A 72089-nucleotide genomic window follows, 5' to 3' on the forward strand; every position below is an offset into this window, starting at 1 on the left:
GCCAAAGAATTCTAGTTTGAAGACAAAGAAAAAAAGTATTTTCTTTTATTTATTTTTTTTTTACTTGGGGACCAAGAACTTTGCCCTATAAATATAGGTCATCTTACTTTATTTGAATCCTCCCATATTTTGATTCGAAACTCATTTTGAGTATTCTTGTACTACATAATTTTATTATATTCCATAGAGTTAGTGTTGAAAAATACTTTGATTGAACCTCTTCTTTGTGAGTGATTGTAGCGAGGTTATTCTCTTGGGATATACTTTGGTATGATTAGAGTTTCATCTCTAATTTTGTACTCTCTTTTGTGTGCCGGTTGTTATAGTGAAATTGCTGCTTTCCGCTTGTGGACTTGGGTCACCTTGACCGAACCACGTTAAATTATGTGCCTCTTTTATATGCTTTAATTGTCATTATTATTAACTTGCATTATCTTTGTTATTGTCATTATAACTTTGTTTGGCTAAATTCTGCACTACCCGAATTTTCGATCCTAACAAATTGGTATCAGAGCCGGATCTAACCAGGTTAGTTTAAGTAGCCAATATGACTCTAATAAAGACTTATGTTGAGAAATTTGACCGAAGTGCAAACTCGGGATGTGGCAATTAAAGATGGAAGCTATCCTAATTCTGGATGGCTTAGACTTGGCGTTGCAAGGAAAGGAGAAAAAGGCGGATAAAATGACGGACGAGGAGTTTGTTATCATAGACAAAAAGGCAAAATCAGGTATCATCTTAAATCTCTCAAATGAGGTTTTACGTGAAGTTTCTGTAGAAACCACAGCCAAAGGCATGTGGAAAAAATTAAAAAACCTTGTATATAAAGAGAATGGTGGAAAATGGACTTTTCGTGAAGCAGAAGCTGTATACAATTCGTATAGGTGAAGGTACCTCTATTCTCTCTCATCTTGACACCTTTGATTCCATTCTTATGGATTTGAGTCATATAGACGCAGAAATTAAAGATGAGGATCAAGCTGTATTACTGCTTTGTTCTCTACCCCCCATCTTTTAAGCATATAAGAGATACTATGCTTTATGCAAAAGATAATATCTCTTATAAGGATATTAAATTTATCTTAAAATCAAAAGAACAGATAGATAGTGATATTACTAGGGAAACTAGTAGAACTCAAGCGGACGTTGACTTATTTGTTAGAGGTAAATCCAACTCAACATCCAGATACAATAATTTAGAATGTCGCTATTGTCATAAGAAATGTCACATTATCTCCGAATGCTATAAGCTGAAGAATAAAGAAAAGCATAAGGAAAGAAAAACTAAGCACAAAGATGACACTGGCGAAGCTAGTGTAGCTACTGATGAGATTGATGAGGGAACTATATTTTTAGCTACTGAAACTAGTTTCAAATCTGACAATGAGTGAATTTTAGATTTTGGTTGTTCGTATCATATGTGTCACAATAGGGACTTGTTTTCTACGTATGATTCAATTGAAGGTGGAGTTGTCCAATTGGGTAACAATGCTACTTGTAATGTTATTGGCAAAGGTACAATTCGAATGAAAATGCACGATGATATGGTGAGAACTCTCACCGATGTTAGATATGTTCCTGAGTTGAAGAAAAAATCTCATCTCTTTGGGCACTTTAGAATCTCTTGGGTGCAAATTCATTGGTGAAGGTGGAGTTCTGAAAATATTTCAAGGTGCTCTTGTGATCAAGAAAGCACACAAATCTGGTTCATTGTATACTTTATTGGGATCGACTGTTATAGGCACTACTACAGTTTCGATATCAGACAACTTATCTGATTTTGATGACATTAAATTTTGACATAAGCTCATTGGGGTTTTTTTGAAGCTGGAGTAAAATAACTATATCATCCAATTTACGCCAAGGTGGAGATTTGTAAGATATGGCCTAAATTTGTCCATAGCAAATTTGGAGCCAAAGTATTCAAACTTGGAGCCAAAGAAAAAAAGTATTTTCTTTTATTCTTTTTTTTTTTTTAAACTTAAGGACCAAGAACTTTGCCCTATAAATATAGGTCATCTTACTTCATTTGAATTATCCCATATTTTGATTAGAAACTCATTTTGAGCATTCTTGTAATAGAGAGTTTTATTATATTCCATAGAGTTAGTGTTGGGAAACACTTTGAGTGAACCTCTTCTTTGTGAGTGATTGTAGCGAGATTATTCTCTATGGATATATTTTGGTATTATTAGAGTTTCATCTCTAATTTTGTACTCTCTTTTGTGTGCCGGTTGTTATAGTGAAATTGTTTTTCTCCGCTTGTAAACGTAGGTCACCTTGACCGAACCACGTTAAATTTTGTGTCTATATGCTTTAATTGTCATTATTATCAACTTGCATTGTATTTGTTATTGTCATTATAACTTTGTTTGGCTAAATTACGCACTACCCGAATTCTCGATCCTAACACATTCTCATGTTGAGTCTCTGATTTTTTTTCTCCAAACATTTTTTTATTGACAACGTTAAAAGAAAATTACGCAATCATTCAAGTCATAAACACCAATAGCATTTAAGTTCTATTTTAATTATCGATAAACGGAATGGCTGAACCAGGAATTTGTTGAAATCAGTAGGTAAAATTTAAATGTTTTATTTTTATTTTAAATTGAAATAAAAGGCCAAAAAACATGGCCAAGTCATATATAGTCAGAGCTGCGTCAGATACATTGGAAGGTCAAGCTAAGGATTCTTTCTTCCTCTCTGTTCTTTGATGCTGTCTTTATATTCAAACATTAAACTACATTATCATCTTCTATTATGGTGCTAAATTTTGGTTATGCCTAAAATCTCTTCATTCTAAAATTAAATTTCATAGATCTGATCTCACTGTAATGCTACCATTCACTTGTTAGTTTGGCCATTAGTAGTAAGCCCCTCTCCACCTTGGACCAAACTAGTAATTAACTTAATTAGTCATTACATGCATTTGTATTCTTGGGGGTAGATTTAAGCACATCTTTTTTTTTTTTTTTTTTTTTTTGGGAATTTAGGCCTGAGGGCCATCCTTATCTTCTCCATTTAGTTTTGTGTAATTTTGAAGATGAATTCACCTACCAATGCCGTACAAATCAGAAGTGACTAGATATTAGCATATTCTAATGTCCTTAGTTATGTTCCAATCTAACAAACCAATTTTGTATTGGACAAGATATTAAACATATATAAAACATTGTCTGAAGAAATTTATGCGCCAAGTATTGTCTTACCAACCACAAATTAAAACTCAAGGATTATATTTATTCGTTCGAATCATAGAGAATAAAGAAATTTATATAAATCTTTAAAATAAAATTGAATATATTATAAGTAAACTACTAATTAATGACATACAAGTCAAAATAAATAAACACCTACTAATCCACCATCGGTGGTTTAGCCGTTTCTAACTAGTCTAATAAAATTTCCTGAAAAGAAACTCTATCCTCATATAAACGCTTTCACATACATCTATACTTTCAGCTTCTATGTATTTGATTTACTCACAATTTAGCTGAGCTAGAATTCCTATTATTTAATGCTAGAAGCTTTGCCAGAAACAAGTAAAATGAGGTCACTAATGTCGCTCTACTTCGTAGACAAGACTCATTCCGTACTTTACTTAAAAGTTCGTGTCATTCACATGATGGTGCAACCATTAGGATTTTCATCACTGAACATTTGCGGTGCGTTTAAATACGTTGGTGGAGGAGGTGGTGGCGCATATTGTGGTTGGTGTGCATACTCTACCGCATAGCCTGTATGAGCATAACGTGGATCGTACGTTGTCAAGCCATAATCTTGATTCATATGACTTTGATTATGCATAGGCATTGCATAATATGTATTTGAGTTGTAACCATAGTATTCCATTTTGTTGATCACTTCTGTCTTCTTCTCTTTCGATTCGCCGTCTTTTTTCTCGGCGGCGGCGGCACTCTCTTTCTCCTTCTTGTCATTGCCACTCTCTTTGCCTTTCTTTTCACCACCACTATCGTCTTTCTTTGGTGTAACAACTTCAACATTTTGCTTCAATTTATCTGTTAAGTAAGGAATTAGCTTCTTTATATCCACTATCCCCTTTATCGTGACCAAATCTTTTTCTGATTCTATAGTCACCTCTTGTACCCCTGTCCAAAAAAAAGGTAAATAATAAGCACATAGTCAACCATTAAAGGAGGGAGGATATGGCCTAGAAATACCGAGTTCATCAAGTTCATCTTAATCTAAAAATCTTGACGCGATAAATAAATTATATATAAAAATTTATTAAAATTACAACAAATAGTAAATATAAATAAGTTTAAAATTATAGATCTACCTCTGCAACTAGGAACAATAATAATAATAATCTCACGAGAAGGGAATCATTATATTGGGATTCAAATATAAATATTTGGGAATTGAGAAGATGGTTGCAAGATACACGATAATTAACAAAAATATCCATAATAAGCTTATCAAAGCGATTCAGTGTATCTTACCTTTAATCTTTTTTATAATTCGTTTTGTTTTATGTGCACACCCGTCACAGTGCATCCGAATCTTCAACACCACAGTGCTTACTTGAGGCTAAAAAACCACACAAAAAATAATAAAAAGAAACAAATTAGTCATAATTCAATTAATCTACTCCAAGAATTAATTAATTTCAGAACATTAATTACTTGAGGATTAATTTAGCAACGAAAATGAAGAGGTGTACGTTACACAAGGTTTTTTAGTTTTTACCTCTTTAGGTTTCTTCTCCTCGTCCTTCTTGTCCTCTGTCTTTTTCTCAGTTTTGTCATTAGATTTTTTATCTCCACCGGCGCCGCCACTGCCGCCGTCCTTTTTCGGCGGCGATGATATCAGCTCCACCTTCTTTTTGGTCTTGATCTCCACCCTTTCCCGGAGCCATGAGGGGTCCACATTCCCTTTCACTGTCAATTTTCCACTTTCACAGTCCGATTTCACGTCTTCCACACCTTCATTTAAATCACCACAAACTCATTTAGCCCAAAACTAAAACTCTACCTTAAACTAGTGATTAAATCAAATTAAAAATTGCCTTTGGAAAATAAATAAAAAGATCACTGCTAAGCAGACTGCTGGTTTTATATATACACATATATTACTGAAAGCTATGTATTCGATCGTCAAATTCGAAACTAACAATGATGGTTCCTTGAGAATTCCGAAAAGTACATGTTCCGGCAAATTTAAGAAACCAGAATCTTAAAATTTAGAAGCTTAAAGTCAAAGTCTTAATCGTGTGAAACCAAACACTAAACCAGACAAATTAATTAATTAATTAATTACCTTCGGAGTGGCGAATGAAACGTCTGACTTTCTTGGCACAACCTTCACAATGCAAATCGAGCTTTAACACTATGGTGGCAGTGTTATCACCCTTCTTCTCTCCGCCTTCATTCTTCTTCTCTGCTCCTTTAACTTTGGTTTCTTCTTTTTTCTGAAACCCAAAAATTAGAAGAAAATTAAGTTTAAGTAGTACAAGAAAAAGAAATTGCAAATAGGGGAAATGAAAGATGGAATTAATGAATTACCTCGCCCATTTGTTTGAGAGGATAAATGACACGAATTAAATGGAATGGTTTGAAGTTTGAAGAGAGAAAAAGGAGGCAAATGGAAGAATATATAGAGAATTGGTGTGAAGATATGGATGTATGTAGGAAAAGGAAACTGACTGCCAGAGTGGATACAAAGAAGACGGTTTCATTACTTCTGCTGACTGCTTTCGTGACAAACCAGCCAACTTTGACTACTACCTTTCTCTTCACCTTCCCTTTTTTCTATTCCTATCCCTAATATTCTAGACCTATTTTCATTCTAACTTAATTAATTTGTAGGATAACCAAATTAATATATGGCTTATAATTAATTATACTTCACCTGTTCTCTGGCTACTATACTAAAAATATTTTTTTTAATTAAAGGAAGTGCACCGTAAAAAATAAATAACTAAAGGTGAAACGAGAGAGTATCATACTATCAATTTATTTAACACGTGTAATTAACATTATAAGTTACATGAGAATAAGCAAAACTAAGAACTCTACTACTAGTAATGTTGAACCAAATTTGTATATTGATTTAAGGGCCATTTTTGGGTTCACAGGTAAATTATGCAAGAACTAATACGTCGGATTATTTGTGATGCCAATGGAGTTTTTGCTTATCATATGAAAATGTAAATAACATGTTATTATATCTCCTTTTTTATCTTGATTAATGGAATCATTTCTTAATAAATTTCCTATATAAAACTCTTAAGTTCTAATACGCGAGATCATATTCTAAAAATTCTTTTCCTTAGTATAACTATTATGCATTTTCTTCTTCTAATATAATTAGAGTGAACAGTAGAAGTGGCTATCTATATGCTGATAGCCATTTCAAAAGGTATAGTTTTAAATCATTGGATTGAAAATATCAGAAACATACAGCTAAGCTTTAGAAGGCAAAGAAAAAGACCATAGATGTCAAAATGCCAAGAGTCAAATCACAATTAATTAACTTGAAAGGAACGGAATGAATATATTTATACCTGTATTATCCATTGTACAATAGTATTGATTTGTATGAGTGAGAGATCGCGAGTGAAAATACAAATTGTTGTTTAGTTTGTATTTTATGATTAATTGACATCAGTAAGGGTGTACATAGGTCAGGTTGAGTCGAATTTTTCAATTATCAAACCAAATCAATAGTATCGAATTTTAAAATCTATAAACCAAATCAAACCAACAAAGTCGAGTTTTTCAATCTCGATTTTTCTTGAATTTTTTGCTTTTTTCGGGTTTTCGAATTTGTTTTTGGTAACGCCTTCATAGCACCAAATATGTAATTTGTGCTCTAAATATTTCTTTAGTCCTAGTAAGATACAACTATATAATGTATTTTTCAATAAAATAACATAATGATATGGAATAAGTCATAGTAGCATTATACTAAAATATTCAATAACAACGATAATAAAATAGCATAAATCAAATATTGCTAATTAATAAGCCATAATAAAAATTAACATAATCAAAAAATATTATAGGTCATGCTAAAATAAGTATAGCTAATAAGTACTATTAATTACATAACTAAGCACTAAAGAAGAAAAAAATTAAGTTATGCATTTTCATTATAAAAAAAATGAAGTTATGCATTTTCATTATAAACCAATATAAAATTAAAAAATAGATATCCAACACTATCGTCACTACTCCTAGTGTTGAATAGAATTTCTTTTGTTAGCATTAGTATTGATTTGAACTTTGTTTGATTACTACATTTCTGGGTTATAAAATTTATTTACCATTCAAGAATATTAAGTTCAAACTTGAAATAATACGTTAAAAGATAAAATTATGAAATTTTTTAAGAATTGGGGCCGACTAAATACGGTGTTTAACTCGCATTGGGGCCGAAACCGAAAAATCTCACATTGAGGGTTAAAGCACCCTCTAGCAAAGAGACTCGCTCAAATCCGAGATATTTGATTAAGGATGAAAGAGTACTTACCATTTTACCCGCTTGTCCTTAATTAATCCTTTTACTTTATCTAGTAGCTAGATTCCGTGAACATAGTCGATTGATATGCCACGTGGCTTCACACCCTTTGGTTAATCATAGATAAAAGATTTGATTTTAACAGATTGTTAATGCGTCAGCGATACGTAACTAAAGTTAAGTAGCCTGGTTCAATGGCTGAGGGTAAAGTCATTGGTTACTATGATCAATAATCAAAAAAGCAAGTCAGCTAAGAAAGGCAATGGCATAATGAGCATTTTGGCTGCTAAAGAAATAAAAAAACATGTTTTTTTACCACTAAAATGTTTCATGCAATCATGTCGAATGTCTAACATCACCAAACTAGAAATGTTAAAGTGGTTGACTACGGAAAAGATCTAAATTTTCTGCTACATTATACTCCCTCCGTTTCAATTTATGTGAATCCTGAGCACGGAGTTTAAAAAAAAGAGATAAGACTTTTGAACTTGTGGTATAGAATGAAGCATATATATTTTGTGTGGCTATAAATCATTGCATAAAGATAAATTGTTTCCAAATAAGGAAAAAGGTCATTCTTTTTGGCACGGACTAAAAAGAAAATAGGTTAACATAAATTGAAACAGAGAGAGTATAAAATTGCTCAATTTTTTAATTTTCTCCGTATTATAACTTTTGATCTACATATATCTTTGCGGTTATCAAGTTGTATTTACTTTTGCCATTAGGGTAACTCCAACGGAAAATGAGTGAACTCCACTTGTCCATATTCTTTAAAGAAACAAATTCAAACTTTTCCCTTAACTTTCGATTATGGTTAAAATTACTATCAGAGTTGAAATTTTATTAGAAAAAATACGAAACATTTTCCTAAAAAGGAGCAATTAGACCAAAAAGAGGGTAAAATTACTCAATTTCGAATAATATCTGGCCAAATTATTCGATCCAAAAAGTAATGACCGAGAGTATGATAGGAACTTTTATTGAAAATGGGTATAGAACCCTATGAATTTTACGTTATTTCTTTTGGGACCCCAGAGGATTAGTTAAGTTGTAGTAGTAGGATGAGGAGGAGGATGGGAGTTCCCAAGCAAGAATTGAATTGAAATAATACTAATTTGGCTGTTGGAAATGATGGATAAATGAGGAATAGATAAGGACAGGAGAAACGAAGTTTCCTCTCATAGTCTCATTAAACATGCGCTTTTCTTGAGAGAAAAAAAATACTAAAGGAAACTTCCTTGAAAACGTTAGATCTGTACGGATCCGACATTGCATTCCCTACAAAGGAACACCAACGTTGTCTTTCACGATGTTATTTAGCTGTGAGATAGTACGATATTACAAGTTGAGTTGTTTCCTTTTAATTTATTTGATTATGCCTGATATTTGTTTTTAAGATCGTCGCGTACCACTAAAAAGGGGTCTATTTTTTTATTTTATTTTTAAGTATTCCTCTTGACATTAGATTGTTATTCCCATTGGGGCTAATTAATTTGAGTTCGCGTCGCATAAAAGCCATAGTAGGGGAAATGTTTCTTATCATAATTTTTTCATTTGTAGAGTTCGAACTCGAGAACTTTGATTAACAGTTTATAGTCTAATTGACAAAACATCATAATATATATATATTTTCAGGTGATAAGTTCCTACTCAAATAGTTTTGTTATTGTTACAGTCAGAGGCGGATCCACGTGGTGATAAGTGGGTTCAACTGAACTCGTTTCGTCAAAAAATAATACTATATATATAAATTACGGCTAAAGCAAGATAAATTTTGTATAGAAATTATATTTGAACCCACTTGATAGAAGTTTTGCTCTTGCAAAAGTGATCGAGCGGGTTTAAAGTATTGGTTAGGTCGTGTGTTTGAATCCTTTTCATGTTTTGAGCCTACTTTATTTATTTTTTTTGGTACAAATTGCAACAAGAATCAGAAAAGGAAACAAACCCATAAAGATAGCAGCATAGCCTAATATAATTATCTTTGCAATCAAATCAAATTATTTTTCTTGTAGTATATATTTTACCGTTTTCTTTATTTTATTTTATAGTTTATTTTCTTTACATAAATTCAATAGAAATTATATTGAAGTTTAGTCTACTCCGGAAGGTAATTTTAGTTCCCCCTTTCATAAAATTTGCTAAGACTTGCAAATATATTTGTTGAAATTATTTGTCATTTGTTAGTTTAATTTAATTTAGTTTATGTTGAAATTCTTTTCGTTTTTTTAAATTTAATTTTTTTAGTGTATAAGCTCTCTTTCTTTGATTATTGGTGTTAATTTAATTTAATTTGTTACTCTTTTCTTATTGTCTTCTTTTGCAAATAATAACTTGTTACTTATAAATGCTAAAAAGATTTTATAATCGATCAAATTTCTTAAGAGTTAATAAATTCTAAAATTGGTCAAATCTTTTTTTGTTAAAGTTCAATAAATTAGGTAAAATTAGATTTTGAAATTAAAATAAGAAAACATTTGTTTAGAATATATAGCACCGACTTTAAGTGGACTTTATTACGAGATCACGTTGTGAGCAGTAATGACAAAAAAACTTGTTTCTCGTGTCTTATACGGCTTATATTAGTTATGAACTTTTTTAATTGAACCCGCTTGTACAAAATCATGAGTCCGCCACTAATTACAAATAACCTCTAAAGTTGTTAAAAATTCTCCATGAAATCTATAAATAGTAGTAGTAACTAATTACTTCAAAATTTTCCGTCAATAGTTATCTTACTTGAGGAAAATGAAACTTGTTGGAACAGTATTTCTGATTCAGCACGATTTTGATTTTAAGATTTGTCAATATTTGAAATTCATTTGTTCAAAAGTACATTTTATGTGTTATTCAGTACAAATAATTGGTGAACTTTCTGAAGGGGTTTCTGCAGGATAAGGATCAAGCTAGTGGAACTGGATTTCAATACTCTCATAATCTAGCTTATGGCGGTGTCTCCAAGAGATTAATAAAAATATGAAATTCTTATACAAAAATTCTTTTTTGTTTTTTTTTACCCGGTATTCATACTTATTTCAGTCTCCAAGTAATCCGGATTCATGCCGGTTGCGCTCATTATATCAAAAAAAAATTCATTCATAAGGTTCGAATCCTAAATCTCTGATTAAGGGTAAAGTGATCTTATTCATGACCCTTGAAGACCGGTACTGAATCCAAATATTAATATGCTATCCAACTAGATCATTCATTCAAAATAAATGTGTACAAATGTTAATTTTGCCGATCAAATTGTTGCACTTTCTACTAATTCAAACGAGGAAAAAACACAATTGGCCAGGATTTAAAGTCTTTTTACAAGATTCTAGTAGCATTAATCAATTAACAAACATAGCATAAATTTTTTACATTCCATAATATAATCCTAGCTCGGCCCAATCAAATCCCAACCGAGATTCCCTCTTCCCATAAAACAATCTATTTGTAATGACAAAAAATATCATCTTTAAATTTAATTAGTAAGTCTGCGTTCTAAAACCTCGAAAAGTACCATTTATCATTTCTCGACTTGCGTGCGCAGTCCGAACAATTTTTCGGAAAGCTTTTATGTGAAAAATGGATTAAAATGGGAAATAGAGCTTTAAAACTCAACTAAGTTGACTTTGGTCAATGTTTTAAGAAAACGGACCCGGATCTGTGTTTTGAAAATTCTGATAGGTCCGTATCGTGATTTGGGATTTGGGCGTATGCCCGAAATCGAATTCAGAGGTCCCTAGTCCGAGATATGAAATTTTGATGAAAAATTAAAAGCTTGAAAGCTTAATGATTTCTAAGAAATTACTGATGTTGGATTTATTGACCTCGGGTCTGTATTTTGGTTCTGGAGCCTGGTATAGGTCCACTATAATATTTATGACTTGTCTACCCGAATTTGGTGAGAATCGGAGTTGATTTGATGTGATTCGGATGTCCGGTTGTAAAAATATGAGTTTTAAAGTTTTCTTGAAAACTTCCTTTGAGTTGGTATCTGATTCGTAGTTCTAGGTGTTATTTTGGCAATTTGATCGTACGAGCAAGTTCGTATGATGTTTTAGAACTTGTGTGCATATTTGATTTGGAGCCCCGAGGGCTCGGGTGAGTTTCGGATAGGCTACGGGATAATTTCGGACTTAGGAAATCTGGTTTTCTACAGACTTCAGGCTTCTGGTGTGTTCTTCTTCGCGTTTGCAAAGGTACTCTCGCGAACGCGAAGAGCAAATTAGGGCTGGCACGTTTTGTGCTTCGCGTTCGCGAAGGCTTGAGGTTTAAAGCTTCGCCTTCGCGATAGAAGCCTTGCGCTCGCGAAGGGAAAGAGACTAGCCAGGAAAATTAGCCTTCGCGTTCTCGAAGGCCAAGCCAGGCATGCATCGCGTTCGCGAGGTAGCCCGCGCATTCGCGAAGAGTAAAATTTGACAGCACATAATTGTGCTTCGCGAACGCGAGGCACTGACCGCGTTCGCGAAGGGTAAAAATCCCAGAATCAAAACTTAAGTTCTAGAAATGGGGTTTCGATCCATTTTCAATTCTTTCCCATTTTTGAGCTCGGGTAAGGCGATTTTTGGGCAATTTTCACGGAAAAAGATTGGGGTAAGTGTTCCTTATACTATATTGATTATATTTCATGATTTCATACTCATTTTTATCATGAATCCGTGAAATTTTGGAAGAAAATCAGATTTTTATAAAATCTTTCAAAAACGAAAATTTAAGATTTAAAGGTCCATTTGATATCGGAATTGGACAAATTTTGTATGGTTGAACTCGTATCGGAACGGGTGTTCGAATTTTGTAAGTTTTTTCAAGATTCGAGATGTGGGTCCTACTGTAGAATATTTTAATGAATTTTGAATTTTTATCCGAAAAATTTATAAATTCATATGGAATTAATTCCTATGATTCGTATTGAATATATCGAATTGTTTGTGAATAGATTGAAATCTTTCGGAGGCAAATTTTAAAGGAAAAACTGTGGTTGAATAATTGATTGAAATTTGCAAAGTGAGGTAAGTGTCGGGGTTAACCTTGACTTGAGGGAATAGAACACTTAAATTATTTTTTATGTGAAATGCATGTGAACGACGTATAGGCGAGGTGACGAGTGTCTATACGTCGTCAAATTAATTATTTTCCTGCTTACTTGAAAAATCATAAATTATTTTTAATCATAAATTAATTATTATAATAATTGTTTCTCTCTTATTCTTTGTTAAATATTAATTCTTGAATTCCTGCATTAATTGTTACATGCTATTTAAATTATGTGATTTAATTGTTATTTGACATTTAGTATATTAAATATTAAACTGCCTATTTTCTCCCTGATTTCTATAATAATTTGCTATTTGTAATTGTTTATTTCATAATTAAATCACAATTGTTGCATACTTGTTGTCTTATAATTTTATATTAATTGTTGCATTTATTGGGAAAATTTTTTCTATAAGAATTGATTGAAATGGATATATTGGAGGATCGGGTTGCACGCCGCAACAGACTTATTAAAAGTTAATATTGGAGGATCGGGCTGCACGCCGCAACAGTCTTATTAAAAGTTAATATTGAAGGATCGGGTTGCACGCCGCAATAGACTTATTAAAAGTTAATATTGGAGGATCGGGTTGAACGCCGCAACAGACTTATTGAAAAGTCAATATTGAGGGATCAGATTGCACGCCGCAATAGACTTATTGAAAAGTCAATATTGGGGATCGGATTGCACGTCGCATCAGACTTATTTAAAAGTCTATGTATATACTTGATTGAAATAAATATATGACAGGCTTGATTAAAATGAATATATTGAAGGAGCGGGTTGCACGCTGCAACAGAATTGAATGTGAATATATTGTGAGAGCGGGTAGCACACTGCAACAGAATTGGTTAAAATAATAATGGATTATGACTGCTGAGTTGGTTTCAATTATTATAAATGAGTTACCTGATTTATTTCTATTATTTGTTGTTGTTATCAATATTGCGTACAGGTTAATGTAAGTGAACCGCCTTAGCCTCGTCACTACTTCGTCGAGGTTAGGCTCAGCACTTACCAGTACATGGGGTCGTTTGTACTGATACTACACTCTGCACTTCTTGTGCAGATTTTGGAGGTTGTCCTAGCGGCGTACCATTCACTTGCTCGGATTTCAGCTACCAGAAGAGACTTGAGGTATAATTGCATGGCGTCCGCAGTTCTGAAATCCCCGTCTATTTTACTTTAGCTGTGTGTTTATTTCTAGACAGCTTTATTTTATTCAGACCTTTATTTGTATTTATTCTAGAAGCTCGTACACTTGTGACACTAATTCTGGGATGGTATTTAGATACCATTATTTTTTTATGGATTATTTTACTATATTTCAAACTTTGCTTCCGTATTTTCTTGATTATTAATAATTTAAAGATTGTTTAAAAAAATTGGTTAATATTATTCTAACGTTGGCTTGCCTAGCAAGTAAAATATTAGGCGCCATCACGGTCCGAAGGTGGGAATTTTGGGTCGTGATAGTTGGTATCAGAGCACTAGGTTACATAGGTCTCACGAGTCACGAGCAAGCTTAGTAGAGTCTGATGGATCGGTACGGAGACGTCTGTATTTATCTCTCAGAGGCTATGAAGTTTAGGAACAATATCCCTTCTTTCTTATTCTGTCGTGCGATTTTATTCTATCATCTATGATTGAACCATTCTACTCTTATTCTCTCGCAGATGGTGAGAACACGTAATACCTCTACCGATGGACAGGGACCAGAACCCCCGATAGCAACTATGGCCAGGGGTAGAGGTCGAGATCGTGCCAGAGGCCGAGGCAGAGGCCGAGGTAGAGCTCAGTCCAGAGCTCGAGCAGCTGCACCTGTTACAGAACCTCAGGTGGATCTTCAGGAGGAAGTTCCAGTTCAGAATGTACCAGTTGGACCAGTTTAGGTCCCGGAAGGATTTATAGCCACTCAAGTACTTTAGGACGCTCTAGTCCGTTTGGTAAGTCTTATGGAGGGTGTGGCTCAGAATGGTACATTTCCAGTGGCACCAGCCGTCTCACAGGATGGGGGAGGAGCACAAACTCCCACTACTCCAGCTCTGGAGCAGATGGCTCCCCAGAATCAGGCTCCAGCAGCCCCGCCAGTTGGGATAGTTCAGCCGGTTGTTGCGGTACAGACCGATGATAGGCCCGCCATGTCTTTTGAGGCCTTATTGAGATTGGATAAGTTCACTTCAGTAGTACACCTTCTGAGGACCCACAAGATTATCTTGAACGCTGCCATGAGGTGCTGCGGCATATGGGTATAGTTGAGACCAATGGAGTTGATTTTTCTGTATTCCAGATGACGGGTTCCGCCAAGAGGTGGTGGAGAGATTACACATTGACCCGACCAGTCGGATCACCTGCACTTACCTGGGAGCAGTTCTCTCAGCTATTTCTGGAGAAGTTCCTCCCTATCACACTGAGAGAGGAATTCCGCAAGCAATTTGAGCATCTACAGCAGGGCAGTATGACTGTTACTCAGTATGAGTCCCGTTTTGTGGATTTGGCCCGTCATGCTCTCCTTTTACTACCTACGGAGGGAGAGAGAGTGAGGAGGTTTATTGAGGGACTCACTCACCCTATCAGACTTCAGATGGCCAAGGAAACCGAAAGTGAGATTTCTTTTCAGGTGGCTGCTAATGTCGCCAGGAGGATCGAGATGGTTCTTGCATAGGAGAGAGGGCAGAGGTCTTATAAGAGGCCTCGTCAGTTCGGTGGTTTCAGTGGTGCCTCGTCTGGAGGCAGGGGTAATTTTGGTAGGGGTCATCCTCCCAGACCGTTTAATTCAGCACTTCATGCATCTCCCGGTGTTTCAGGGAGTCACGGTCCTATTATGCCTTACTCTGGGCAGCCAGTATTCAGTGCACATTCAGCTCCTATCAGTGCACCACCACTCCAGAGTTACTACAGTGGTTATCTGACCCATTTGTGTCAGCTTCAGCAGCCACGGCATCAGGATGAGTGTTATGAGTGTGGGAACATTGGTCACATCAGGAGGTATTGCCCTAGATTGGCAAGTAACAGATCTCGGCAGGATTCTCGTGCCATCATATCGGCACCGGTTGCTTCACCGCCTGCTCAGCCAGCTAGAGGTAGGGGTCAGGCAGCTAGAGGTGGAGGTCAGGCCATTAGAGGTGGAGGTCAGGCCATCAGAGGTGGAGGTCAGACCGTTAGAGGTGGAGGCCAGCCAGTTAGAGGCCGTCCCAGAGATGCAGTTCAGAGTGGTGGGGCCCAGCCCCAATTTTATGCTTTTCCAGCTAGGCCTGAGGCTGAGTCATCTGATGCTGTGATCACATGTATTATTCCAGTTTGCCATAGAGATGCTTCAGTTCTATTTGATCTAGGATCTACTTATTCCTATGTATCCTCCTATTTTGCTTCATATTTGGTTGTGCCTTGTGATTCTCTGAGTGCTTCTATGTGTGTATCTACACCAGTGGGAGATTCTGTTGTAGTAGATCATGTCTATCGTTCATGTGTGGTTACTATTGGTAATCTTGAGACTAGTGTGGATCTTCTACTTCTTGATATGGTAGATTTTGATGTCATCTTGGGTATGGATTGGTTGTCTCCTTATCATGCTATATTAGACTGTCATGTCAAGACAGTAACTCTAGCTATGTTGGGGTTACCTCGGTTAGAGTGGAAAAGAAATCCTGGCCATTCTGCCAGCAGGGTTATTTCTTATATGAAAGCTCGACGTATGGTAGAGAAAGGGTGTCTAGCCTATTTGGCTTATATTCGCGATCCTAGTGCGGATGTCCCTTCTATGGACTCAGTACCAGTTGTTCGTGAATTTTCAGAAGTATTTCCTGCAGATTTTCCAGGGATGCCACCCGACAGAGATATTGACTTCTGTATTGATTTGGCTCCGGGCACTCAGCCCATTTCTATTCCACCATACCGCATGGCCCCGCCAAAGTTGAAAGAATTGAAAAAGTAGTTACAAGACTTGCTTGATCAGGGATTCATTAGACCCAGTGTCTCTCCCTGGGGTGCACCAGTATTATTTGTAAAGAAGAAAGATGGCTCGATGCGGATGTGTATAGACTATCGGCAGTTGAACAAGGCCACTATCAGAAACAAATATCCGCTGCCAAGAATTGATGACTTATTTGATCAACCTCAGGGTGCCAAGGTATTTTTGAAGATTGATTTGAGATCTGGTTACCATCAGTTGAATATTAGGGCATCTGATGTCCCTAAGACAGCTTTTTGGACTCAGTATGGGCATTACGAGCTCCTAGTAATGTCATTTGGATTGACAAATGCTCCAGCATCATTTATGGATTTGATGAATCGAGTGTTCAAGCCTTATTTGGATTCTTTTGTGGTTGTATTTATTGATGATATCTTGATTTACTCCAGCAGTCGAGAGGAGCATGAGAAGCATCTTCAAAGTGTGCTTCACACCTTGAAGAATAATCAGTTATATGCCAAATTTTCAAAATGTGAGTTTTGGTTAGACTCAGTTGCCTTTTGGGACATGTTGTATCGGCAGAAGGCATAAAGGTGGATCCTAAGAAGATTGAGGCTGTTCAGAATTGGCCTAGACCTACTTCAGTTACAGAGATCCGGAGTTTCCTAGGTTTAGTAGGTTATTATCGTCGGTTCGTGGAAGGATTTTCATCTATAGCAAGCCCATTGACCAGACTAACCTAGAAGGGTGTCCCATTCAGATGGTCAGACGAATGTGAGTTTAGCTTTCAGAAGCTCAAGACCTCTTTGACTACGGCGCTAATGTTGGTATTACCCACAAGTTCAGGATCGTATACAATATATTGTGACCTCACATTGGGATTGGTGCAGTATTAATGCAAGATGGCAAGGTAATTGCATATGCATCGCGACAGTTGAAAGTTCACGAGAAGAATTATCCTGCTCATGACTTAGAATTGGCAGCCATTGTCCATGCGCTGAAGATTTGGAGGCATTACCTCTACGGTGTCTCGTGTGAGGTATTTACTAATCATCGTAGCCTCCAGTATCTATTCAAAGAAAAGGATCTTAATTTGAGGCAGAGAAGATGGATGGAGTTGTTGAAAGACTATGATATCACCATTTTGTATCATCCTGGAAAGGCCAATGTGGTGGCTGATGCCTTGAGTAGAAAGGCTGTGAGTATGGGCAGTCTTGCATATATTCCGGTTGGTGAGAGGCCATTAGCTGCATATGTTCAGACTTTGGCTAATCAGTTCGTGAGGTTAGATATTTCAGAACCCAGTCGGGTTCTAGCTTGCACAGTCGCTCGGTCTTCTTTATATGAGCGCATCAGAGAGAGGCAGTATGATGATCCTCACTTACTTGTCCTTAAGGAGACGGTGTGGCACGGTGATGCCAAACAGGTTGCTGTGGGGGAAGATGGGGTTCTGCGAATGCAGGGTCATATTTGTGTGCCTAATGTGGATGGACTTCGTGAATTAATTCTTGAAGAAGCACACTGTTCCAGGTATTCCATTCATCTAGGTACCCCCAAAATGTATCAAGATTTGCGGCAACATTATTGGTAGAGGAGAATAAAAAAGGATATAGTTGCATATAGCTCGGTGTCTGAATTGTCAGCAAGTTAAGTACGAGCATCAGAGACTTGGTAGTTTGCTTCAGAAGTTAGAAATTCCTGAGTGGAAGTGGGAGCGTATCACTATGGATTTTGTTGTTGGGCTCCCACGGACTCAGAGAAAATTTGACGCAGTTTGGGTCATTGTGGATAGGTTGACCAAGTCAGCACATTTCATTCCAGTGGTAGTTACCTATTCTTCAGAGAGGTTAGCTGAAATTTACATTCGTGAGATTGGCCGCCTTCATGGTGTGCCCGTGTCTATTATTTCAGATCGAGGTATGCAGTTTACCTCACATTTCTGGAGGGTTGTACAATGTGAGTTAGGCACGTGGGTGGAGTTCAGTACAACATTTTATCCACAGACGGACAGTCAAAGCGCACTATTCAAATATTGGAAGATATGCTCCGCGCTTGTGTGATAGACTTTGGAGGTTCTTGGGATCATTTCTTGCCACTTGTGGAGTTTGCTTATAATAATAGCTACCAGTCGAGCATTCAGATGGCTCCATATGAGGCATTATACACAAGGCGATGCCGATCACCAGTTGGTTGGTTTGAACCGGGAGAGGCTCGGTTGTTGGGTACCGATTTGGTACAGGATGCCTTGGATAAGGTCAAGATTATTCAGGATCGACTTCGCACAGCTCAGTCTAGGCAAAAGAGTTATGCCGACCGAAAAGTTCGTGATATTGCATTCATGGTTGGAGAAAGAATATTGCTCCGGGTTTCACCTATGAAAGGTGTAATGAGGTTCGGAAAGAAGGGCAAGTTGAGCCCTAGGTATATCGGACACTTTGAAATTCTTGAAAGGGTGGGTGAAATAGCCTACAGGCTTGCATTACCACCTAGTTTATCAGCGGTTCATCCGGTTTTTCATGTGTCTATGCTCTGGAAATATCATGGTGATCCGTCACATGTGTTAGATTTCAGCTCAATCCAATTGGACAAAGATTTGACTTACGAGGAGGAGTCGGTGGCTATTCTAGCCCGGCAGGTCCGACAGTTGAGGTCAAAGAGTTATCCTTCAGTTCGGGTGCAATGGAGAGGTCAGCCGATAGAGGCATCTACCTGGGAGTCCGAGTCGGACATGCAGAGTAAATATCCACACTTATACACCAGCTCGGGCACTTTTTTCTAACTCCGTTCGAGGACGAATGGTTGTTTTAGAGGTGGAGAATGTGATAACCCAAAATATTATCTTTAAATTTAATAAGTAATTCTGTATTCTAAGACCTCTAAAAATACCATTTATCATTCCTCGACTTGCGTGCGCAGTCCGTGCAATTTTGCGGAAAGTTTTTATGTGAAAAATGGATTAAAATGGGAAATAGAGTTTTAGAACTCAATTAAGTTGACTTTGGTCAACATTTTGAGAAAACGGACCCAGATCTGTGTTTTGAAAATTTCGGTAGGTCCGTATCGTGATTTGGAACTTGGGCGTATGCCCGGAATCGAATTTCGAGGTCCCTAGCCCGAGATATGGAATTTTGATTAAAAAAAATTAAAAGCTTGAAAGCTTAATGATTTCTAAGAAATTAATCATGTTGGATTTATTGACCTCGGGTCCGATTCGTAGTTCTAGGTGTTATTTTGGTAATTTGATCACACGAGTAAGTTTGTATGATGTTTTAGAACTTGTGTGCATGTTTGGTTTGGAGCCCCGAGTGCTCGGGTGAGTTTTGGATAGGCTACGGGATGATTTCGGACTTAGGAAATTTGGTTTTCTGCAGACTTCAGGCTTCTGGTGTGTTCTTCTTCCCGTTCGCGAAGGTACTCTCGCGAACGCGAAGAGCAAATTGGGGCTGGCATGTTTTTTGCTTCGCGTTCGCGAAGGCTTGAGGTTCAAAGTTTCGCCTTCGCGATAGAAGCCTCGCGTTCACAAAGGGAAAGAGACTGGCTAGGAAAATTAGCCTTCGCGTTAGCGAAGGGCATCTCGCGTTCGCGAAGGCCAAGCCAGGCATGCATCGTGTTCGTGAGGTAGCCCTCGCATTCGCGAAGATTAAAATTTGATAGCACATAATTGTTCTTTGCGAACGCGAGGCACTGACCGCGTTCGCGAAGGGTAAAAATCCCAGAATCAGAACTTAAGTTCTGGAAATGGGGTTTCGACCCATTTTCAATTCTTTCCCATTTTTTAGGGTAAGGCGATTTTTGGGCGATTTTCACGGAAAAATATTGGGGTAAGTGTTCCTTATCCTATATTGATTATATTTCATGATTTCATATTCATTTTTATCATGAATCTGTGAAATTTTGGGAAAAAAAATAAGATTTTTATAAAATCTTCCAGAAACGAAAATTTAAGATTTGAAGGTCCATTTGATATCGAAATTGGACAATTTTTGTATGGTTGAACTCGTATCAGAACGTGTGAATATATCAAATTGTTTGTGAATAGATTAGAAGCTTTCGGAGGCAAATTTAAAAGGAAAAATCGTGGTTGAATAATTGATTGAAATTTACAAAGCGGGGTAAGTGTCGGGGTTAACCTTGACTTAAGGGAATAGAACCCTTAAATTATTTGTTATGTGAAATGCATGTGAACGACGTATAGGCGAGGTGAGGAGTGTCTATACATCGTCAAATTAATTGTATTCCTGCTTACTTGAAAAATCATAAATTATTTTTAATCATAAATTAATTATTATAATAATTGTTTCTCTCTTATTCTTTGTTAAATATTAATTCTTGAATTCCTGCATTAATTGTTACATGCTATTTGAATTATGTGATTTAATTGTTATTTGACATTTAGTATATTAAATATTAAACTGCCTATTTTCTCCCTGATTTCTATAATAATTTTTTATTTGTCATTATTTGTTTCATAATTAAATCATAATTGTTGTATACTTGTTGTCTTATAATTTTATATTAATTATTGCATTTATTGAGAAAATTTCTTCTATAAGAATTGATTGAAATGGATATATTGGAGGATCGGGTTGCACGCCGCAACAGACTTATTAAAAGTTAATATTGGAGGATCGGGTTGCACGCCGCAACAGACTTATTGAAAAGTCAATATTGGGGGGATCAGATTGCCCGCCGCAATAGACTTATTGAAAAGTCAATATTGAGGGATCGAATTGCACGCCGCATCAGACTTATTTAAAAGTCTATATATATACTTGATTGAAATAAATATATGATAGACTTGATTAAAATAAATATATTGGAGGAGCGGGTTGCACGCTGCAACAGAATTGAATGTGAATATATTGTGAGATCGGGTTGCACGCTGCAACAGAATTGGTTGAAATAATAATGGATTATGACTGCTGAGTTGGCTTCAATTATTATAAATGAGTTACCTGATTTATTTCTATTATTTGTTGTTGTTATCAATAATGCGTACATGTTAATATAAGTGAATCGTCTTAGCCTCGTCACTACTTCGTCGAGGTGGAGATCTATATTTTAGAGAGATTTTAAGGTTTGTTACATGGTGGCTAAGTCACATTTTCCCTATAAATAGAGGGATTCTATTCCATTGTAATTCATCCAAAATCAATAAGAATTCTCTCTCTCTCTCTCTCTCTCTCTCTCTCTCTCTCTCTCTCTCTCTCTCTCTCTCTCTCTCTCTCTCTCTCTCTCTCTCTCTCTCTCTTCCTCCTTCTCTCTTCTGCAATATCTTCTTCTTCTTTTATTGTTTTATAACACGTTATCAGCACGATACTCTAACAAATTGAGTAGAGGGTGGTTGTTTTAATTTGTAAATATACTATTAATTAGTTGTCTAATGTTTGAGAAATTAAACCACCCGTGGAGAGAAGATATAGGAATTTCCGTGAGGCTCTTGCGTGAAATGCATTGATATTCCTATGCTAGGCATCTGCTTTGGTCACCAAACTTTGGGATACGTGCATGATGCTCAACTTGTACATAATATTGAGCATAATGATTGTCAATTGTTCCATGAACTTCCTTCAGGAATAAATTCTGGATTTAAGGTAAGTATTTTACCTTATTTTTCTCTTTTAAATTCTTGAAATTCTATAATTTTATTTTAAATACAAACGAAGACAATAAATTTTGATAATAACTCCGATAGAGTTTGTATGAAATTATAACTACCCGAAGTGATAAAATTTCTATGTCATGCTATGATCAAATTCATGCATGATTGTGAGCACAAGAAGTGAAAACCCGTCCCATTGAATTTTCTTCATTCTTGTTCCCTTAAGAGAAAGTGGTAGCAGTATGTAATAAGTCTGAAAGAAGATAAAATTATTACCGTAAAGGTATAAATGGATGTGGACGTAGTAACAAAACAAATTATAATCGTCATCATTATGGTAATGAGAATAATAAGGATTCTCAAAATAGTCCTTCACTTTGTGAAAGTAATGTTTGTCATCGATTTGATATGAGATTTTGTAATGCACATATAGATGATTATGGTCAATTCATGATGTGAATGTGATAACATGTGATTTATGAATATATATTCATTCTTGGAAGAATATGAATGTGCTAGTGGTAGTGAATATACCACACTCGCCTCTAGAAGGAAGTTTGAGATGAAATAAGAAAATAATTTCATTATTATGGCATGAATGGTCATTGATCACGTACCTATTGTGATTATACCAAAATATTCTGGCAATGTATGATTATTACAGGGCAAAAGTAATGGAAGCAACATATCTTGCCTATAATGATTTTGACCATGACCATAATGGTATAACTTTTTCTTTGAAAAATATATTTACCATATGGATGTTGATGAATATGTGGTAGTACAAAATTAATTGAGAGATTTGGAAGAGCCAATTATTACTATTTTGGAGAAATAAAATTGATTGTCAATAAGGTATTGTGTCGTAGTAAATCTCAAAGAACCTTATTGAGTTTCTAAAGTATTCGCGAAAGCGGTTGGTTATATTGAGACTATAAATAAAGGAAAGATTTAATATCTTCTATTACTACAACTTGTAGCTGGGCAATATATATATGAAAAGCTACCCGCTTTATTCTCCAGTTTGTACTACACAAATAAAAGAATGCCACAATAAAGTAAAAGTTTATTGATATATAGACCCATATCATAATAAACTTGGAGTTTATTGATAATTTCACACGTCATGGTGTAAACCCAAAGTTTATCAATACCGATAATTTATTGACGAGCGCAAAACACAACACAAAATTATTGCTCGCTAGTCAAAGATAGTATAGATTACTTATCGTCTCCACATGGATTGGATGTAAACAATGTTTAAATAATCTCCAGTTGATTACTATCCAGGAAAATTAACACTTGATTTGATGACTGTTACTATGGTTAACTACTAAAAATTAAGCAAATAACAATTGATCACAAAAGATAACAGATGAGCAACAAGGAAATATCAATGAGAGGGATAAGGGTATTTGACTAGATAGGTGAAAGATAACTGACTCGGAATCCAATTCTTGAGTTAATTCACTCTATAATACGATTGATTCTCACGAATTCAACCGGCAATCAGATTGCACTTGAAGTTAATGTTCCTCTTTTGATTAAACGTTAATTCAGTAATTAATCCAATTGAAGCAAGGTAAACAATTGCAACAATCAAATGATGGTTATGATCTAAAGGGTAACTTCTGACAAATATTTCCCTATTTGCTAGTACGATTAACAATTCAAGAGGCTATTTCGATTACCTATTTGAATCACGAATTTAAACTAGAGCATAAAATATGAAGAAATTCAATATCAAACTCCTCTTTCGATTAAGCAAAATAGTAAATAACTCACAATACAAATTAAAGCTCCATCAATTAATTCTAACAATTATCAAGAATCGAATCCCTAATCAAGTTATTGAAATACCGTATATGTCAACACCCTAATGGAAATTACTCCAGAACAATGTAGTAATACATATCAAATAAGTTTAAGAACAAAGAAAATATCAATTCTAATGATTCGATATAAACTCTCGTATTATATCGATTGCAGGTTGTAATATTGATGAATTCTTGAGTCTTCTTGCCTTGGTTGGTTCTTCAATCTCACGTAGGTCAAAAGTACCTTCAAAATTATATTTTTGGTGTATTTATACCGTGTAGAAACAAACCCAGATCAAACTACCCTTTCCTAGCCGAACTTGGAAATCACTCTGACGATTTTGCACAGCTGCGCCGCATGCCGCGCTGCCCCATGCGGCGCTCTAGTGAGGAAATCCAGAGAGCTTGCACTTTGCTTGTCATACCACTTTTGCACTGTCGCGCCGCGCCTCACGGCGCCCCATGCGGCGCGATAGTGACTTTTTCTCAGAGTAAATTCGTTTGTTCACATTTTGATATCCGGACTTGGTCCTCGACCCTCGAACTTGATCCTGACTTAATTTCTTGGGCTTCTACTCAAACTTCAAATCTCCAACTTGTTCGATTTCGCTCCAAATTACCTAAATAGCTCAGAATTATTTTCTACAAGGCATAAAACACGTAATAAGTATAATTCAATATTATTTAAGCTCAAATACACGTAAAATATAGTAATTAGAGTGACTATGGCCAAAACACGAGTTTCTAATCTACCATCAACACCCCACAGATAGACCATTGCTCGTCCTCGAGCAATCAAACTGCACTTCACCTAGGGGGGACCTTTTCATTAAACAACATCCCTAACATATCATGCCAAGAATATTTAAAATCGACTAAGCACCCTATCATAACATCCTAACCTCAAGACTCGACTCAAAAGCACCACGTATTTTTCACAACCTGTTCACTTACTCTAACACAAAGGTCAAAGACTTTACCTTACCTTCACAGGTCATGTGCCCTCACACAAACAATAGAGAGTAGTTCCATACACAATAAAATTCAAAAACAAATAGTAACTCAAGATAGACAGAATTCAATCACTCTCAGAAATAAAATTCATGCACCATAGAGAATGTACCATAAGCTTGTCCGTAGTGTAATACTCTACTAATTGAGCTCATTCAGTCAAAGATCAAGTAGAACTTTATTTGGTTGTAATGTAGGTTGCAGGATGGATATGATACATATGGATATAGTGGCTACACCTCCCTCAGCACTATAATACTTACAATTTCACAAATTAAACCTCACACTGATGTTGAACCAAACCCTAATCTTTACATCATATTAACATCAAGCTCATAATTTCTTTAAGCACAGACAAAGCAAGATTTACCACTAGCAAAGAATAATTTTTTTTTATAATATATACAAATACCAACATTTTTTTTCTTTTCTAGATTCTGATTTTCTCTTCTTTTTTTTCTCAATTCCCTACAAGTGTCTCTCACAACAATGCACCTTTCTCCTTTTCTATAGTTTCACTCAAAACCTAACCATACCTCCTTGTAGCTTTTAACAAGCTCATACCAAATTCAAGTGCTCAAGAGAGGTCAACGGTTCAAATAGATAGTCGATTCAAACAAAGAGGCTAGGATTGTAGTATGGTTGCAAAACAAATAGGATTACATGCTCAAAAGGGGTTAACTAAGATGCACAACAATTAGGCGGGTCACATACATATAATTTACTCAACAATGAAATGCCTATATCACTTCCTAGACTGAACAAAACTACTATTTCGCTTTGCAAACACACGAGGTAAGTTCTAAACATCACTGAAATGCACAGAATATCAACAAAAACCTCACTTACACATTGGCACATAACTCACTAAGGATCGGATCTTTCCCGACTCTCTAGTCAAAGCAGTTAAGTAGAGTTACGATCAAGCAATTTAAGGCACTTATCTAAGAGTCAAGAACTGAGCCTAGACGTCACGAATAAGGTACTCACCACTCTCAAGGCATATGCAAGTCAAGGGAAATTGCTTCAAATTAGCACTATGACTCAAGATTCTTTATTCCTATAAAACAAAAATCTAACTATACCCGATTCAAGTAAAACCCTTGAAAAAGAACCGCGACACAAAGAAAAACCAAAGGAGAATTACTACACTACCTAAGAAAGTAAAATAAAATAGAATAAAATAAAACAAAAGACATATTTTTCGATTTTTAATTTTTTCTTCTTCGTATTTTTCTCGTTCGACTTCAAATCCCTCAAGAAACCAGTAGACGAAATCCATCGTCGGTAAGAGTCGAAACTAAACAATTAATTACTAGCTATTACAGGCCGATAGAAATCAGAGTTATGATTACAGACCATATTTTCTAAGAAAGCAAGAAACAAATCAAACAAAACCAACTGGCAAATAGAAAACAAGTACAAATACAATCAAATAAAAGCACCCCACACTTAAGAAATTGTATTGTCCCTAATGCAAAATAGTAAAACAAGAGTTAAAAGGTAACTCCCTGAGGCTCGTGGCCTACTCCTCATCAACACCCTCAAAGGTGCGCATGTACTCTTCATCATCAGAGGGAACATAGTTTGCGTCCTCATCTGGTGGCATCTGTACTCCAGTGGCTAAGCCCAACCACTGATGTGTGACCGCAAAGAGGGGATGGTCCTCCTGCAGCTCTGCCAAGTCAACCTTCCCCCGAGCAGCGCGAATGCGCATATCAGCAAATAGCAGCTGCAATGTCTCCTCAACACGAACAAATCTCTGATCTACAGGAACAACAACAACGCGGGGGGGGGGAGGGGGGTCTGTCACAGCTGTGACATCAAAAATTTTAAGAGGCCGCAAAACTGGAATCTCCCTATCATAATGGAACTCCTCCTCCACATGGTGGGTCCTCAGAAGCCGCGTGATCATACTCGGGAAATATAGGTGGTGGGCCCCAAGTGGTCGTACTCGAGACATGTGCTCAAGCATAATCTTACCCAGATCAAACTTCATCCGAGTCAAAATAGCATAAATGAGACACACCTTCAACTGGGAGACATCAGTGTCGTTCTGGGTAGGCATGATCTTTGCATTAATCAACTGGAGAATGACTCTAGCGGGACGCTGGAAATGGCACTTCTTCATGTCCTTGTGGAACTCATTAGTATATCGCGTCCATGTGGCAAGAGACCCCTCGCCACACAGCTGACGTCTATTATCAGGATAGGGGGGCTGACGTAGCAACCTCAAGAACAACTTATGTGAATGATCTGATTTATTACCCGGGAAGAGAATGGAATCATCTTGCCTCGCACCTCCACTTCATACAATGCATCTAAACTGGCCTTAGGTTGTCAGTTAACATAAAATTCCTTAACCATATTCACGTTTAATGACTCACCGAGACGGAACAAGATTTCAAAACCTATGTATCTAATGTTGTTGTAAATCCCCGCCACGACCCCAATTCCCTTCCGTAGGATGTCATGACGGTACCTAGTCTCTAAGACTAGGTAAGTCTAACAATAATGCGAAATAATTGAATATAACCTAAAACTCAAACCTCATCATCTGAAATAAATAAAAACTGCGATTCAAAATAGTTACAACTCCCAAAATCCGGTAGAAATAAGTCACAAGCTCTAAAGAGAAAAATACTAAATATCTCTATACATCAGAGTCTAATGAGGAATGAGGAAAACATAATAAAGATAGAGGGGGACTCCGAGGTCTGCAGACGCTGGCAGATGTACCTTGAAGTCTCTACGTATGGGCTAGCTCACTGGTACCTGGTCTGGTAAACAGTACCTGGATCTGCATAAAAGATGTACAAAATCGTAGTATGAGTACACCACAATGGTACCCAGTAAATGCCAAGCCTAACCTCACTAGAGCAGTGATGAGGTCAGGCCAGGGCCCTACTTGAAATAATAGGGAACAAGGCAGAAGATATAATAGTACAATAAAATAACTGAGAAGTGAACAATGAGAATTTACAGAAGATAACGACACGGAATTTACATAAGTCAAATATTTTGCACGATAAAGAATCAAAGAAGCGAAGCTTTTCCTAATAGTTCCATAGACTCTCGAAGATAAGTACAGATGTCTCTGTACCGGTCCCCGAGAATCTACTAAACCTTCTTGTGACTCATAACACCTACGAACCTAAAGCTCTGATACCAACTTGTCACGACCCCAATTCCCTTCCGTAGGATGTCGTGATGACACCTAGTCTCTAAGACTAGGTAAGCCTAAAAATAATGTAGAATAACTGAATATAAGCGGAAACTCAAACCTCATCATCTGAAATAAATAAAAACTGCAATTCAAAATAGTTACAACTCCCAAAACCCGGTAGGCATAAGTCACAAGCTCTAAAGAGAAAAATACTAAATATCTCTATACATCAGAGTCTAATGAGGAATGAGGAAAACAACATAATAAAGATAGAGGGAGACTCTGAGGTCTGCGGACGCTGGCAGATGTACCATGAAGTCTCCACATACGAGCTAGCTCATTGGTACATGGTCTGGTAAACAGTACATGGATCTGCACAAAAGATGTGCAGAAGCGTAATATGAGTACACCACAATGGTACCTAGTAAGTGCCAAGCCTAACCTCAGTAGAGTAGTGATGAGGTCAGATCAGGGCCCTACTGGATATAATAGGAAATAAGGCAGAAGATATAATAGTATAATGAAATGTGTGAGAAGTGAAAAATGAGAATTTACAGAAGATAACGACACGAGATTCAAGAAGACTACTACAACATATGAGGAAAGCAAGATTCTTACAAGTTAAGAAACAACAATAACAACAACAATACAACAAATAGAGGTAAACAACAAGGGCGCTGCCGAGGTACCGTCTCGTAGTCCCAAAAGTAAATACACAACAGGGGCGCTCCCGAGGTACCGCCTCGTAGTTCCAAAAGTAAATATACAACGGGGACGCTCCCGAGGTACCGCCTCATAGTCTGAAAAGTAAATATGCGACAGGGGTGCTCCCAAGGTACCTCTTCGTAGTCCGAAAAGTAAATATGCAACAGGGGCGCTCCCAAGGTACGACCTCATAGTACCAAAAGTAAATATGCAACACATAACCAATGTAACAATGAAATTACAGTAAGGAATCCTACAATTAAAGACTGAATACAAAATTAGGGAAGCAGGTAATTCAACTAAGCATATTACACAAATTGCAAGTAAGATATAAGACACGTAGACATGTGACATTAGGCTAAACATGACAACTACACATGCTAGAGTAACTCAATTAAGGAAATACGTCACGACCCAAAATCCACCTAGTCATGATGGCACCTAACCCAACCCACTAGGTAAGCCAGTTAACCACTAACCAATTCCAATAACAATTAATAAAGCAATTAAGTAAAGAAATATCTGAATCTGATACATTTCCCAAGGACTGGTAGTACAAATCATGAGCTTCTTAGAATAGAGTATACAAGGCTGGTATGAAGTAAATACATCATCTGTTTGAAAAGTACATAAACAGAGTTTTATGAATCTAAGGCTACCATGAATAAGAGGCAGAACAACCGGAACGCAGGTACATCTTCAAATCCAGCTCCCAACGAACACAGCAACATCAGCAGCCAACATCTGCACGCAAGGTGCAGAAGTGTAGTATGAGTACAACCGACCCCATGTACTCAATAAGTAACAAACCTAACATTAGGTTGAAAGTAGTGACGAGCTTGTACCAAGGTAGGGTCCACACCAATAGCCAACAACAGTCTATAACAACGTAAAGCAAATAATACAAGAAGTAACTCAGAGATAAAAATGCTCAGCAAAATCATGATTTCTGAAAATAGTTCTGCCTTTTAAGTACATCAGTGAAAACCCAAATCGTTTACGGAAGTTGCCAAAAATATGAGTAAGTTTGAAAATAGTAATTTTCCCAAAATCCTTTCAATGATAATTAAGATGTCTCATTTTCTTTCCAGATAACCAGTGTAAAACAAATGCATCACTATGCCCATATGTCAACATGTGTGAGAGATCATGAATGATGTGATACCGTACAACATGAGGAAAATACATCTCTATGCATATATGTCATGTGTGTATGTCAATACAATGTATCTCAGAGATGAACTCATGTACTCACACTCTCAGAGTACTCAATCTCACTTTCTCATACATTCCACTCATCATGCCCAATCACTCGGTACTGTAAATGGCCAATCCAACCCAGGGAAGATCCATCCCGGAATATACACATCAATTGATCATCAATCACTCAATACCGAGTAGGGCCAATCCAGCCTGTGGAGAAGATCCATCTCCAGGTATAAAATATTTCGGACAAGATCCATGTCCAGGGAAGATCCATCCCTCAATAATATCAACCGCGCTCATTGGGGGTGTGTGCAGACTCCGGAGGGGCTCCTTCAGCCCAAGCGCTATAAACCTGCTGCAGGCGGGCAGCCCCGATCCACATAATAATAATAATATATATAAATCCAACATGGCTTGCTACGGCATACAACCCGATCCCAAAAATATCCTCACAGTCAGGACCTCGGCCTCCCTCAGTCATCAATCTCTCTAGTCTCTCTCATGGGCTCACAATGTCATGAAAATACCCCAAAATGATGATATGATGTATCAATAAATAACAATAGAGACTGAGATATTATATGCAATGAAATAAATATGACTGAGTAAAAATTTTCAATTTAAAATAAATAATTTATAGCAATATGACTCTGTGGGTCCCAATAATACTGGCACATAGCCTCAACATGATTTTTAATATGATTCTCAGCTAAATTTCTTCAACATATAAAACTATATAGAAAATGCCAAGATTATTTGACTACAGAATTCCACGAAAACAATTACGTCACAATTTTTATGGTGCACGCCCACACGTCCGTCACCTAGCATGTGCGTCACCTTCAAACAATTCACATAATACGTATATTCAGGGTTCATACCCTCAGCTCCAAGATTAGAAGAGTTGCTTACCTCGAACAAGACAAATCCAAAGTTGAGCAAGCTAAACAATGCTCCAGAATTCTCATTCTGCACGTATCAACTTCTGAACTGCTCGAATCTAGCCACAATAAATTTGATTCAGTCCACACAATTATAGGAATTAATTCCATATCAAAATACTAATATTTTTCCACAAAATCCGAAATTACACTCCAAAAATCGCCCGTGGGGACCACGTCTCGAAATCTGACGAAACTCACAAAATCCGACAACCCATCCAATTACAAGTTCCACCATACTAATTTCACTCAATTCCGACCCCAAATCGATGTTCAAAACTCGAAAATTCATTTTATGAAATTATAGGAATTTCTTTCGATTTCTCTTGAAGATTCGATAATCTTACACCAAAAATGAAGATTAATTCATGAAATATAATCACAAAGGAGTCAAGAATACTTACCCCAAGTTGTGTGGAAAATTTCCTTTCCAAAATCGCCCAAACCGAGCTCCAAAATCCGAAAATGGGTGAAAATATCGAACCCTCGAACTTAAAGGGCTCACACCTGCGCACCCGTTTCTACGGAAAAATGTCGCACCTGCGCTGCCCGACTTCCTCACCATTTTCCGCTTCTGCGAATCCCTGCCCGCATTTGCGCAATCGCAAGTACGGAAATCCTATCGCACCTGCGACCTCTGCTGACACCCTCTAACTCCGCACCTGCGCTCAAGCTGCCACACCTGCGGCATCGCACCTGCGGCCAAGACCCTCACAGGTGCGATCACACCAGAAGCGCTACAGCTTCAAAAACCTCACAACTCCAATTTTTAATCGGTTAATCATCCGGAACTCGTCCGAAGCCCCCAGGACCTCAACCAAATACACCAACAAGTTCTAAAATATACCACGGACCTACTCGAGGCCTCAAATCACATCAAACAACATCAAAACGATGAATCATACCCCAATTCAAAATTTATGAACTTTGAACTTTCAAATTCTATATCTTGTGCCGAAACACATCAAATCAATCCGGAATGACTTCAAATTTTACACACAAGTCATAAATTACATAACGAAGCTATTCCAATTTTCAGAATCGTATTTTGACTCCGATATCAAAAAGTCAACCTCCCGGTCAAACTTCCCAAAAATTCAACTTTCACCATTTCAAGCATAATTCTACTTCGGACCTCCAAATAAGTTTTTGAATACTCTCCTAAGTCCAAAATTACCATACGGAGCTATTAGAATTATCAGAATTCAAATTCGAGGTCGTTTACACATAAATCAACATCCGATCGACTTTTCCAACTTAAGCTTTCCATTATGAAACTAAGTGGCTCAATTCATTCTGAAATCTCTCCGGACCCGAACTAAGTAATCCGATAGGTCATAATACAGCTATAAAGCACAATTAGAGTAGTAAATGGGGGAACAGAACTATAATACTCAAAACGACTGGCCGAATCGTTACAAAATAAAAGGAACTATTTTGCAAAAATCAGATTTCAACATTTAGCTCGAATACGCACTCGTCACCTCGCGTACACGGCCTTCACATATTGCAATTTACCATAACAGTACCAAAACCTAGTGGGAATTTCCCCCACACAAGGTTAGATAAGTCACTTACCTCAAATCTCGCTCAATCAATCAATAAGAATGCCTTTCCCTCGACTTTCCAACTCCGAACGGCTCGAATATAGCCAAAATAGTTACATACTACAAATATAACTACAAGAAACTAATTTAAATAATGAAACTACGACTTTAGCAAAAGAATTGAAAAATCGCTTCAAAATGTCGACCCGCACTCACATCTTGAAACCTGACCAAAATCACAAAATCCGCACACCCATTCGATAACGAGTCCAACCATACAAGAATTACTCCAATCCGACCTCATTTGCCCTTTCCAAACCCAAAATATTCGGTCTAAGAACTTTCACCATTGTCCCCCCTAAATTTTCTCAACCCAAATCCTTAATTAAATGAAGAAATTAATGATAGATTAATCAAAAATGAGTCAAGAATCCTTACCCAAATATTTTCTCTGATAATCCCTCAAAATTTTGCCTCAATCCGAGCTCTCTAGGTCCAAAAATGGAGAATGAAATCAAACCCTCGAACTTAGGCCTTTTCTGCCCAGTTAAACCGTATCTGCGGACCAAGAATCGCTTCTACGATACTGCACCTGTGACAAAACCATCGCAGGTGAGGAAAACACCCAAGTCCAGGTCTTCTGCTTCTGCGGAAAAGGTCCTGCATCTGCGAGATCGCTTTTGCGGGAATGCGACTGCACCTGCGACCACTAGCGCTTCTGCGCCTCTGCCATTACAGAAGCGAAGGCGCTTCTGCGAAAAATGTCCCGCTTCTGTGACCACTGCCGGGAAAGGCCAGCTCCGCATCTGCGACACAAAGCTCGCTTATGCGAGTCCGCACCTGTGACCAATCCCACCGCAGGTGCAATGACACCAGAACCAGCCCAGCATCAGCAATCCTCTAAGTCTAAAAAACGATCCGATGACAATCCGAATCACACCCGAGGCCCTTGGGACCCTGTACGAATATAACAACAAGTCCTAAAACATCATACGAACTTAGTCGAGCCTTCAAGTCACATCAACCAATGCGAAAAACACGAATTGCGTATCGATTCCAACCTAATGAACTTTAGAACTTCAAACTTCTACATCCGATGCCGAAACCTATCAAATCAAATCCGATTGACCTCAAATTTTGCACACTAGTCACAATTGACATTATAGACCTACTCCAACTTCCGGAATCAAAATTTGACCCCGATATCAAAAAGTCCACTCTCAGTCAAACTTTTCAAAAATCACCCAATTTTTCAACTTTCGCCAATTAATGCCGAAATGACCTACAGACCTCCAAATCAACAACTGGACACGCTCCTAAGACAAAAATCACCCTACGAAGCTATTGGGACCGCCGAAACTTCATTCCGGAGAAGTCTTCATACAAATTAAACTATGGTCAATTCCTACAACTTAAACTTCTATTTTAGGGACTATGTGTCCCATTTCACTCCGAAACCAAAAATCAAATATCCCCGCAAGTCACGTAACCACAGAATGAAATAGAGGGGGTAATAAATAGGGGGTTCAAGGCTAATTCTCTCAAAACAACCGGCCAGGTCGTTACAATCCCCGAGTATTTCCTTGCTAGCTTACCATCATCAATGCCAACTTTCGGGTTGGGACTCACCGCCGGAACAAAGTTGCGGTACCACATCCTAGCATGAGTTGGCACAGTTCAAATGCCATACTTGTAGCCTGGTACAACATCCGCATCAGGATCAATGCGCCCCTCTTCCTCCTCCACTGGGGCGGGGGAGGTGCCCTCCTACCTCCTTGACAGCTACTAGAGGCAGCTTCTGAGGTATCTGTGTTAGAACGTTTGCTAGGACGGCGAGACATTGTACCTGCACAAGACGAACAACATTAGCCACAACACTTAAAACAAAAAAGAAGACCAAACGGGGTAACTACCCCACACTTATGTAATTGGCATGTTCACAAGTACAATGTATATCGGGGACTCAGACTACCCCATTGAAAGCACACTACGAGTAATCAACAACCCACCCGATGACAAACATAACATTACAACAATATAACCACGGACTACACTAGTGTAAAAGACAAAATTAAGAAGCTAAACTAGTAATTATGAAAAGAAGCATAAGAAGTTAGTCTAATCCACTACTAACAAAATTAAGATACAATACAACACTATACAAGTACTTAGCATGAATCGGGCACCCCATTTAGCACCTAGCAACACATTAGTATGGGGTGGTCAACCAATTAGCACTCGGGGCTAACAAATTAAATTTACACACCATACAAACATGACCTCCCAACCCACACTTATCATCTAGCATCACATCCCACAAAGTACTTCCCTTCAAAATTTATAACACTACACAATTTTATGTCACTAAGGCATTTTAACAAACACATTGTGGGCATACCTTTCACCTTCTTATTTCAATTCAAAGAGGGTTAGAATCATCATACAACCACATCAAAAACACTACTCACCACAACCACAACATCACCACATCTTCACAATAGCACCAAGTGCACAAATGTTATACAAACTTCACTAATTTTCGGCCATTTGGGCACCCCCACCAAGTTTCAACACAAATTAATTCCAACACCATCAAAACACACCAAAAATCACCCATAAGCATAAGAACAATGAAAAACCCACAAGTTTATGCAAGAATTTCAGCCAAAATAGAAGAAAAATAGCTAAACGAGTAGCAAAAAAATAAAATACCTAGGGTTAGAAAACTTAAACTAAAGTTAACTAAAATTTACAATTAAATACTAAAAGAAGGAGAAGAAGAACTTACCTTGATTAGGGGTGAAGGCAGAGAGTTGGCGTGGAAGTAATTTGAAGAAAGAAGGAAAATGGGTGATTTGGGGGTGAGTTATAGAGGAAAGACTTGAGAGAGAGAGAGAGAGAGAGAGATATGAAGGAAGGGGGAGGAAAAACGGGTCTGTTTGTTTTTGCTTTCCAGATTTTTTTTTATTTTAAAAATATCAGCAGCGATTTTTGCATTGCCGCATCGCTAGGCGCGACGCCTCACGCGTTGCGGTAGTGGGGTTTTCCAGAGAGTCATTTCCTGATAGATTTTTCCCGTTTGGCCTAGCATGGCACCCCAAGCGGTGCCTCATGTAGCGCGGTAAGCTACTTTTCTCAGAGTCCCAAATTTTTTCACTTTTTAGCCTACGGGTCACACCCCAACTCTATTTTTTACTCATTTTGTGTTCGATTCATGCTCATACCTGTTCAAATAATTATCGAAACTCCTAAACTCTAATAATCCTAAACTACCATTATCTAACAAGTCTACAAAAGCAATAAAGAAAGTTAGAAGTAGTTCTGAGTTATAGTCGTTAGCTTGACTCCGCCACTTAGGCTCATTTGATCACGATGCTGGAGGATTGCTTGTGAAATCCTCCAACAAGGTACTGTTTCAACCTGTGCCCATTCACCTTAAAACTTTCATTCCCTTCTTCATCATGTATTTCAATGGTGCCGCCATACGGTGATACGTGTTTCACCACATATGGACATGTCCATCTTGATTTGAATTTTTCGGGGAACAACCTAAGTCTATTATTGTATAGTAAGACTTTGTCCCCTTCATGAAACTTCTTTGGCTTAATCAGACGTTCATTCCATCTATTTGTCTTCTACTTAAAGATTCGCACATTTTCATACGCGTCCTGTCTAAACTACTTCAATTTGTTCATCTGCGCCAACTTGTGTTCACTTGCAAGACTAAGATCAAGATTAAGCATCTTAATTGCCCAATAAGCTTTATGTTCTATCTCAACAAGTAGATGACACGATTTTTCATATACTAATTTGAATGGTGAAGTCCTTATGGTTGTTTTGAACGTAGTTTTGTGCGCCCATAGAGCTTCATCCAACTTTACAGACCAATCCTTACGAGAAGTACTAACCGTCTTTTCAAGAATTCATTTAACTTCACTGTTAGCCACTTTAACTTGCCCACTAGTTTGGGCATGGTACGAGGTTCCTATTTTGTGTGTGACCCCATACTTAGACAACAATATAGCGAACTGCTTGTTCACAAAGTGCAACCCATTGTCACTGATAATCACTCGAGGTGTCCCAAAGCGGGTAATGATGTTCTTCCGTAAGAACTCACACACCACCCGAGCATCATTGGTCCTAGTAGGGATTGCTTTGACCTATTTAGAGACGTAGTCAATGGCTACTAGGATATACTCATATGAATGAGACGATAGGAACGGGCCCATGAAATCAATTCCCCAAAAATAAAAAATTTCACATACCAGAATAAAGTTGAGAGGCATTTCATCTCGCTTGCTAATATTACCGGCCCTTTGACACTTGTCACATGCAGCAACATACACCCGTGCGTCTTTGTACAAAGTAGGACAAAGAAACCAGCTTCCATGACCTTTGCTGCGGTGCGATTTCCACCATAGTGTCCTCTAGTTGCTCCATCATAGCAGTGAGAAAGAATGCTTGCCATCTCTCCTTCAGGCACACACCTTCGAATCGCACCATCTGCACATAGTTTAAATAAGAAAGGGTCATTCCAAAAATAACTTTTTACCTCACCTATAAGCTTCTTCCTTTGATCACGAGAGAGGTCACGAGGCAACCATCCACTAGCCAAAAAGTATGCTACATCAGCATACCAAAGCGGCCTTTCGCAGACCGCATCAATGTAGAAAATCTGCTCATCAGGGAACTCTTCCCTTACATCAATTATTTCAAACGGAGGTCTCTCAAGTCGAGATAAATGATTGGTGACTTGATTTTCTGTTCCCTTCCTATCTTTGATCTCCAAGTCAAACTCTTTGAGCAACAACACCACCGTATCAGACGCGGCTTGGACTCCTTTTTACTCAACAGATATTTCAAGGCTGAGTGACCCGTGTGTACAATCACTTTGATCCCCACCAGGTATGATCTAAACTTGTCAAAAGCAAAGACCACAGCAAAGAACTCTTTCTCAGTATCGGCGTAGTTGACTTGAGAATCATTCAACATCCTGCTTGCATAGTAAATGGGCCTAAACATTTTATCTTTTCTTTGCCCCGGAACTGCCCCCACAACTATATCACTGGTATCACACATTATCTTAAATGGATGGATCTAATCAGGTGTCACCATAATAGGAGCATTTACAAGATTTTCCTTTATCAATTCGAATGCTCTTAAGCACTCTACATTAAAAATAAACTTGACATCTTTCGCTAGCAATGCAGTCAACAGTTTGGTAATGCTGGAAAAGTTTTTGATGAACCTCCTATAGAACCCAACATGTCCCAAGAAACTCCTTGTGCCCTTCACAGAAGTTGGTGGAGGGAGCCTAACAATTACATCCACATTGGCTCTGTCAACTTCAATTCCATATGCAGTTACTTTGTGGCCCAAGACAATTCCCTCTTTCACCATGAAGTGACACTTCTCCCAGTTAAGAACCAAGTGCATGGCTTCACAATGTTCAAGCACGAGCTTCAAATTCTTCAAGAAGTCCTCAAAGTCATCACCAAATAGGGTGAAATCATCCATGAACACTTAGAGACACTTCCCATTTAAATCAGAGAATATAGACATCATGCACCTCTGAAAACTGGCAGGTGCATTACACAACCCAAACGACATCCTCCTGTAAGAAAAAATACATGACGGGCAAGTGAATGTGGTCTTCTCAACATCTTCTAGGGAAATGGGTATCTGATTGTAGCCTGAGTACCCATCCAAGAAGAAGTAGCATCTATGTCCAGCCACTTTCTCGAGCATTTGATCAATAAAGGGCAGTGGGAAGTGGTCCTTCCTTGTTGCATCATTCAGCCTTCTATAATCAATGCACATTCTCCACCCAATGACTGTTCTTGTGGGGATCAATTCATTATCTTTATTTTTCACCATTGTCATGCCCCCTTCTTAGGTACAACTTGTACTGGACTAATCCACTGGCTATCAGAGATGGGAAAATCACTCCCGCATCTAGCAATTTAATGATCTCCTTGTGCACTACCTCCTCCAAATTTTTGTTCAGCTTGCGTTGGGGTTGCACCACTGGTTTGCTATTTTCTTCCAACAGAATTTTGTGCATGCAAATGGTTGGACTGATTCCTTGAATGTCAGCTATACTCCAGCCAATGGCCTTCTTGTGTTTTTTCAGCAGCTCCACCAGTTTTCGCTCCTGTGTACCTATCAAGTCAGCAAACATAATCACAGAAAAATTGTTAGTTTCAAGAAAAGCATATTTTAAGTGAGTGGGAGGACTTTCAATTCCATGTTAGGCTTAGAAGCCTCCTCTTTTAGTTCCTTCTCATCAACCACTTGATCTTCAGCCTCTTTCTTTATTTTAAGATCTTCATTCTCCACTGTACTAGACTGAGTAATACACCTCTCTAGAGTATCCCCCACAAAATTGTCAAACTTGTATTTTTTAGCCACTTCTCCAACAACATCCAGCTTGAAACACGAGTAGGCGGACACCTCATCACTGGGGTATTTCATCATTATCTTCATCTGGAACACCACTGTTTTGTTGCCCACTATGAGCATAAGCTACCCTTCATAGATATCAAGGATAGCTCTGTATGTACATAAGAATGGCCTCCCTAGAATTAGAGGCACCTCCTTGTTCACCTCCATATCCACCAAAATAAAGTCTACGGGGAACACAAACTTGTCCACTCACACTAAGGCTGGCAAGTGGGCCGGTCCAGGCCCGGGACCGCGGGCCAAACGGGCCAAACGGCTAAACGGGCCAGGACCATTTGGTCCGGTTTTAGCGGGCCTGGTCTGGTCTCGTGGGTCGGTCCTATGATTTGGGCCCGTCAGGCTAGGGACCGTTTGGCCCGCCAGGGCCCGGGACCGGCACGGTCCCTTAGCGGGCCAAATGGTCCCAACGGCTATTTTTTAAATAAAAAAATAGCTATTGGGCTGTCAAAAATAGCCGTTGGCTATTTATGAAATAACCATTTAACCTCCCCCTCCCCCCCAAACTTTGTTTTAATCCCAAACTTTTTATAATTATACTTTTTTCCTATTTTCAACTATAAAAACCCATCATTATTTCATTTTTTCTTACAAAATCATCAAACTATCACAATCTCTCTAATTTACTTCTATAATTGCTACTATTGCTTACTTTATTGTTACAATTTGTGAAACAATTGTGAAGTTGGTAAATTGAAGTCTTCAACGATAATCAATTTCCAACAAGTTGTTCGTCAATTCGGTAAACTCGTTCCAACTCTTAAGTTTTAATATTATAATTTTGTTTGTTTTATTTACTTTGCTTGATTAATTAAGATGGCTTATTCCATAAAAAATATGTTTAGTAAAAATAAGGGAAAATCGAAGAGTGGTGAATCTAGTGGCCAATATATTCCTCCTCCACTTCCCCCGACTCCCCGACCCAAACATGTTACCCGTCCTACACCTCCTATTCTTGATAGCGATAATAGTTTATTACAATTTACCGAGAGTCAATTTTACCATAATATTGTACCCGGTGAATAATTAAATCATGAATATATGAATGCTCTTTATGGTAATCCAACTATTGATGAAAATGATGATGAAGAAATAGATTTTGATGAAACGCAACCGGATGATGATACACCCACTAGTCCTGCTCCTGAAGTTAACCCAACTAATAATAATCTAGATGATCCCCGTCTGACCCTCCTATTAGTGCCCCTACTTTTTCTAGACAACCTTCTAAACGGGCAGAAACATCTCTTGTTTGGTAATTTTTTACTCAACTAAGAGAGAAAAAATAGGGCTAAGTGTAAAACTTGTGGCAAAGAGTTAGTTTTTCAATATGTTGGAAGTCGGGGGGAGGACGGGAAGTTTGACTAGACACATATTGCTACACCCTCAAGATAAAGCTAGATATTTTCGTATGAAAGCTTTGGCTGAGGGGACAAGTGCACCTAGTCAGGCTGACCTTAGTACCGGGTCAAATCAATTTCAACCGGGAATTAACACTGTTACCGGTGGTATTTTATATTATGATCCAAAAAAAGATCGGGAAGAATTGGCAAAAATGGTCACTGTTATGTGCTTACCCTATAGTTTTCCTTCTAACCCCCACTTTGTGCATTATATTAGAAAAATTTATAATCCCACTTATAAAGGTTTTCCTCGCACAACCGTAAAGAGTGATATTTATAAATATAAACATGAATATGAACAATATTTGCGCTATTTATTTACTCATATAAATTATCGTCTTGCTATTACAACTAATATTGGTAGAAGTGGTAATGACTGTGATTACCTTACTGTTACCAGTCATTGGATTTATGAGCATTGGATAATGCAAAAGCGCATTATTGCTTATAGAATAATTAATTCACGTCACACAGGGCAGTTTATTTCTAGACGATTGCGGGTATTTGTAGATATTTTTGCATTAGTGATAAAATAATATCAGTTTCAATGGATAATGCTACTAGTAACACAAATGTTGTAGCCTTGCTTACCACTATACTAAGTCATGTATTTAGTAATATTTTTCATGTTAGATGTATTTGTCATATTTACCATTTAATTGTGGGTGATGGTATGCGAATTTTAAATGTTAAAATTGAAAAGGTTAAAATGGTTCTTAATTGGTTTTTTTATTCAAACCGTAGAAGTAGACTTAGAGAATATTTTAAAAGATGCGATGAATTTGGCCTAAGAGAAAGAAAGGTTCCTAAACCTTGTCCAACTAGATGGAATTACATGTATGAAAGTTTAGTTGTTGCATTTGAATATAGAAACCCCATAAACTCAACGTTTAATGCTCATGTAAGTGATGATGATGAGCATCTTACAAATGCGGATTGGGCTAATGTTAAAATGCTTGTAGATTTTTTAGAAAAATTCCATATTGCTACAAATGAATTTTCTGGGCAATATTATCCTACTATTTCTAACTGTTTAGTTTATATTGCAGAACTTGCAAATTTGTTTGATCATTTTTTGGGGAAATTTATCAACTTGCTATTGATTCCATGAGAAAAAAGTTTAAAAAATATTTTTTCCCTATTCCCCCTATTTATGGTATTGCTGCATTGTTAAATCCTACTATGAAATTAGGAGGTCCTCAATTTTGGTATGAAACTGTTTATCATGGTTTAGCACTTGAAGATGAGGATTTGTCTAAACTTCGAACGCAATAGCCTCAATTAAAATAAATGTTCCAACTATTTATAATACTTATCAAGTTGCATTAGATCATGCTAGACCAAATGTTCCAACTCCTTCTTCTTCTAGTTCTCAATCATCTAAAAGAACTGTGGGAGTAAGAGCACTTAGTGCTTGGGCAGGGTTCAGGGGTTCTCAAGGTTCTAGTACTAGTGATTTTTCACAACTAAATGAGCTTGAAGTTTATTTGTCACAGGGAATTGAGGAAGTGAATCCCGACGGCTCCTTTAATATTTTGGAATGGTGGAAGGACAAAGAAAAATACTTTCCGATTCTTTCAAGGATGGTCCTAGATATTTTAACTATTCAAGCTTCAACAGTGGCATCAGAGAGCGCTTTCAGTCAAGCAAGACTTCAACTCGGTGATTATAGAGCGTCTATGAGGGAGAGCTTGGAAAAATCAGTACTTTTCAGAGATTGGATCCGTTCGGAAAGAAGAAATTTTGGACTTGCTGAATCACAACCAGAGGTAGACGAAGCTTACGAAGAAATGCTAGCTGAACTTGCGGAGGATGATGCTTCGCTTGGAAGCGGTGATGACCAAGCTTCATTTCCGCCACCACTAACGGAAATTCCTCCGGACCTTGAAGGATTTATGAAATTTGTAAGAGATACCATGTAAATTAATATGTAACTTGTATTTTGGCACATCTTGATTAGTTTCTTTTTCTTCTCAATGGTGGTATTAGCACCTTGTTGTACTAATTCCATAGGGGGGAGGAAGACTAAGAAAGATATTGCCATGATTTTTAATGTTATAATAAAAATATAACGCATTGATTTGAATATCTCTTTACAATATTTTTGTCTTTTTATATATCTTAAGCTATACATATATATATATATATATATATAAGCTTACATTTATACTATACTATAGTCTATACTATATATACATCTCATACGATATATAAGCTATATTCGATATACATATATATATAAACTTATATATATACTATACTATACTGTATATACATCTTAAGATATACTATAGTATACTAGATATACTATATATATATATATATATATATATATATATATATATATATATATATATATAGTATAGTATAGTAGATATACATGTATATATAGTATATCTTAAGATGTATACTATCGAATATGGCTTATATACTATGTATATATAGTATAGTATAGTATATATATATATATACTATATATACAACTTAAGATATATAAGCTATATTCGATATACTATATATACATCTTAAGATATACTATATATACTATACTATATATCCATCTTAAGATATACTATATATACTATATTATATATATATATCTTAAGATATATATACATTTTAAGATATACTATATATACTATACTATAATATAATATATATACATCTTACTATATATATTATATATATCTTAAGATGACTTATATAATATGTATATATAGTATAGTGTGTGTATATATAAGATGTATATATAGTATAGTGTGTGTATATATATATCTTAAGATGTATATATAGTATAGTGTGTGTATATATATATATATATACACACACACACACACTATACTATATATACATAGTATATTCGATATACTCGATATACATATATATATATAAGCTTATATATATACTATACTATACTATATATACATCTTAAGATATATAAGCTATATTCGATTTATATACTATATATACATCTTAAGATATACTATATATATATAGTATAGTATAGTAGATCTTAAGATATATATATATATATATATATATATATATATATATATATATATATATATATATCTTAAGATGTATATATAGTATATAAATCGAATATAGCTTATATATCTTAAGATGTATATATAGTATAGTATAGTATATATATAAGCTTATATATATATATATATATGTATATCGAATATAGCTTATATATCTTATGAGATGTATATATAGTATAGACTATAGTATAGTATAAATATAAGCTTATATATATATATATATATATATATATATATATATATATATATATATATATAGTTTATAAGTCATATTCGATAATATACATCTTAAGATATACTATATATACATCTTATTATATATATATATATATATAGCTTATATATCTTAAGATGTATATATATCTTAAGATCTACTATACTATACTATATATATATAGTATATCTTAAGATGTATATATAGTATATCTTAAGATGTATATATAGTATATTTTAAGACGTATACTATGTATATATAATATAGTATATATATATATTTTAAGATATATCTATAGTATATAAATCGAATATAGCTTATATATCTTTATTACTATTTTTTTTCTCTAACTTCTATAATAAAAAAAATTAAAAATAGAAAGTTTCTGTTGGGCCCGTTTAGGCCCGGGACCGGCCCAATTAACCCGGGACCTAGTTCGAGGTCCCGGTCCCGAGCCGGTTCCAGCAATAAGCCCGCGAAGCCCGGGACCGTTTAGGACCTGACCGCATAGGACCGGCCCACTTAGGACCGGGCCCGCGAAGCCCACTTAGGACCGGACCCGGCCCACTTGCCACCCTTAACTCGCACTAGAATTTCCTCAATGATTCCCTCAGGTAGAATGGTGATTTGGTTATCCAGTTGTAGGGACACTGGTATTGATTTGATCACTCCAAGCTCACCTTCCAGTTTCCTGAATACAGACAGAAGCATCAGATTTATAGACGCACCAGAATCACAGAGGGCTATGTTGAATTTTTCACTCCCCAACGAGCATGGTATAGTGAAGCTTCCTGGGTCCCCACACTTTTGGGGAATTGTATTTTGCAATATGGCACTGCAGTGGGCATTTAGCTTGACCTCTGTTGTTTCCTCTAATTTTTTCTTGTTACACAGGATTTCCTTCAAGAACTTTGCATAAGCAAGCATCTGAGTGAGTACCTCTGTGAAGGGAATGTTCACCTAAATTTGCTTGAGCATCTCCTAGAATCACCCAAAATATTTGTCAAGTTTCTCCCGCTTCATCTTTTGAGGGAATGGTAGAGCTGGCGTATGTCTACTTTTTTCAATATTCTTTTGTACCCCACTACTCTGGCCTTTTTGCTCTTCACTCTTTTTCTCTACTGGTGTCTCAGTCTTCTTGTTCACCACATCGTGTCTAGCTTTCACCACTGGGTCAGCCAATATTTTGCCACTTCTTAAAGATACAACTTTGATTATTTACTTTGGGTTTTTTTAGTGTTAGAGGGAAGAGTCCCAGGAGCCCTCTCAGATAATAGATTTTCAATTTGTCCCATTTGTCTTTCTAAATTCCGGATAGTCGTGCCCTGAGTCTCAAATTTTTCGTTTGTTTTATTGATGAATGCCTTCAAGAGATCTTCCAACTAGACTGATTTGGCTATTGTGGCTGGTATTGCTACCTCTGCTGGTTCTGAAAACCTGGTGGTCCTTGACCCTACGGTCTAGGATTATTTTGCTGCCATGAGTTCAGACTCCCACTAGGTGAACTCCACGAAAAATCTAGATATCTTTGACCCATAGCATTATAGTTCTTCACGCCTTGGTAGTTTCCTCTATTAAAGTTCCCCACTGCATTGACTTCCTCAGCTGATGCTTGACACTCATGTGTAGGGTGTCCCAATCCACAAAAGTCATATGCTGCTTGCGACTCACTCTGTACCTTGTCTAATGTCTGCTTTCTTATCTCTTTGGCCATGTTGTCTAGCTGGGCTTGCATGAATGTGTTAGAGTCCACCTGGTGAACCCCAACTGATTTTCTCCTGTCATTACTTTCAGCCGGCCACAAATTAGCATCTCAGATAATTCATCAAGGATTAAGACAACCTTCTTCGACGTTTTCTTCATTAGTGGTCCTCCACATGCAGTATTCAGAGTTCGTCGCGAAGACGGTGTCAACCCATCCCAGAAATCTTGGAGTTGTATCCACAAGTCAATTCCATTGTGCTGACACTTTCTGACTATCTCCTTGAATCTCTCCCAAGCTTCGAAAACCGTTTCTGTCTCCTTTTGGCAAAAATTGTGGATTTTCATTCTGAACTTCCTTGTTTTTGCAGGTGAGAAGTACTTGTCAAGAAACTTCATGGTCATATCTTCCCATGTCCTGATCGAACCTGCTACGAATCTATTGCTTCGCATCATCTTTCAATATAAAGGGGAATGCCCTTAAGTAGACTGCATCCTTTGATACTCCATTGTATTGGAAGGTGTTCATGATTTCTTCAAATCCATCAAGTGAGTATTAGGATCTGTGTTCACCTTTCCTCTGAAAATGCAGTTATTTTGGATAGTTTGAAGCAAGCCTTGCTTCAATTCGAAGTTGTTTGCTGCTATGGTGGAGGTCTGACACTTGACAGTCCTTGATTATAGACTGGCCTAATCTAGTCACCCAATGATCTTCCAGGCCTGAGTGTTGCATTCTCGAACTGGTCTTCAACTAAGGGTTGGTTTAGATTGAATCTTCGACCCTCATCATCATTGACGGTCTCATCAGCAACTCTACGTGCAGCTTCTTGTTGTGCTGCCTCTCTTGCAGCTAAGTCTACTCCATCATTCTCTTTGTTTGCCGTGGTATCTTAAGTCGAAGTTTGACCCAAGAATTTTTCTGTTAAGTATCTTTCTTTCCTTAGTTGTCGCAGGTGTTTCTCCAACTCTGGTTCGTAGGGTATCACTTCCTTTGAAGAGGATTGAGTCATACATCAGAGAAATCAAACCTGTATCCTGCACACAAGTGAGAAACATGAATACACTAAAGTATAATTTCGTTCCTGAATTAGTTCTAAAAATTTGAAATACTATTGATTGCCAATCCCCGGCAACGGCGCCAAAATTTGACGAGCGCAAAACATAACACAAAATTATTACTCGCTAGTCAAAGATAGTATAGATTACTTATCGTCTCCATATGGATTGGATGTAACCAGTGTTCGAATAATCTCCAGTTGATTACTATCCAAAAAAAAATTAACACTTGATTTGATGACTGTTACTACGGTTAACTACTAAAAATTAAGTAAATAACAATTGATAACAAAAGACAGCAAATGCGCAACAAAGAAATATCAATGAGAGGGATAATGGTATTTGACTAGATAGGTGAAAGATAACTGACTCGGGATCCAATTCTTGAGTTAATTCACTCTATAATACGGTATTCTCACGAATTCAACCTTGGTCATGAAGTACTACATCCTAAGTGCAATTTGAACACATATGTATCTTGCAATAACTGTAAGCATGATAATATGATATTAAGAGTCTTTACCCATATGTGAAGATATTGAAATGACGATTCCAACAAGATCATATGAAGACAATACATCTCTATCAAGAATGATGATTTCAAGGTGAAACAAATTTGTTCAAGTTAATATGGCCGATTTGTGTATCAAATCTATACCAATAATTTTTGAAGATGGTGCACAAGATTAGGATGCAAAGACTCAAATATCTGAATTGATGTTCTCATCAAGGGGAGTTAATACGCGTTGTACTCTTTTTTCCTTGTAAGGTTTTGTCCCATTGGGTTTTCCTTGCAAGGTTTTTAACGAGGCAACCAAAAGGCGTATTTCTAAATATATGTATTCTTTTTCCTTCTCTAGAATTTTTTTCCCACTGAATTTTATTTTAGTTAAGGTTTTAATGAGACACATTATCTGGTGAATAGACATTCAAGGGAGAGTGTTATAAATAGTATTTTATTTATGGTAAATTTTTATATTTTAGAGAGATTTTAGGGTTTGTTACTTGGTGGCTAAGTCACTTTTTTCCTATAAATAAAGGGATTCTATTCTATTGTAATTCATCCCAAATCAATAAGAATTCTCTCTCTCTATACTTTTCTCTACAATATCTTCTTCTTCTTTTATTGTTTTATAACACATGTATACTTCTATGTATATGTATATATACGAAGTATTATAATAGTATATAATGTATAAAATGCATATATATATATATATATATATATATATATATATATATATATATATATATATATATATAGTATAATGATGATATTTAACAATGTATAAATTAACAATGGTATTATGATAAAAAATGCCCAAGGCCTTGCTTTGGTTGTGTGTCATCTGTATTGAGTGCCTAAAGATGACTCTATTTCTTACCAAAATACTCGTTGAAGAATGAAGCAGGAGTGACTGAATAGATATTGACATCATCAGTGTTAGCATATTAAAAAATTCTCTACTTTAGGAACAAATTTAAGACAAATAAGGGGACCAACTTATTGGTTGATTTGTACGCTACAGGCTGATGCTTTTGCCAAGGTGAATGGCTGGTGGCAGACACAATGAGGGAGGAAGAGAAGAAGCAGGGAGGGGGGCTTTGGACGGTTGTAGGTTGAGGGGAGAGAAATGGGAATTTAATTCAAAATTATTGGGATTTTAACTTTTTGACTAATTGAAATCAAATATAGACATTTATTAGAATAGGCTATGACCCCGTTTGGATTGACTTATTTTAAGTGCTTTTAAGCCAAAATTTTTTTAAACCATTTTATAGTGTTTGGATAATGTAAAAAAGTGCTTTTAAACACTTATTTTTAAGCTAAAATAATTTTTTTTTTAAAAAAGGAAAGCAAAAAGCCAAAATGTAAAATTCTTAACTTATGACTCTTAAAAGTCACTTAAAATAACCCATCCAAACAAGCTCTATAAATGTTAAAAAAACTGCTAGTTTTAAAATAAACTGAAAACCGTGTTATGTTATTTATGCTAATAGTTACTTGCAAAAGACCTACAATGTAGAAACCTCTATTCAAATGGTACTAATGAAATTTGGGCCATTAGTTATATCAAGAAGGCCCAATTGGTGTCAGGTTGAGCATCAGATCCACATTTACTTTTGAAAAGGATTGTATAATGAAAAATTAACCCATATAGCCGCCCACCTAATTTTTTAAACTATAAATAGCCGATGAATATATAATATATGTACAATTCATGTATAATATATGTATAAATACGTATAATCAATGTATAATATATGTATACCGATTAAAAAAAGTAAATATCGAATCTGGCCGACTATTTGTGTAACATTCCCTTGTATAATTGGACTCATTTAAGCCCACCAAGCAGTGGTATTGCACCTTTTCTTTGGACGTCAAATTGGGTTATCGGGCCGTTCAAAGCCTTTTGTCAGAACTCAGAAGTATGGAAACTAGAACAATGAAAAGAAAATTATTGTCATTATTATATGGGGTTTAAATACGGGGTATTATCACTTTTATCCCGCGCTAGAAACTATTTACATCTGATAGTCAAAAAAGTGTATAAAATTTGTATATAATATACATAATGAAAATATATATAAAAAATATATAAATTTTATATATTTTTTCGACTATTATTTTTACAGCGACTATACAGTGTCATTTTTCCTTAACTAACTAGGAGCCCGTTTGGACATAAGAATTTTTTCTCTTTTTTTCAAAATTTTTTTATTTTTTTTCGAAATCAGCGTGTGTTCATAAAATTTTCAATTTTCACTTGAAGATGCATTTTAGAATTTTTTGAAATTTTAAAAAATTTCCAAAAAGCTATTTTTCAAAATTTTCACTCAGATTACTCACCAAACTTCAAAAACAATCCAAAATTATATTCATGTCCAAACACAACTCTAATTTTCAAATACCATTTTTACTTGAAAAACTTTTTTACTTTCTTTTTGGAATTTTACAATTCTTATGTCCAAACGCCCACTAGGTCTATCCATTCAATAAAGTAGCTTTGCTATGGTCAATATGGAAACTTCATTTCTGTAAATTATCAGGTGCACTCTAATTGACATTATATGTATTTTTCCCCCTTCAAAAGAAAAAAAATGTTTTTATTGAGCATTTAATATAGGTAAGTTCGAATAATTGCCTATGTGAGCTCGAGAGATGTTATCCTGTTTTCTGTGGCACGTCGCTTTATAGGGTTTTTATTCGGTGATATATATATATCTAGCTTTGAAATAATATATCTCTATATTTTTCTTCTTGACCTTTTCCAATTTCCCCCCTCTAACCATATAAGTAATTTGCAAATTCTTATATGTAACTTATTTTATTTTTAAATTTCAATTACAAATCCCATTTTTATGGAAGATTACCTGTAAATATCTTTTGATTGATCTGATTGTGTAAACTTTCTTGCGATAACACTGCGAATGCACAATAATTAAGCTCATCTCATAATATTATTAGTAAAAGAAGCAAGAGAAGGTGGTTATGTTCTTTTACTAATTAGAATATATAAGTCTAAATTTCTTTGATTGCTTGGTTGAATCAAAGCTTCAAAGATGAAGAAGACCAATTGACAGATAGAGTTATCTATGCCGTGTGACATATTTGTGCCAAAAGAAAAAAAAATATATATTCCCTGTCTGAATCTACTGCATTGTATAGTAATATTTTGAAGGCAAAACAGTCGTTGAATATATTCCATCTCTTCTGCTTACATGTTCTGCAATTTCTCTTAAATCTTCTAGCTAAGTAATATATTCACATCAATCAAAGTTAGCTAAATAATTAAAGAGATAAACTGAGGGGGAAAAGATTCAAAGTTCGACTAGACATAAATTTATCATTTTTTAAGTTTCCTTTTTTCCTTTTGAGAATGAAGAGGAGACAGGGAAAAGAAAATAGAATGACTATAGCTGCAATGGAATAATATTGCATCTATAAGAAATAAGGTAACACATCTATCTCTTAATACCATTCAATTCTCTTTCTTATTTCGACTCCACCAATTGTTTTCCTTTTTTTCTAATTTTTTTTTTGCTATTTTATTTATGGGGGTTGGTAGCTTTTCCATGCTTGTTTATAAAAAAAAAAAAAAAAAAAAAACTAACCAAGTGACATCTACCAAACCCTTCAAAAAAAGAAAAAAAGAATCTACCAACCCAAGTTAAATTTTAAAAGGTGGAGTATCAATAATCTTTGACTTCTCAACCAACACGTACAGTTCTTGAGGCACGATGTACAAACTTCCCGATGCTTAAAACATCCTATATTCTCACCAACTTCAACCAATACTTACTCAGTCCAGTTTTATTTATTGGTATTTGACTGGCATTTTTAGTTAAAAGGATAATTTAACACACACAAAATCAAACCCGCTATAGAGTTGGTGGGTTTGTAAGCTGGTGGGTCCTACTACGATGGTTGGCCATTCGGTGTCGTGCTGGAAACTAAGCACGCTCTTGTTTGATGCATTATAATAATTATTTAACAACCAAATCAATTAGGTAATTCTAGTTAGTAATTTAATAAAAATATTAATAAAATCTACTCCCCTGTTCATTTTTAATTGTCAAGTATTTTAAAAATAAATTTTCATTTTTACTTATCATTTTTCGAATATCAAGAGAAAAATAATTTATTTTTCCTATTTTGTCCTTTAGCATTAATTGCTCATTCCAAATCATTTTTCAAATCCATTAAGACTATAAACCAATTAATATGAGAATCATAGTAAATTATGCACTTCATTTATTTAATTTTTAAAGGGTGTACAAAGCCAATAATGGGGTGTGTGCTAAGCCAATATATTGGATAAGTAAAACTGAACGGGGGAGTATTATTACAAGTTAAAATTCACTATAGTTTAATTTTTTTGTTGTTGTTAATGTACTTGGAAAGAGAGCCTTAGAGATACATTAAAGTTGTCTCTGTGTGACCTATACATCATGAGTTCGAGCTGTGAAAGCAACTACTAATGCATATATTAGGGCAGACTGTCTATATTATACTTTTTGGAGTGCGGTCCTTTGCCGAATCTTACATGAATACGGAATACTTTGTGTACCGAGCTGCACTTTATCTTTATATATAACTTAAATCATTTTATGAATACAACAAAAACCTACATCTTATTTAAAACTCAAAAAACTACCTTTTTGGCCTACTATTTTTGGTAAACTTTGAACTAATGCAAGTCGTGGTAGTACCTAATATAAGAAAAAAGAGAGCGAGTCGCTGGCTCCGTTCTCCCTTCAATTCCACTTCCTATAAATATACACACAAATCACTCCCACTACACACACAATCAAATCTCCTTCTCTCTGCTCTTACTTCTTCTTTGTCTTCTCAGATCTAAGAGTTTGTTTCTTCTTCAAGGTATGTACTTAAATCTACCACTTAATTCACTCTTTAAGCTCTGTTTTCCTCTCCACTAGATTCAGATCTAGAGTATATCTGCATTTTTCCTTCTATGATCTCATCATTTCTGCTGTTAATTTTTTGTTTTGTTTTGTTTTACTCTTAAATTTCTAAACTTGAATGTACTAAGTTTACGGATTCTAGAGATTAAGGTGACAACATTTTTTTTGTTGTTATATAATTGGGAATTATTTGTTGTGTTACGCATGGGTCAGGGACGGATACAGCCTAGAGTTACCTGGAACTCAGTACTTTTGATGCATAGTATATTTTCATTAAAATTGAAACATCACTCTACAAATATTATGGATTCAATAGAATTTGAATCCTATATTCGCCTCCGGCGTGAGTACTGACAAGTTGGCTATGATCAGATCTCTTTGTTTTTTTAATGATTTTATCTATATTTTTTGCTTATGTTTTACTATCGTGTAATTGTAAATCAATTTAGTTTATCCAATTGATAACCTGCTTTTGTAGAACGAGGGTAGGATCTGTTACCAAAGTTGCAAGTTTTTCGACATGAATTTGGTAATTTTACGTGCTAACTAGAGGAGTAATTGGATCTCATTCTTAAGATAAGAGTTACATTACGACAGTCAAATCTAGTAGACTGGTACCAAATTAGTGCTAACAGTGGTGAAATACATGATATCATATGTGTTAATGTAATGTGTTTGGATTTGGTACCAAATTCCTTAAATTGTAGATGTATGTCTGTTTGGTTTTAGCTGTCGCTTGTGAATACAAGTTTGGAGTTGATTTTGGAATGAAAAGGTTTTCACCTTTGATTTCACCTTATTCTCTATCCACACACATATTTGTCTAGTTTTACACAATAGAAGATTTGTTCAAACCAAATGATTGATGGATCTTGACTTGTCTCGGGTCTCCCTTGGACATAGTTTATGTATAGCAAATAATGCAGAATTTTTTCGGTAATGCAGTGTAAATTTTGTTACTTTACGGGAACGTGTGGTGTTTGAAATTCTTATAATCAAATTTTCTGGGCTTAAATGAGATCCTTATACTTTTTAAAAGAAATAAATGAGTCCTTTTATGTTAAATCATTTAACGAAACCCTGATTGACTTCTCCCTGTTCCCTCTGAATGTTTGTCGCCAATAGTTGTTGGTCCAGAACTGACTGATGATTGTGAACTGTGACAAATATTGCAGTGACCTCTTTGTTTGATGAAACAAGATACATTGTGTTTTTTAAATAATAGAAAGCATTGAGGAGTCTGCTCGAATTTTCTGAATTAGAAAAAATCAACTACTCGCTGTTTTATCTTTTCATGGTATTCTGCTACTGAGTGCAGAAATCTCACTCTCTGTCAGTGTGATTGAATTCTTGGTTGTCCTTGTTTTTAAATTCTTGCTGCTTTCTCTTGCCTCATCATCATCGGGGATACGATCAACTTTTACCTCAATTTCTTATTAATTGAACATTTCAGGATTGCAGTCTTAACACATTCTCTGTTTCAGGGCAGACATGGAAACTTTTTTGTTCACCTCAGAATCAGTCAATGAAGGCCATCCCGACAAGCTCTGTGACCAAGTCTCAGATGCCATTCTTGATGCTTGCCTTGCACAAGATCCAGAGAGCAAAGTTGCATGTGAAACCTGCACAAAGACAAACATGGTCATGGTCTTTGGTGAGATCACAACCAAAGCCAATGTAGACTATGAGGAGATAGTACGTGATACTTGTAGAGGCATTGGGTTCACATCACCTGATGTCGGCCTTGATGCTGACAACTGCAAGGTCCTTGTCAACATCGAGCAGCAGAGCCCTGACATTGCTCAAGGAGTTCATGGTCATCTTACGAAGAAACCAGAGGAAATTGGAGCTGGTGACCAAGGTCACATGTTTGGCTATGCCACCGATGAAACTCCTGAGCTCATGCCCCTTACTCATGTTTTGGCTACTCAGCTTGGTGCCAAGCTTACTGAAGTGAGGAAGAACAAGACTTGTCCATGGCTCAGACCAGATGGCAAGACACAAGTTACAGTTGAGTACAAGAATGAGAATGGTGCCATGGTTCCTATTAGAGTTCACACTGTTCTCATCTCAACTCAACATGACGAAACTGTCACAAATGAGCAGATTGCCAAGGACTTGAAAGAGCATGTAATCAAACCCGTGATCCCAGCTAAGTACCTTGATGAGAAAACCATCTTCCACCTCAACCCATCAGGTCGCTTTGTGATTGGTGGTCCACATGGAGATGCTGGACTCACTGGCAGGAAAATCATCATTGATACCTACGGAGGATGGGGCGCTCATGGTGGAGGTGCCTTCTCAGGGAAAGATCCTACTAAGGTGGACAGAAGTGGTGCTTATGTTGTTAGACAGGCAGCAAAGAGTGTGGTTGCTGCAGGACTTGCTCGCCGCTGTATTGTCCAGGTTTCTTATGCAATTGGTGTGGCAGAACCACTCTCCGTGTTTGTTGACACTTACAAAACTGGAACCATTCCGGACAAGGATATTTTGGCTTTGATCAAGGAGAACTTTGACTTCAGGCCTGGAATGATTGCAATTAATCTTGACTTGAAGAGAGGAGGTAACTTCAGGTACCAGAAGACTGCTGCTTATGGTCACTTCGGCCGTGATGACCCTGATTTCACCTGGGAGACTGTCAAGCCCCTCAAGCCTAAGGCTTGAACAAGTTTACTCGCAATTTTCCAGCCGATTAAATTTCTTATGGTCATTATTTTTGTGGAAAAAAACAATAAACAAGCTTCATAGCATACATTCGTTATCCAAAATCTACTTTCAGGCTCCATCGAGCAGTGGGAGAAAGGGACTTCAAGCATTCTGAGATTTCTTAGTAGTTGGTCCTTTTGAATTATTTTTTGGTTTTAAAGTATCAGTGATTTTGAGTGTCCATTGTTCCATTCGAGTACTTGAACAAGCTGATATGTACAACCTCTTCTGTTTGATATTAAATGTCTGTTTTCATTTATCTAATGAAAATTGCAGCCAGTTGATCTTTTGATTTTCTGGAAAATAATCAAATATATCCTTGTACTATGAGAAAAGGTTTAAATATTGAAGAATTAACCCAAATAGCCGCTCATCCAATAATTTAAACTAAAAATAGCCGGTGGAGGTATAATATATGCATAATTTATGTATTCTATGTGTATAATTGTGTATAAGTAATGTATAATTTATGTATATGGCTAGAAAAAGTAAACACGGCTATTTGTGTAAAGATTCCTTAAATATAACGCTCGTTATACTTCCGGTCCATATGTACACCTACATTGATATTATTGGTTCAAATATACCTCTCCCCTGTTAAGGTCGTCCAAAATGGACATTTAATGCTACGTGCCATTGAGATTTGATGAGGTGGATGTCACGTGGCATGCCACCTCAGCGCCCCCTAACCTATTTTATCCCTCCTCTTTATCTGTTCTTCCACTAATAAAACCCGAACCAAATCGATGCATGTATGATGTAACCAAGAGTAGAATTCCACCGCATCTTCATCATCATTTTTCTGTCGAGCAATACACGCTCTAAGCCTCCTTGTAACGTAAGACAAAATTTAAATAAAGTTGCTTGCAATTATGTTTAAGTATCCTGATTTTATAAATATTTTTGATTTGACAATGCATAGAATTTAAGCTAAAAAATAAAGCGTTGTATATGTACAAATAAAAATGAATGATTTCAAGCTTACGTTAAATGCTAGTTATGATTTTTTTTTTTTGAGTAGATAACATAAGTGTATAGTTTTAGAAACAACAATTCAGTAGTGTGTTTGCAACATCAGGAGTGTAGGAGTTATGAGAAGCCAGCAGCAGAAACTCAAGTATTAACCTTGACTATTTTTGTCACGGTCCAATTTCACCTATAGGTCGTGATGGCGCCCAACACTATAGCTAAGCAAGCCAACTAATAAATCAAACGTACATTGGTTAAACTTTTATTCCAAGAAAATAATAAAATACCAACTTCTACCAATGTGTGTGCCAAGACCCGGTGTCACAAGTGCATGAGCATCTAATAGATTATACAAAACTATGAATACTGTCTGAAATGAAATAGACAGAATGTAAATATAAAAAGAGATACTGGTAGCTGTAGTATGGCTCAGAAAGGCAGAACCACTATGCCTCGGGATGACGTGGATATGTGATGATAGGTCATCTACTAGTACCTGTCTCAGATCCTGCACAAAAAGTGCAGCAAGTGTAGTATGAGTACGCAAACAACGTGTACCCAGTAAGTATCAAGCCTAATCTCGAAGTGGTAGAGACGAGATGACCAACTTTGACACTCACTATGAGTCAATAATAATAATTGAAATAAGACTAGAATATTTAAATCAGCATGATTCCCAGAATATAACAATAATTTATTTAACCACCAGAAATAATTAAATTCCTTCAAAATGCAATAATTCTCCGTATATATATATATATATATATATATATATATATATATATATATATATATATATATATATAAATCCTTCAATTTCAATAAAATTTTAATATATTAAATAGCTTTACAAGCTGCAATTCAATTTCAATGAATTTTTAATTTATCAAATAACTTTACAAGCTGCAATAAACCGTCAAAGTATCGTGTAATTATTATTATTATTAAGCACGATTTCTGCCGAGGTCGTTCGGCCCGATCCAGAATATTGTGTATACTGCCGAGGGACGTGCGGCACGATCCATAGATGCATCTATCCTGCCGAGGCGTTCGGCCCGCTCCACAAGATAGGAGGACATTTTCTTAAGTACCCCCGGAAGAAGAGTATATTTATTATAAAATAAATTCGGGAGAATGAACAGTTTCTTTTAACAATGAATTAATTTAAACAGAAAATCAAGTATATGAGATTTTCATCCTTTAATATTTTTATCTAACAATTCACAATTTTTATATATATATATATATATATTAAACAAAGAATACAATTTACACAATTTATTCATGCTTTGAGTTCTAAACTACCCGGACTTTAGCATTAATAGTAACTACACACAGACTCTCGTCACCTCGTGCGTACGTAGTCCCCACAATTAGCAATAATTATTTAATTTTAATCACCTATGAGGTAATTTCCCCCTCACAAGATTAGACAAGAGACTTACCTCGTCTTGCTCTAATTTAATTCACTATAAGGCCTTTTTCACGATTATCCAACTCCGTCTGACTCGAATCTTAGCCAAAATAATTCGATACAATCACTAAATATTATAGGAATCAATTCTATAAGAAAATACTACATTTTAAAGAAAAGATCCCGAAATTAATTAAAAATTCGCCTGCAAGTTCGCCTGCAGGGTCCACATCTCGGAATCCGGCGAAAGTTATGAAATCCGACAACCCATTCAATTACGAGTCCAACCAAAGCAGTTTCACTCAAATCCGACTCCGAATCGATACCGAAATCTCAGAAATTCGTTTATGTGAGATTTCTAAAATTTTCCAAATTTCAATCTCAAAATACTAATTAAATGGTAAAAACAATGATATATTTATGTATATAGACCAAATCCGAGTTGGAATCACTTACCCCAAATGTCTTTTCTTGAAAATCTGTCAAAAGTCGCCTTTGTTCAAGATCAAGTTGTCAAAAATGGCAAATGGGTCGAATGCCTCTTTTTTTTTTATAACTTACAGATCTGCCCAGTTCGATTTTGGGAGCTCGATCTCGGGAGCTCGATTTTTGGGCTCGATCTCAGCCCAGAATTTCCAGCAGAAGAGAAAAAATTGCAGCAGATGTTTAAGTCTAATTTTTGATCCGTTAACCATCCGAAACTCACCCGAGGTCCTCGGGACCTCAACCAAATATACCAACAATTCCTAAAACATCATACGAACTTAGTCAAACCTATAAATCACGTCAAACAACGCTAAAACCACTAATCATACCCCAATTCAAGCTTAATGAATCTAAGGATTTTTAACTTCTACATTCGATATCGGAACCTATCAAATCAAGTCCGATTGACCTCAAATTTTGCACACAAGTCATAAATGATATAACGGAGTTGTGAAAATTTTTAGAATTGGATTCCGACCCCGATATCAAAAAGTCAACTCCCCGGTCAAACTTCCAAACTTTAAATTCCTATTTTAGCCATTTCAAGCCTAATTTCACTACGGACTTTCAAATAAAATTCCAATCACGTTCCTAAGTCTAAAATCAACATACGGAGCTGTTGGAATCATCAAAATTCTATTTTGGAGTCGTTTGCACATAATTCGACATCCGGTCACTATTTAAACTTAAACTTTTAATTTTTTATCAAAATTCCATATCTCGGGTTAGGGACCTCGGAATTTGATTCCGGGCATACGTCCGAGTCCAAAATCATGATATGGACCTACCGGAACTGTCAAAATACTGATCCGAGTCTGTTTGCTTAAAATATTGACCAAAGTCAACTCAATTGAGTTTTAAAGCTTTAATTCACATTTTAATCCATTTTTCACATAAAAACTTTCTACAAATATTTTTACGGATTGCGCACGCAAGTTGAGGAATGATAAATAGTACTTTTTGAGGTCTTAGAACACATAATTAATTATTAAATTTAAAGATGACATTTTGGGTCATCACATTCTTCACCTCTTAAACAAACGTTCGTCCTCGAACGGGTTTAGAATTATACCTGATGTGTTGAATAAGTGTGGATATCTGTTCTGCATGTTTTTCTCGGCCTCCCAAGTCACTTCCTCGACTGGTTGGCCCCTCCACTAGACTTTTACTGCAGAAATCCTCTTGGACCTCAACTGGCGAATCTGTTTATCAACAATGGCAATTGGCTCCTCTTCATAACCCAAGCTATTATCTAGCTGAACTGTGCTGAAGTCTAACACATGTGAAAGGTCGGCATGATAATTCCGGAGCATAGATACGTAGAAAACCGGATGAATTCCCGATAGGCTGGGAGGCAATGCAAGCTCATAAGCAACCTCCCCAACTCGTTTCAATACCTCAAATGGGCATATAAACCTTGGGCTCAACTTGCCCTTCTTCCGGAATCTCATAATTCCCTTCATCGGCGAAACTTTCAAGAGAACTTTTTCACCTACCATAAATGATATATCACGCGCTTTCTGATCTGCGTAACTCTTTTGTCTGGACTGTGCTGTACGAAGTCACTCCTGAATCAACTTTACCTTTTCCAGGGCATCCCTTACCAAATCAGTACCATATAACTTAGCCTCACCTGGATCAAACTATCCGATAGGTGAACGACATCGCCGATCATATAAAGCCTCAAATGGAGCCATCTCGATGCTGGATTAGTAACTGTTATTATAAGCAAACTCGGCCAAAGGCAGGAAACAATCCCACTGACCTCCAAAGTCGATCACACATGCCCTAAGCATATCCTCCAAAATCTGAATTGTCCGCTCTGACTGCCCGTCGATCTGCGGATGAAAGGCTGTGCTGAGCTCTACACGGGTCCCCAACTCACTTTGTATTGCTCTCCAGAAATGTGAAGTAAACTGAGGGCCTCTATCTAATATGATGGAAATTGGCACACCGTGCAACCAAACTATCTCCTGAATATAAATTTGGGCCAACCTCTCTGAAGTATACGTAGTCACAACAGGAATAAAATGTACCGACTTGGTCTGATAAATTAATTTTCGTGCATTTATTATTTTTATGTAAAATTGCAAGTTAATTTTATTATAAGTTATATAATGACTACATGTATTATACTGCACAACATGATAATCGAGAATGAGCGTGATCTTAATGCACCAATTCAAGATGATTTGGAAGGTCCACCTCCAACAGTCGAAATGACAGTAGATGAAAATCAACGATTTCAAGAATTTTTAGCCCGACATAGAAGAATTAAGGACAAAGATGCTCATTTTGCACTTCGTAATGCATTAATAGATCATTTATGGGAGAATACTAGAGGTTGAAGTTGAATATTTATGTAGTATTTCGAATGAATTTTATCGTTATGTAATATGTATTTAATTAATCTTGTATCACAATGATTTCACTTTTATTTGAATTATTAGTTAATCTATAATAATTGCTTACAAATTATATTATTTAAAATTTCATAGAATTATTTTAATGGAAATTACAAATTAATGAAAATAAAAGATGGAATTTGTTTAATGGAATTTTAAAAATAAAAATAAAAATGAAAAATAATAATATAATATAGAAGAGAGAAGAATATAAAAAATATATTCTCTTTTGGGAAAAAAAAATGGGGGAATGGTTCGAGTATGTTATCCCCAAAATAAAAATTCCTATTTTGGAGACCAAAATAGGGTTAAAGGTTGAAGATGTCCAGAAGTAAAAGTTAACAGTATTTCTTCATCTGAAAAAACACGGCACCGTTTCTTTGTATAAATCTCAAGGCCAATGACCACGTTCAAAACTACTTTAAAAATGGGAGATGACGTACATAACAATGTTTTCGAATATATATATTTTTTTGTAGACAAAAATAAAAGCTCAAGAAATTTAAAGGAGACAATATATTGCTACACAATGGCACCTCTGGGTCGTTTGGCTTGAATACGGTTTAGGCCGGGATAAATTATGTTGGAATTAGTTATTCTGGTATTGTTTTTTATCCACTGTTTGGTATGTTGTATTAAAAATGACAATTGCATAATTTCTAAGAAGAAAGTATAAACTTTTCCGGCACTAATTACCCCACCCTCTACAAGGTATAAATTATTCCGGTACTAATTATAATCTCGGAATAACTTATACCAGGTTTGCTAACCAAACAAAGTATTAAGATGGTATTAAATTTTTATACCAACACTATACCTTCTTATACTTTATACCAAACTACCCCTAAGATGCACGATAACACCTCTACTATTGAGCTACCATTCAACTTTAACGATAAGATTTTTCCAAGCGTTTTTCAAAAATGATGAAGCGAAAGAAATAGTACTAAAAGAGCAAACTGCATAACTTATTTCATTCATTAAGATTAATGCTCCATAGTAACTAGTAGACACTGCACATGCATATATGATAGAAAATAAACGACGAATATTTGGACATTTAACATTTTAGTCGTCACTTATTCACTCAAGGTAGGTACATGAAAGGCAAGATAAACACATGTAGAAATGATATTTTATTTTTCTGCCTAAACACAGAATACTTTGTGTATCGAGTTGCCTTTTTTTTTTCCACCTCCCGCTATAAATGCAGTTGGAATCACTTGAGCATACTTTGAGGATTCTAGAGCATGGAGGCATTGCATATGTTGCTTCCCTATGAAAGGAATTCCACAATTCTTGCAAAACCAACCGTCAGAGCAATCACTATCCTGATTGCAAGCTCTATTACAAGTTACCCAACCATCTATTAGTAGATTTCTTTCAACCATTTCCATATCTAAGGGTAAGTTTCTCAATGCTGTCACTTTCATCTTTGGCGAGCTGATCATGAACGGATTAACTGTATATTAATTCAATCAAAATTGAGTTAAACACTAATATAAAATGATGTATATACACACACTTAGAGGATGAGCTAGAATTCCAACTTTATGGGATATGAATTTTAGAGTGACGATTTCATGTGCTAATGATTGGGTTCTAAATTTAAGATTTATACATATTTGATGAATTTCTTAATACAAAATACATTATTTGAACAAAAGTTGATGGGTTCAGCTGAATCATTTTGCTCGGCTTCTGCCTCCGCCCCTGCACACACTCTGAGGCACAACCAAAATTTCAACTTTATGTGCTCTAGATTTTAGAACGGCGACTTCAAGTGTTAATAACTGCATTTTAAATTTAATATTTCTACATATTTAATAAATTTTTTAGCAAAAAAATATATTGTTTGAATAAAGGTTATTGAGTTCGGCTGAACCGTATTTAGACTTCTAGCTCCTCCCTTGCACACACTCTCCATCCTACTTTATGTGGTCTTGTTTTGACTTCACACGGAGACTTATGAAAAATAAATAAAGACTTTTGAAATAAAATTGTGTCTTTTTCTTTTGGGATAAACTAAAAATGAAATTGTGCCATATAAATTTGGACGGAGAGTACATATACAAAGAGATACAGAGCTAGGAAGAGGGGAATGCAACGTATACTAACCAACAATCGCCAGGAGGAGAGCAACAAAAAAGAAAGCAAATTTAATTCCAGCCATTGACAATGCTTTATCTTGAAACTTGGAAGTTGTGTTTTTTTGTAGTTATTTGCTCAACTAATTATTAGGGGCATATTTATAGCCCGTTAGTGAAGGTCTAATGACAATTTTGTGAGCCCCTTTTACTTCTAAAAAATGAAGTGTTGTGTATCATGAAATTGTATCTCTCGTTCATGTGTTTTTAATCTCCTATCGTTTTGTTTTACACGTGAATCAATGCACTTGGTCTATTTATTGTAAAATGCATAATCTAAAAGCATCGTTTTCATATAATATTCTTGGTTGAAGATTATTAAGGAACCAAAAAACTTCTTTATATAAAATATATCAAGTGCAGTTAAAATGTAGTCTCTAGCATTAATCATTTCAAAACTACTGTATATCCTTCATATAAAGCCACTTTATTATTTCATATAAACATGGAACTCAAGTGATCTCTTGTCACGATCTCGATTTTTCTCCGTAGGATGTCATGACGGCACTAGGTCAGCCTAACACTTACAGAAATAACGGCAAAATTTAACCAGCAACTATGAATTTCGAAATGAAAATTTTCATTCTAGCTAACAATCCCAAAATCGGTAGTACAAGTCATAAGCTCTTCTGAGTTTGCTAGAAAAAAAATCCCTAAATACATCTATTTCGGAATAGAAATAAACCGTACATGAACAATATCAGAAGGTGACTCTGAGGCCAACGAACACAGCGACAGGTTTACCTTCAGTTTCCACAGCAAAGCCCGAACAACTAGCTATTGATCAACCAACTCCGAAATACCTAGATCTGCACATTACAAAATGTGCAGAAAGCGTAGCATGAGTACAGTACGGTAGTACCCAGTAAGTATTAAGAATAACCTCGGTAGAGTAGTGATGAGGTACAGTCAAGACACTTACTGGACTAAACAACCTGAACAAGTATGAAGGTGAACTAACGGGGAAACAATGTTAATATAAAGCTAAGCATGGTAAAGAAGACATAACAATACTCTCAATGAAACACTAGAAACAACAATTGGCAATAAGAAGCAAACAAGTAGTGATACTATAGAGTAAGCTGAACACAGTCTAAGTCCAGTGAAACCAAATAAAGGTAAACAAGTAACAATTTAATAAGAACAACCGCTTTTACACCAGATGTATTCAAGAATTTTCACGAGGTACCAAACTTCATAATCACAAATCACGGGTCCCAATTCATAAACCCTAATTACTTGGCATCTTGTTCCCACATTATAATTCATAACCGCACGGACGACTCACGTGCCAAGAGAGTGACAATATCTAACATCCGTACAGACCACTCACGTGCCAACATGTAATGACCCGGCCAGTCTTTTTAAGTGTATTAGCCCTGATCCCCTATTTTTTAATTTTTCCATATCTGTTTCTACTTATGTGACTTGCCTGGAAGTTTTATTTTTGGTTTCGGTGTGTTTTGGGACACTTAGTCCCTAAAACGGAAGCTTAAGTCTTAGGATTTTGACCGTAGTCTGAACTGTGAGAAGACGACTCCGGAATGGGGTTCTGTCGGTCCCTTAGCTATATTGGGTGATTTTGGACTTAGGAGCGTGCGCGGACTGTGAATTTGAGGCCTGTAGCTAATTTAGGCTTGAAATGACGAAAGTCAAATTTTTAGAGATTTTGACCGGAAGTTGACTTTTTGATATCGGGGTCGGATTCCGACTCCTGAAGTTGGAGTAGGTCCGTAATATTGAATATGACTTGTGTGCTAAATTTGGGGTCAATCGAATATGGTTTGGTAGGCTTCGGCATCAGTTGTAGAAATTTGAAGTTTCAAGTTCATTAAGTTGGGTTGGAGGGTAATTCGTGATTTCACGTTGTTTGATGTATTTTGAGGGCTCGACTAAGTTCGTATGGTATTTTAGGATTGGTTAATATGTTTGGTTGAGGTTCTGAGGGCCTCGGGTGTGTTCGGGTGCTTAGCGGATGAAATATTGGACTTTTGCAATTGCTGAAGCTTTGATGGTTTCCGGTGTTTCGCACCTGCGGTGGGGAGACCGCAGGTGCAGGATCGCACGTGCGATGTGAAGGGCGCAGGTGCGCTTTTGGTCAAGAAGGTCTGCGAGCGCAGGTGCGAGAAGGGAGCCGCATCTACGCATCCGCAGATGCGGAGTGATAGTCGCAGGAGCGGTATGGGCGGCCTGGGCAAGGGTCGCAGATGCGGAAGTCAAACCATAGGAGAGGGCTCGCAGGTGCGGCCCAAAGCTTGCAGATGCGGTCCCAGCCATTTAAGTCATTTTCGCACCTGCGATGAATTTCCCGCAGGTGCGGTTGAAGGCTCGCAGAAGCGAGTTTACTAGGCAGAAAAATAAGATTTCGAGGGTTGATTTCCCATTTCGATTTTGGGAGTTCGAGAGCTCAGTGTGAGGTGAGTTTTTGACATTTCTTCAAGGAGATTGTTGGGGTAAGTGGTTCTAACTCAGATTGGACTATATTTCATGAATCTATTACTATTTTCATCTTCTAATTAGGGATTTGAGTTGGAAAATTTAGGAAAAATGGTAGAAACTTCATAGGCTATAATATCGAGTTTTGAAAAGTGATTTGAAGTCGGATTTGAGTAATTCTTGTATGGTTAGACTCATGAATGAATGGGAGTTCGTATTTTGTGACTTTTGTCGGAATTTGAGGCGTGGGCCGGGGGCCGGATTGAGCCTATTTCGGATTTTGGCTTACAATTTCATATTTTTCTTGTGGAATTGATTCTTTTAGCCTATATTAATTGTATCATACTGCTTGTGGCTAGATTCGGGGAGTTTGGGGACTGATTCGAGGGGCAAAGGCATTTCGGAGTAGGATTTTATGCGGCTTTGGCTTGAGGTAAGTAACAGTTTTAAATCTAGTCCTGAGGGTATAAAACCCCGAATTTTTGGTATGATGTGATTATTTTAGAGGTGATTCACATACTAGGTAACGGGCGTGTGGGCGTGCACCGTGGGGGATTGTGACTTGGTCCGTCCTGTGAGACTGTAAAGTCAAATAACTTATTGTTAATACTTGTTCTCTCTGTCTTCTAGAAATTTGACTGTCATTCATGTTAGAAACCATGATTAAGCCATATGATATCACTGTTGGGACCCTTAGCGGTCGGGTTCTTGTTGAATTAGCCGCTATTTGCTGTCTTGTACTCAGTCACAGTTTGCCTTGCGCGTCATATCTCAATTTCTTCTTGTTTTCTTGTTGATATTTGATATTATCTCTTTTGGCTGATTTGTATGATTTCTGAAAGCCCGAGAGGGCTGGAGAGGTTAGTGACTAAGATAGGGCCCGAGTGCCGAGCTGTGAGCTATGTGAGGGTATAAGGATCGGGTTGCACGCTGCAACGAGCCTTATGGCTATTTATGTACTGTGGATCGGGTTGCACGCCGCAACGAGCCTTATGACTACTTATATGATTGGGTCGGGCTACACGCCGTAGCGATATAGCGCTTGGGCTGAAAGGAGCCCCTCCAGAGTCTGCACACCCCCAGTGAGCGCAGGTACCTATTGAGTGTGAGTACTGAGGGCAGAGAGTCGAGTGATTAAGCTGTTGTGACGAGTTGAGTGACTGTTGCACTGAGAGGCTGTACTTGCTTTTCATTTGTTGATGCACTTAGTTACTATTTGTCATTGTTGTGAAATTTCTTAAAGATGTTATATCCGGATCACCTGAACTTGAACTGTATAAAACTGAGTTGACTTGAATTGCCAGATTTGAAAGCATGTTTATTCTTTGCTGGAACTATTGAAAATGAACTGTATTTGTATAGCTCGCCACTACCTTCTCAGTTCCTTATTTATTTTGTTACTTACTGAGTTGGATATACTCACGCTACACCCTGCACTTCTTGTGCAGATTCAGGTATTCCTGGTCATAGCGGGTATTGATAGTTGAGCAGTTGATTGCGGAGACTATCGAGGTAGCTGCATGGCGTTCACAGGCCTTGGCTCTCCTTCATTATCTTTATCGCATTTCAGTTCTTATTCCTTAGATGTTGTATTAGACTGCTCCTGGTATAGATGCTCATGTACTCAATGACACCCCGATATCGGGTTAATGTTTCCGCACTTATGCTATTGGGTTTTACCCCGTTTTTATGAAAAAATCACTCCGATCATTTTAAATGTCTTAATTCATTTTTGTTAAATGTTGAAAGTGTTTTTGAAATGTCGGCTTACCTAGTATCATGATAGGCGCCATCACGACGTGTTAGATTTTGGGTCGTGACAAGTTAGTATTAGAGCCTAGGTTACATAGGTCTCACGAGTCATGAGCAAGTTTAGCAGAGTCTTGCGGATCAGTACGGAGACGTCTGTACTTATCTTCGAGAGGCTGCCGAACCCTTAGGAAACTTCACATTCTTGAATTCTTGTCGTGCGAATCTTTTGATTCTGGTAACTAAATTTCTGTTATTCTAATTCTCTTACAAATGGTGAGGACGCGTACTACGGGGCAGGATGGACAACCACCAGTACCACCAGTTAGAGCCAGAGAGGCCAAGGTCGCAGTAGGGGCAGAGGTGCAGCTCGCACCGCAGCTAGGGCAGCACCTGCAGATCCACCAGTTGCCCAAGTCAGGAGCAGGCTCCAGTTGTGGACGAGACTGTGGGACCAGCTCAGGCACCACTCGTGCCTATTGTGATTCCACGCCTTCAGAAGGCCTTAGCTCAGATCCTGACCGCATGTACCAGTCTTTCTCAGGCGGTCTCTGTTCCCGCCGCAACAACCACTTCTCAGGATGGGGGAGGTGCTCAGACTCCCGCCGCCCGCACACCAGAGCAGGTGGTACAGGGATTCCAGACACCCGGGGCACCACCAGCCCAACCGATTGCAACTGTTAAGGACTATGTAGTTCCTGTCATGCCTGATGATGAGCAACGTCGATTGGAGAAGTTTGGGTGACTCCAGCCTCCATCTTTAAATGGTGCCGAGGAAGAGGATACACAAGGCTTCTTGGATAGGTGCCAGAGGATACTCTATACTGCAGGTATTCTAGAGGCCAGTGGGTTCTCGTTCACTACCTTTTAGTTCTCTGGGGCTGCCTTCAGTTGGTGGGAGGCTCACGAGAGGCATAGGCCGGTCGGTGCAGCACCCCTTATATGGCAGTAGTTCTCCAGTCTATTCCTGGAGAAGTTTGTGCCACAGTCCCGCAGAGAGGAGCTGCGCAGGCAGTTCGAGCAGCTTCGTCAGGGTGATATGTCCGTGATGCAGTATGAGATGAGATTTTCAGAGTTGGCCCGTCATACTATCTGGTTGGTTCCCACGGACAGGGAAAGGATCTGGAGGTTCATAGATTGCCTCACTTTTCAGCTGCGATTGCTTATGACTAGAGAGAGAGTGTCTGGTGCTACTTTGATGAGGTTGTCGACATTGCTCGTCAGATTGAGATAGTTCACCGCCAGGAGCGGGTCGAGAGGGAGGCCAAGAGGACTCGTGGTCAGGGTAGATTTAGCGATGTTCCTTATGGGGGTCAGTTCCACTATGGTAGAGGTCGTCCTTTCAGACATGATTAGACAGCTCGCCCAGTTCACCGTGGTGCATCATCTGGCCATGGTTCACACAGTTATCAGCAAGGCCATTCATCTCTCAATGCTCTCCCATCTCAGAGTCCGTCCCGTGCTCCATCGGTTCAGGGCTCGTTTATGCCAGGTCCTTCTACCAGTTATCCCGGTGCCCGGGGCTCCCTTCAGTCCCCAGCACCAGCACCGGGGAGTTGCTATGAGTGTGGAGAGTTTGGTCATATGAGGAGGCAGTGTCCCCGCCTAGTGGGAGGTCCAGCTCAGCAGAGGAGCCAGTCTATGACATCAACACCTATTTCTTCACCACCCGCTCAGCCAGCTCGGGGTAGAGACCAGTCAGCTAGGGGCTGCCCGAGAGGGGGAGGCTGATCAAGGGGCGGCCAGACCCCCCTTTCTATGCTCTTCCTGCTAGACAAGATGCCATTGCTTCAGATGCTATGATTACAGGTATTGTCTCAGTTTGCCATGGATATGCTTCTATATTATTTAACCCTGGTTCCACTTATTCATATGTGTCCTCGTATTTTGCTCATTTTCTAGATATGCCCCGTGAGTCTCAAGTTTCACTTGTTCATGTGTCTACGTTGGTGGGCGATACTGTCATTGTAAACCGTGTATATCGGTCATGTGTGGTGACTATTGGGAGTCTGGAGACTATAGTGGATCTCTTGTTGCTTAGTGTGGTCGATTTTGACGTGATTTTGGGTATGGATTGGTTGTCTCCATGTCATGCAATTCTAAATTGTCACGCTAAGACCGTGACATTGGCGATGCCGGGGTTGCTGAGGGTTGAGTGGGGCGGCTCTATAGACTATGTTCCTAGTAGAGTGATTTCATACTTGAAGGCTCAGCAGATGGTTGAGAAGGATTGTCTATCTTATCTGGCCTTTGTGAGGGGTGTTAGTGCAGAGACCCCTGCTATTGATTTCAATATTGATTTGGTGACGGGCACACAGCCCATTTCTATTCCACCGTATTGTATGGCACCGACAGAGTTGAAGGAATTGAAGGAGCAACTTTAGGAACTCCTTGATAAGGAGTTTATTCGGCCTAGCGTGTCACCTTGGGGTGCACCACTTCTATTTGTAAAGAAGAAGGATGGTACTATGAGAATATGCATTGATTACAGGCAGTTGAACAAGGTCACAATCAAGAACAAGTATCCATTACCGGGTATTGATGATTTGTTTGACCAGCTTCGAGGAGTGAGGGTGTTCTCCAAGATTGATTTGAGGTCAGGGTATCACCAGCTGAAGATTCGGGACTCAGATATTCTTAAGAAAACTTTCAGAACCCGATATGGCCATTATGAGTTCTTTGTTATGTCTTTTGGGCTGACCAACGCGCCAACAACGTTCATGCATCTGATGAACAGTGTCTTTCAGCCTTATCTTGACTCATTCGTTATTATAATAATTGATGATATCCTGGTATACTCTCGTAGACAGGAGGAGCATGCCCAGCATCTAAGGATTATGTTATATCGGTTGAGGGAGGAGAAGCTTTATGCAAAGTTCTACAAGTGTGAGTTTTTAGCTCAGTTCAGTTGCGTTCTTGGGACATGTGGTGTCCGATGAGGGTATTCAGGTAGACCCAAAGAAGGTAGAGGCAGTTCAGAGTTGGCCCAGACCGTCCTCAGCCACGAAGATGCGGAGTTTTCTCGATTTGCCTGGTTATTACTGCCATTTTGTGGAGGGATTCTCATCTATTGCATCGCCCTTGACTAAATTGACCCAAAAAGGGTGCTCCTTTCAGGTAGTCGGAGGATTTCGAGGAGATATTTTAGAAGCTCAAGACTGCTTTGACCACGACTCCAGTTCTAGTTCTACCATCAGCTTCTGGTTCTTACACAGTGTATTGTGATGTCTGAAGGATCGGTATTGGGTGTGTTCTGATGCAGGAGGGTAGAGTGATTGCTTATGCTTCGCGCCAGTTGAAGCCTCATGAAAAGAACTATCCTGTCCATGACCTTAAGTTAGCAGCTATTGTTCACGCCTTGAAGATTTGGCGACACTATTTGTACAGGGTCCATTGTGAGATTTACACTGATCATCAGAGTTTACAATATCTGTTCAAAAATAAGGACCTCAACTTGCGTCAGCGGAGGTGGTTGGAGCTTCTTAAGGACTATGATATCACCATTTTGTACCATCTCGGGAAGGCCAATGTGGTGGACGATGCTTTGAGTCGCCAGGTGAAGAGTTTGGGGAGCTTAGCATATCTTCCAGCAGCAGAGAGGCTATTGGCATTGGATGTTCAGGCCATAGCTAGCCAGTTTGTTAGATTGGATATTTCTGAGCCGAGTCGAGTATTGGCTTGTGTGGTCTCTCGGTCTTCTCTTTATGATCGTATCAGGGAGAGTCAATATGATGAGCCCCATCTTCTTGTCCTTAAGGACATGGTCCAGTATAGTGATGCTAAGGAGGTCACTATTGGGGTTGACGGTGCATTGAGGATGCATAGAAGGCTATGTGTTCCCAATGTAGATGGTTTGCGTCAGTTGATTCTCTAGGAGGCTCACAGTTCACAGTATACTACTCACCGGGTACCGCGAAGATGTATCAGGACTTAAGGCAACATTACTGGTAGAGGATAATGAAGAAGGACATAGTGGAGTATGTAGCTCGGTGCCTAAATTGCCATCAGGTGAAGTATGAGCATCAGCGACCAGGTGGGTTGCTTCAAAAGTTAGAGATTCTGGAGTGGAAATGGGAGCTAATCACTATGGATTTCGTTTTTGGGCTTCCACGGACTCAGCGGAAGTTTGATGCAGTTTGGGTGATTGTGGATAGGCTGACCAAGTCAGCTCATTTAATTCCTGTGATGACTACCTATTCTTTCGAGCAGCTGGCTCGAGTGTATATCCGCGAGATTGTCAGGCTTCATGGCGTATCGGCATCTATCATCTCTGACCGGGGTACACAGTTTACATCACAGTTCTGGAGGGCCGTGCAGGATGAGTTGGGGACTCGAGTGGATTTGAGCACAATATTTCACCCTCAGACGGACGGACAGTCCGAGCGCACTATTAAGATATTAGAGGATATGCTCCGTGCATGTGTGATGGAGTTTGGGGTTTCGTGGGATTAGTTCTTGCCTCTAGCAGAGTTTGCTTACAACAACAGTTACCAGTCAGGCATCCAAATGGCACTGTATGAGGATGTATGGTAGGCAGTATATGTCTCCGGTGGGTTGGTTCGAGCCGGGTAAGGCTAGATTATTGGGTACAAACTTGGTTTAGGATGCTCTGGAGAAGGTTAAGATGATTCAGGATATACTAAGTATAGCCCAGTCCAGACAGAAGAGTTATGCGGATCGGAAGGTTCGCGATATTGCATTCATGGTTGGGGAGCGGGTCTTGCTCTGGGTTTCGCCTATAAAGGGTGTTATGAGGTTCGGGAATAAGGGCAAGCTGAGCCCAAGATTCATTGGTCCCTTTGAGGTGTTGCGGCGATTTGGGGAGGTTGTTTGTAAGCTTGCTTTACCTCCTAGTCTAGCGGGAGTTCACCCAGTATTCCATGTTTCTATGCTCCGAAAGTATCACGACGATCCGTCTCACGTGTTGGATTTCAGCTTAGTCCAGTTGGACAAGGATTTATCTTATGTTGAGGAGCTAGTGGCGATCTTGGATATACAAGTTCGAAAGATGAGGTCAAAGAATATTGCTTCTGTGAAGGTTCAGTGGAGGGGCTAGCCGGTCGAGAAGGTGACTTGGGAGGCCGAGCATGATATGCGCAACCGTTATCCTTATCATTTCACCACTTCAGGTATGTCTTTATGCTTGTTCGTGGATGAATGATTGTTTTAAGAGGGGAAGGATGTAACGACCCGGCCGGTCATTTTGAGAGTTATAGCCCCGATCCCCTATTAATTATTTCTCCCATATCTATTTCTGCTATTGTGACTTGCCGGGAGGTTTTGTTTTGGTTTTTGGAGTGTTTTAGGATACTTAGTCCCTAAATGGAGGTTTAAGCCTTAGGATATGGACCGTAGTCGGAACTGTAAGAAGACGAGTCCGAAATAGAGTTTCGTCGGTTCCGTTAGCTCATCACTACCTTCTCAGTTCCTTATTTAGTTTTGTTACTTATTGAGTTGGTTGTACTCACGCTACACCCTGCACTTCGTGTGTAGATCCAGGTGTTCCCAGTTATAGCGAATGTTGATAATTGAGCAGCTGATTACAGAGACTATCAAGGTAGCTGCATGGCGTTCGCAGGCCTTGGCTCTCATGCATTATCTTTATCGCATTTCAGTTCTTATTCCTTAGATGTTGTATTAGACAGATCCTGGTATAGATGCTCATGTACTCAGTTACACCCCGATATTGGGCCAATTTTTCTGCACTTATGCTATTGGGTTTTACCCCGTTTTTATGAAAACAAAAATTTGATCATTTTAAATGTCTTAATTCATTTCTGTTAAATGTTGAAAGTGTTTTGGAAATATCGGCTTGCCTAGTATCACGATAGGAGCCATCATGATGGGTTAGGCTTTGGGTCGTGAAACAACAATAGCAATGACTCATGACTGCACAGACAACTCACGCGCCAACGAGATAACTCTCACACAAAAGGCAAGTACACGGGAGTACATGTAAATGGTCAATAAAATCAGGATTCATCTTCTTAATCCAATATGGGTGATTTATTTACGTGTATGCTTGTACAAGTGTTCTACCAAAATTCA

The 72089-nt window shown here is 37.4% G+C and overlaps 2 protein-coding genes and 1 non-coding gene across 4 annotated transcripts; 2 read left to right on the forward strand and 1 right to left on the reverse strand.

Annotated features, from left to right (window-relative positions):
* Positions 1-3406: 3406 nt before the first annotated feature.
* On the reverse strand, positions 3407-5682 carry LOC104108938 (heavy metal-associated isoprenylated plant protein 6-like). The gene is made up of 5 exons (XM_009618092.4): positions 5529-5682; positions 5284-5434; positions 4714-4949; positions 4467-4554; positions 3407-4112 (listed from the first exon to the last, which is right to left on the reverse strand). Exons 1-5 carry the CDS (start codon positions 5535-5537, stop codon positions 3622-3624), a joined length of 975 nt encoding a protein of 324 aa, XP_009616387.1. The 5' UTR covers positions 5538-5682; the 3' UTR covers positions 3407-3621.
* Positions 5683-45493: 39811 nt separating this feature from the next.
* On the forward strand, positions 45494-45600 carry LOC117278686 (small nucleolar RNA R71). The gene has a single exon (XR_004509032.1). It is a non-coding gene; the product is annotated as a small nucleolar RNA R71 (small nucleolar RNA).
* Positions 45601-51533: 5933 nt separating this feature from the next.
* Positions 51534-54497, forward strand: LOC104104053 (S-adenosylmethionine synthase 2-like). Of its 2 annotated transcripts, none has more exons than XM_009612038.4 (2): positions 51534-51685; positions 53219-54497. In XM_009612038.4, the coding sequence occupies exon 2, from the start codon at positions 53221-53223 to the stop codon at positions 54391-54393; it is 1173 nt and encodes a 390-aa protein (XP_009610333.1). In that variant the 5' UTR covers positions 51534-51685; positions 53219-53220; the 3' UTR covers positions 54394-54497. The 2 variants fall into 2 exon arrangements, with proteins under 2 accessions (XP_009610333.1, XP_009610332.1); XM_009612037.4 differs by having other exon boundaries at positions 51546-51685; positions 53214-54497.
* Positions 54498-72089: the final 17592 nt, after the last annotated feature.

Source organism: Nicotiana tomentosiformis, chromosome 2, assembly GCF_000390325.3.
Source record: "Nicotiana tomentosiformis chromosome 2, ASM39032v3, whole genome shotgun sequence".
Taxonomy (NCBI): Eukaryota; Viridiplantae; Streptophyta; class Magnoliopsida; order Solanales; family Solanaceae; genus Nicotiana; species Nicotiana tomentosiformis.

Excerpts from the sequence above, each read along its gene's own strand:
- LOC104104053 (XM_009612038.4), top strand. The coding sequence starts at position 53,221 with ATGGAAACTTTTTTGTTCACCTCAGAATCAGTCAATGAAGGCCATCCC.
- LOC104108938 (XM_009618092.4), bottom strand. Across the intron at positions 4,950-5,283 it reads TTTCATTCGCCACTCCGAAG|GTGTGGAAGACGTGAAATCG; the intron begins GTAATTAATTAA and ends ATTTAAATGAAG. Across the intron at positions 4,555-4,713 it reads AGGAGAAGAAACCTAAAGAG|CCTCAAGTAAGCACTGTGGT; the intron begins GTAAAAACTAAA and ends GTGGTTTTTTAG.